The 72,089-nt window shown below is 39.2% G+C and overlaps 1 pseudogene; it reads left to right on the top strand.

Annotated features, from left to right (window-relative positions):
• Window positions 1–23,953: 23,953 nt before the first annotated feature.
• On the top strand, window positions 23,954–57,774 carry LOC113287610 (annotated as a pseudogene).
• Window positions 57,775–72,089: the final 14,315 nt, after the last annotated feature.

Genomic DNA, 72,089 nt, shown 5'->3' with positions numbered 1-72,089 from the left:
AAATATAAGCTCAGATTCCATCAAATGTGACATGTGCAAAACAGTTTAAGCTCACAGCAAAATGGAGATGTCAATCTAGCTATCGAAGGCACAATCCTAGCACTGATAACAAAAAAAGACATGTGATAAGAGTGTAAAGTGTATCTACACATGTGTAAAGAAAGATCTGAAGTTATGACTACTAATCACCAAGAGATAGTTTCTCAGGCTAAGAACTGAGGTCGAAATCTAGCTAGCTGTCCGGACTTTACGAGAATTGTGAATGAGTTGGAGGTATTTCACAATTACTCGCGTTGTACATCAATGGCATACACCCTCCTTGCTTATTACAATGAAACAACAAAATGACTATTTACATGACTCTTATTTACATTGACTATTCTCTTTTATTTTTGGAACAAGAGATGATGGAATTGATAAATACTTGATTTTTTTGTATTTTTCTGATATTTTTTTTTTTTCTGAATATATACATCGTTTTTTTTTTTTTTTTTTTTAGAACAAGGAAACACTTTTGATACAAATACAAAAGGAAACAAAATTACATGACACTTTGCAAGAGGTAGCCCTTTTTGATGCACCCAGTTAAATTCGATGGTTGTCTTTCTTAATGTAACCTCCACCTTCTATCCCAACCAACCAAAGAACAAGCTAGTCAAGTTTCGTTCAGTATTCTAAAGTGATTGGCAATCGTAACTTCCTATCAAACACCTTGAAGATCGAGGCCATACATGTATTGGTAGATCGTGCGCGTGCAAATTTCTTATCACTATGTGAATTGTGCTAGAATCAGGGTGCCTAAATATCTAGACTAAGACTCCTAATAAAAATACATATTTGCACAAGAGTCAACATTTCAAGGTAAATGAGCTCCATTTTTATGATTTTTCATTTTTTAATTTTTTTGAATTTTTCAATTTTTTTCAAAAAGAAGGAGTTCGTTTTCAATTATGGCAAATTATCATGGTATCTACTCTATACCCCCAAACCTAAACTAAACATTGTCCTCAATGTTTCAAAATATGGAAAGAATTAAAATGCAACATATGGAAAGGGACATGCTGAGTAGAGTAAAAGGAGAGAGAATACCCGATTTCGGCGAAAGCAGAATTAAAACTCCGTTATTCAAGGCAAAAATCCAACATATTTCAGCCGAGATCATATTGGATTAGCAAATATATACAAAAGGAACAAAAGGGTTTTTAAGAAATTTTATCTACTGGATTATATACAAAAATTCACCATACACCAAAAGTCTAAAGAGTTGAGGATCAACCCAAAAGAAAAAGTGTAGAGACATAGAAAGTTTCAAAACACTAAAATTGGACTTAAATGGGAGTGAGAGTGAAAAACCGAATGAATCACCCCTAAACCAAAATTTTTCAACAGGTTCACTTTTAAGCACAAAATCTAACAATTTTAGGGGTCAGGATTCAAAGGTCTAACTGAAAATGGACTTTGTTCGGGATGGGCAAAGAAATGCATTCCAATTGTGGCTCTTTAAAAGTGTTATATTTTGAACAAAATAGTCCAAAGGACTTGGGAGGCACACAGTTCCAAACCTAGATTGGGCATTTCAGAAAAATTGGTTTACAATATGGGTACAAACCAAATCTAGGTTGGGTGGAAGGCCATCAGATTGTGACTTGTAGAAGAATAGGCACATCATTATCAATCAAATCAAAATCTCCTAATCATCTACACATGTCACATCATGCTACAATCATCAATCAATTGGCAAGATCACAATCAGAGTCATCAACATCATAACAGATTTATCTCGTGTATCGGCACATCAGGGGAAACATCACATGGAATACTAGAAGAATATCATGCATTAAGGTCGGGGCAGAGAAGCCTAATGTATTTGAACCCAAAGGTTCCATAACATTTTCAGTATAGACATGTTCTTCTAACATAACATCATAATCATCATCATCATCATGATAGGGATTTTGCAATCTAGGATAATTTTCAATCCTAAGGTCGGAGCTATTACAAGAATAAAACTCTAATTCATGGGGGTGACTCATATCATGTGTTCCTGTTTCCCTAACGGATTCCCATTGATGGGTTTTCTCTGCAATCTCGGCTAAAAAATTCCATGCATCATCCACAGATTTATCAATACTCACCATTACACATAGACTCAACCATGGTTCGAGATTTAAAGTCTAGTCCCTCATAGAGGATGACGACAAGTCTCCACTTCTCAAATCCATGGTGCGGACATTCGCTCAACAAATCATTAAAACGTTCAAAATAGTGAAAAACAGTTTCCTCATCCAATTGGACAAAACAATTGATACTTTGACGAATAGCGATGGTCCTATGATGTGGAAAGAATTTTTTGAAAAATAGATCTGTGAGTTGGTCCCAAGTGTTGATTGATTGTGGTCTCAAACCGTAAAACCATGTTTTGGCCCTTTCCTTTAAAGAAAATGTAAACAAACGCAATTTCAGAGAGTCTTCGGACATATGATCAGGTTGCATAGTCCGACAAATTTGTTCAAACTCTCTTACATGAGTATAGGGGTTCTCAGAATCGAACCCTCGAAATATAGGAAGTATTTGTATCATGCTTGCATTTATTTTAAAAGGGTTATTGGTTTGAGGTAATACAATACATGATAATGGAATTTTTATTGACGGATACATGTATTCATGGAGAGCACGAGGTTGGCCCATTTTGAAAAGACACAAAGCCCACTATTTGGTTTTAATGGGTTTGGATTTTTGGGAAACTTTTGGTTTTTGATGGGATATATTTGAAAAAGAAAATTTGGTTTAAAAATGGGAGCAAAGTAGAAATTTGGTTTTAAAATTGGGAGCAAAAGAAAATTTTTTTTTTTTTTTTTTTTTTAACAGAAAATAAAATTTGTTTTTTGAAATGGGAGCACGCCCACTGTTTGTTTTGTGTCTGCTTTGGCTCCGCTTGGTTGAAAACTTTTGGTGGAACTGAGTCCAAAATCTCGGCCTAGAATTTGGGTACTCGGCCCACTAACGAGTTCAACTAGCGTGATCGGTTACAAGCTCAGCTGGGTTTAAAAACCCAGAGTCCAAAATACAAGTCCAATGAAAGAATTTAGACAAGCCCACAATTAAAAAAAAACAAGCCCACAAATAAATTATTACAAACCCAACAGAAAATAAGAGAAGCCCAAAAATTGGCTTTAATATTACAAGCCCACAATTAAAAAAAATTGGAAGCCCACAATTCGGGTTCTCTTAAATGGGTTACCTTTTAAGCACAGCCCAGCTGCTCTGATATTGTTGCAAAAACCCAGTTGGGTTTTGGTTCTTTTCCTTGGTGGCGTCCCAGCAGAGGAAAAACAGGTTTAGAACAGCAGGTCCAACAGCAAATGAAGTGAAGCAGATGCAGATGCAAATGCTATGCAGTGAAATGCAAAAATAGCTAATAAAACAACAAGAAAAACACAGCACCAATCCCCGGCAACGGCGCCAAAAACTTGGTAGGCCTCAAAGATATTATATTTAAATGCAAAATGATCCCCGGCAACGGCGCCAAAAACTTGGCAGGCCCGGGAACGTGTATAAAAATTAAGCGCAATGAAACGCGGGCCTACAGTAATACCGCAAGTGCACGGTCGTCGGTTGTAGCTCGTGCAAGTACGGGTCGATCCACAGAGATTGGGAGTGTTTTGTTGTGTTTAGCTATTTGGGCTCTAAATTGCTAATGGGCTCTAAATTGCTAATGGGCTTAGAGTACTAATGGGTTTGATAACAATAAAATGAACTGAGCTTGGGCTCAGTTGGTCTTTGAAGTGTAAATGGGCTTTGGGCCTTTGAATGATGAACTGAGCCTTGGACTCAGTTGGTTTGGTCTTGGGCTTTTGAGTTTAGGCTTATGGATTAAGCCCACAGTTGACTGAATTGGGCTTCAACTTTAGGTTCAAACCTGGGCTTGGTAACTGTGAACTGGGACTTTGCTTGGAAAGTGAACTATTACAGTGGGCTTTAGTAATGACTCTTAGCTGAGCCAAGCTCAGTTGCAGCAGCAGCAGCAGGGGAAGGGGAGCAGCAGCAGCAACAGGGTTGCAGCAGCAGCAGCACAAGGCAAAGAAGAAGGAAAGCAGCAGTACTGCAGCAGCAAAGCTGGAGAAAACAGCAGCAACAGCAGCAGCAGTGCAAAGAAAGCAGCTGCACAAGCACTGAGTAGCAGGGGAAAGAAAAGGCAGCTGCAGCAACAGCAATGGAAGCAACAGCAGCAGTAGCACAAGCAAGGAAGAAAACAGTGGGAAAACAAGACAATAAAGCAAAGGCAATGCAGTAAACAACAACAATGGAAATACTAGACAGCAAAGAAAGATGACAATGAAGAAAACAGTGTGAACAAGATAAATGAACCAAGGCCTAAGGCCAAGGGCAGGGATGTGGAGAAGAAGTAACAAAGCAAAGCTAAGGCATTCATAAAGAATGGGAAGAGAATTAGCTTGCTATGAGCACTAATTTCTCCCATTGCTCAATCAAAACAATGCATCCTAAGCATACAAAAAAAGAATGGCAAGATAATCAGCTTGCTATGAGCACTGATTTCTTCCATTACTCAATCAATTCAGTGCTTCAAAGGTTTCTAGCCTAGCATTCTATCACTTCACATGTATCACAAAACAAGTATATTAACATTACATGGAACTAAACATGCATTAACATTAAACAGGACACATGTAAACAACATCTAACAGTAACAACACACATTAACAGAACACATGATTAAACAGGAGCAACAATTTTAACAGGAGCACATTTAACAGGAGACAAACAGGATATGAAAACAGGAAATTAAAACATGAATTAAAACAAGCACATTAACAGGAACTTAAAATTAAAACACAAATTGCAATAAAAGTGACAGAATTTAACAAACTTGAAATTAAAATTGAAACCCAAATTGAAATCTAATTGAAATTTAAGAACTGAAATTAAACCTAAACTAACCCAAATTGGGTGGTTACTTGGCTAGTCCAAGAACACCTTCTACACCATACCCATCTCTTCTATTTATACAAAAAAAATGTAAGCAGAACCCTAATTTTGAAAACCCTAATTTTTCTAGGGTTTGAAACTTCACCTAATTGACGTGACAAAACAGCTTCAAAATGTCGACCCATGCTTCTTCTCTGCTCCTACTCCATTCCCATGCTCTATTTTGTTCTCTAGACTCATCTGTTTTAATGATTTATCACCTAGGGTTATGGTGTGAAATCATTAAAATAGAGGGCTAGAGAGAGTGAAAGGAAAGGGTATGTGAAGGTAGGTTTAGGGGAGAAATGGTGTGGTGTACGGTGGCGGACATGGTGTTCGGTGGAGAAGGTGGTACGGGCAGAGAGGAAGAAAGAGAAGGAGAAGTGAAAATATTAGGGTTTCTTCATTTTTTTGGGTTATATATCCTAGGGTTGTTTTGGTGTGAGGCGAGTTCATCGATTTTTGATGTTCAGCGAGACTAAGCCGAGAGATGTGGAGCTGGTAGGTAGATCGGACGGTGATGCGGAGGCGAGCGAGGATCGACCGTCGGATGAAGGGATACAACGAAACGAACGGTGCTAGATTAGGTTAGGTGCTGTAGTGTAAGGCGGAGATATCAAACTTCGATGCACAGCAAGGGAGCAACCGTTGGATTCAAATACCATCTAATCTGAAGGCTTGGAATTTCAGCGCTGTGGTGCTTGGCAGAGACTTCAGATTTTGATGCTCTATGAAGGAGCGACCGTCAGATGCTTCTGAGAACTGATCTGATGGCTGAGAACGGAGGCGTTTTTGTGTGTAGAAAATGAGGTTGTGCGCACCATTCTTCGCGGCTTCCTTGCGTGATTTCTCCCGGCTTTTCACTACTTTTCTGCTCTTTTCGCTCCGCAAGTCATCCAGACTTTATTTATTACCTAAAAATGCAAAATTAAGTAAGAAAAATATTTATTCTTGAAAACAATGAAAATACAGAATATGGGATAAAATGTAGAATTAATGCACAAAAGATGAGTTAAATGCCAACAAAAAGGGATAAATATATACAATATTAGGCACTCATCACTTAGACATCTTCCGGAGAAGGTAGTCAAGTTGATATCCGTTTTCTGGTATTATCAGAAGAAATCTGACAGATTAATGAACGTGACTATTCATAACGAGGCCCAGCTTTCTCTAGAATCTGCTCATAACGCGGATTTTGTGAAGCAGGTGGCTTTGCTTCGTAAATAATATTATGAAGCCTTTAAGTGGAAAGAGGGTCTCATTTTAAAGCAGAAGGAGGACATTGCTTTAGTAGAGAGACGCCTGTCAGCCCAAGAAATCATCCGCAAGAAGTATCATGCAGATTTCGAAGACGCTTATGCTTCATTGGCTAAGGTTACTGCAGAGCGTAATTTTTTGTCTTCTGAGGTCTGCTCTCTTAAGAGTAGACTTGTTGAGGCTGGCTCCGCATCGTTTTCCATGTCCCATGCATCCTTGGTTAAGAGATTGGAAGAATTAGAGAATATTTACCAAGCTTTATCCTCTGAGAATGCTTTGCTCCGGATTGATGTTGATGATCTTCGGACTGAACGAGATACCCTTGTAGAAGATCTCGAAGCCGCTGAGGTGGACCTTGCTGAGGCCCAACATAGTTTAGAAGAATCCCTTAGCCATGCAGGAGGTAGCTCAGGGTCCTTTATATTTTGGCAGCATTCTTTGTTTCCTTTGTTTCCGTTGCTCATTACTTAATTTTTTGTATCCGCAGGTCTCCAAGAGCAGCTGGTGGGTGTAAACGCCAAAATTAGCCATATTGAAGGCAAAATATCCTCACTGGAAATATCTCGTCAGTTTGATGCTGCTGCTAAGTTCCAGGCCGAGGCTCTCCAGCAAGCTAACGATCAGCTTAGCGCTCAGGTGATGGAACTTCGTCAAAAATTGGCTTCGGATCTGGAGGCTCAGTCTTCTCACATGAAGCTGCAATTTGAGCATTCAGCCATTGATTATATCAATGCTTACTTTGCAGAAGTCGAGCTCCAAGCTGAAGGAGTTGTCTTTCCTCGTCTTCCTTACCCTTGATCCAGTCGTATTCAACTTATCTTAACTGAACTCTTTGTTGTATTATGCCCTCGTCTGAGGTGCCCTTGTGTTGTCTCCTTTTAGTGACACGTTGCTTCGTGATGGTTTGAACCTTCTTTATCTGTAACTTTTTAAGACATGTCAGTCGTATTTTGGTAACATTATTACTTTACCTACATTATTGCATAAATATCTTGTTTGTAGACGTATTGTGTCTAGTTTATCGCACATTCAAGTCGTCACAAGGTGCTAAGGTATGATTAACCTTGGGTGGAACATTCATCGTCCTACCTAAGTATCCTTTGGCCAGAAGGTACCGCCATGGGGAAGGCTCCTACGTGGGAAATAATATTCCTGTAACCCTACGCGTCCAACGCGAAGACTGCTTTACTTCGACAAGGTATCTCTATAGAGGATATCTTACTTTTTATTACTGCCTCATGAAGGAAACTATCGTCCCGAGGATACGAGTATTGACATATGCGCAGTTATGTCTTGCCTTGTCTAATCGTCAATTCTGACGGAGGGTGTCTATTCTAACTCAGTTGTATTAACCGAAACTAATTATTTAGCAAAAAGTTTCTTTCATTGATTAATAAGGTTTATAATACCTTTGATCAGGGATAGAACATGGTGGGTTAAGGCCCGTTCCTTTCTTATCCTGAGTAATCACCATTCTCTTACGGGTAGTACTTTTTTAGGTACATTGCATTCCAAGGGTGTTGCAATACTTCACATTTGAGGGTCCTTAAGTAATAAAAACCTTTTCCGGCGATGTCTTGTATGATGTAGGGCTCGTCCCATGTCGGAGATAGCTTTCCCCACTCATTCTTTCTTTGATATGGTGGTATATGACGTAGCACGTATTCTTCGACTACAAAGTTTCTAGGAATAACTCGTTTGTTGTATTCGCGGGCTAGCCTTCGTTGGTACTTCACCATCTTTTGTAAAGCTGCTTCTCGTCTTTCTTCGAGATCATCCAGCTTTTCTAACATTAGGTATGTTGTTAGACTCTTCTCATATGCCTCTGTTTTCGTTGTTGGAAGTATTATCTCTGTTGGGATGACCGCTTCAGCTCCGTAGGTCAGCAAGAATGGAGTTTCTCCCATAGACACCCTTCTTAGAGTTCGGTAGGCCCATAGGACATTGTGCAGTTCTTCACACCATCTTTTCTTGTATGCTCCTAGCTTTTCTTCAAGTTCATCGCTATTGTTTTGTTGGTTGCCTCTGCTTTTCCATTGCTCTTGGGGTATATAGGAGTGAACTTGTTTTTCTGGATGTTGAAAGCATTGAACAACATGTCGATGTTCTTTGCTTGCAGCTGCTTGCCATTGTCAGAGACTATGGCGGATGGTATTCCGAACCTGCATATAATTTGCTCAAATAAGAACTTAAAGACATATGTGTCCCTAATTCTTTCCAAAGCCTTCGCTTCTACCCATTTGGTGAAATAATCCGTAGCCACAATAAGATATTTTCTCTTCGAGTTTCCCTCTATCAAGGGTCCGACAATATCCACCTCCCATTTGACAACGGCCAAGGGCTGATGACCGAGTTTAGCTCCGTTGCTGGTGCTTTGATCTTCCTGGAAAAGCATTGGCATATTTCACACTTCTTAGCCACGTTCTTTGAGTCTTCATCCATTCTTAGCCAGTAGTATCCTTGAATTTTGGCTTTGACCGCAAAGGACCTTCTTCCGCTATGGTTGCCGGTATCTCCGATGTGTATGTCGTGGAGTATTTTCCTTCATTCGGTTCGTGAGAGGCACCGCATCGGAGGTCCAAGAAATGACCTCCTATACAGTATCCCATCATGCAGGTTGTACATTGCTTCTTTTGATTCTCGTTTTCGAGCCTCTTTGACATCTGCTGGTAAGGTACCTTTGTCGAGGTATTGTTGAATTGGAATCCTCCAATCATCCTCCGCTTCATATTCGTTGTCCTCGTCTGACATGGATTGGTCTTTGTCAGACTCTTTGGCTTCGTTATCTGGTTCTCTTACTTCCTCGTCTTCTTTTTATTTCTCAGCTTCTCTCATTGCTCGAGTTTGAATGGCCAAAGCCTCCTCAGTGCCTGAGATGGGTCCTTCTATTGAAGGTTCATATATTCTTCCAATTTGTACGACGGTGGTGCTTCTGTCCCTTAGCATTGATGATATGAATTCTAAGGCATCTGCGTGTCTGTTATCCTTTTGACAGACGTGCCTGAATGTTACGTTGCTGATCTTTGACGCATGCTCCTGAGCTAGCTTTAGATACGAAGATAACACCGGATCCAAAGTTTGGTATTTGAGCTCGATTTTTCTAATGACTAACTGTGAGTCACTAGTCAAACGAACATCTGACAGGTCTAGCTCTCGTGCCAAGCGTAGACCATGTATGACCGCCTCGTATTTTGTAGTGTTATTGGTGTATTGTTCGAATTCTAAGATGAATGCGTAGATCAGTCGGTCTCCGGTAGGAGTTGTTATCACAATCCCAATGCCTGTGCCTTCTCAATTGTAGGAGTCATCTATGAATATTTCCCACCTTCGCGAGTTATGAGGTTCTAACAAGTCCTTTGTATCTTGCTTGTCTTCCTCCATTCCTTGGATATCGTATATCTCTGCTTCGTCGCTGAGAGGTAGGTCCGCCAGAAAGTCTGCTAAGATTTGTGATTTTTCAGCCTTCCTGGTTTCAAAGATGATGTGAAACTGCTTGATCATGGAATTCCATTTTGTCACTCTTCCAATTTTCTCCGTGCTGTCGAGGATTTGACCTATCTGAGCCTTCGTGAAGACTCAGATGGTATGCGCGTCAAAATATATCCTTAGTTTTTATGTTGCCACTACTAAGGCATATATAAGCTGCTCCACCTTGGTGTAGTTACGCTCCGCTGAACTGAGTGTCTTGTTGATGTAGTATATGGGCTTTTCTCTTTGTCCTTGGTCTCGTACCAGTACTGCGCTCACACAGTAGCTTGTTGCTGCTAAGTACAAGGTGAGAATTTCACCTGACTCCGGCTTCTGTAGGATGGGTACTGAAGCCAAGTATTCCTTGATCTTCTGGAAAGCTTGCTCGCACTCCGTGGTCCACATGAACCTGCTTCCTTTCCTTAGTGTATCAAAAAATGTTTTGCATTTATCCGACGATCTTGATAAGAACCTTCCCATGGAGGCTAAGATTATGTTTAGCTTTTGTACTCCTTTTAGTATTTGTGGAGATGGCATTTCCATTATTGCTCTGACCCTTTCGGGTTCCACTTATATTCCTCGCTTAGTTACCAAGTATCCTAGGAATTTTCCTGAGGTTACTCCGAACGTGCATTTCTCCGGGTTTACCTTCATGTGGAAGATTCTCATGGCTTCAAATATTTACCTTAGGTCTGACAGGTGATTTTTCGCCTCTTTGTTTTTGACAAGCATATCGTCCACGTAGACCTCCAGTATCTTTCCTATCCATGGCTTGAAGATATTGTCTACCAATCACTGGTATGTTTCCCCCACGTTCTTTAGTCCAAAAGGCATCCTTGTATAGCAATACAAGCCTCGTGGGGTAAAGAACGCAGTATTCTCCTGGTCTTCTTCTGCAAGGGCGATTTGGTTGTAACCGGTGTATCCATCCATGAAGGATAATATTTGGTGGCCTTCGGTTGCATTGAACAGTTGTTCAATGTTTGGCAGTGGGTAGCTGTCCTTGCGGCAGGCTTTGTTGAAATTGCTAAAATAGATACAGATTCGTACGCCTCTGTTCTTCTTAGGTACGATTACCATATTGGATATCCACGTGGGATAATTGACTTCTCGTATGAATCCTGCTTCTAGTAGCTTTTGCAACTCCTTTTCTACCGCTTCTTAGTAGATATCTGCCACCTTGCGGATACGTTGCTTGAATGGTGGCATTTCTGGTTTGAGCCGAAGATGGTGGGAGACCAAATTTGGATCAATTCCTGGCATGTCTTCAATCGACCATGCAAAGACATTTGGGTAGTCCCGTAGTAGCCTTTGTAGTTGCATCTCCTCATCTTCTTCTAGCAAAGTTCCGATGTTGATCATCTTTGCTTCATTCTCGGTGCCGATGTTGATTTTCTTTGTTGGTTCCACTGAGGAGAAGTTTTGCTTCTGAGGTTGTAGAGGAGTGCATTTATGTAATTATAATTTGGCGAAAACGTTCTCCCCCGGAGTGGTGGAGGTGCTTGCCTCCGGAACTGAGGTGGCTTCGGGTACTAATAAGGCTCCGTTCTTCACTTCCTTGGTGTTCGCCTTTCGTCTTTTCTTTCGTGTTGTTGGGAAGCGGCTATTTCTTCGTTGAGCCTGACCTCATCCAGATTTCATAACCTTGCATCTTGCTGGTCACCTTTGATATCCATTTCACCCATATGTGTAAGGAATCGAAGGTACTGGTGATATGTTGAAGTTGTTCTTCGTAGTCGAAGGACACATAGCCTGCCCATGATTACGTTGTATGGCGAAGGTGCTTCCACAACGCAGAACCTTGTATTGGTTAGTAAAGGTCCGGCGCGCACCTGTAAGACAATTTCTCCTTTTGGTCTAGAGACTGCTCCGTTGAAACCGTATAATGTGCAAGTGTATGAACCCATTTACTCAGTTGTCAAACCCATACGTAGGTAAGGTTCATAGAATAATACATTCAATGAGCTGCCCCCATCAATGAGGACCTTCGTGATGTTCCATCCGTGTATAGGAAGAGTGATCACAAGTGGATCGTTGTGCATCTCAACTTCTTGGTTGACATCTCTTATTGAGAATGTTAATGGTGTAGCCATCCATTCTTCCCAAGTGCTAGTAGGTGGTCCGCTTAGCTTGAATACCTCGTGGACTTCTAGCTTTCTTCTGTTTCGAGCTAAATCGAAGATGTTTTTGATAGACGCATTTATGTGTCTATTTTGATCCCAATTTTATATATTGTTAGTGCTCGATTTTGTGCTTATTTGGTTATTTTATGTCTTTGTAGGTGTTTTTGGAGAAATAAGCTTTTGCGGCGAAATTGGCTCGAAAAGTTGCTCGAGGCACCCCTAAGGACAGTTGCCAAACAGACCCCAGAATTGGCTAAGGAGCACCCAAGGTTATGTGTAACCCAAATTTGTCCACAACACCCATTTCTAATAAAAATATCTCTGGAAGTTTTGGCAATCGTGATTTGGAGGAGTTTGGGTCGATTAAACCTCTGATTTTCATAGGATAGACTCCTTATGGGTCTAATAATCTGATATGGGTATTGAAATCGATTAGACTGGGCTCAATCGACGAATTTTTATCATAACAGAAATATATGGAAAGTCACGTGTGTGACCTGTTTTAGGGAATTTTAGAGAGATTAAAGTGCTATGGACCTTCCCAAAGATTTTTATCTATCTAAGGAAGAATTTAGAATGAAAAGGAAAGCTCAGAAACACGTAGAAATTCTAAAACAAGAAATTGCCGCAACTTTTCCGTGAAGAGAGGGGAAGAGATTTTGGAAGATTTGGTAGAGACTTAATCGGTATTTTTGATATAAATAGATTGTTTGGGTCATATAGAAGGGGTGTATAGAGTTTGGGGACCTGAGGAGGGCCAGAGAAGAAAAAATCAGAGTTTTATCAAACTCTGTTTCTGCTGCTGCACAGCTCAAGAAAACGAAGAACATACAACGCACGAAAATCAGTCGTAGAATAGTATCGTTGTTCAACAACAGAAGAGCAGTAACGTTTATATACAACAGTTAATCATTGTTCCTCTTTGTACCAGAGATCTGTAACACTTTTACGCTGTTGCAAATCAGCTGCTTTACACCTTTCACTCTTTTAATCAATTTTTGAGCAACAAACATGTATTTTGAGCAAGTGATTAATATGAGGAGCTAAACCCCAACACTGGGATGACGGAGAAAGCCATATTTCATGCGTGTGGTAATTATATTTAATTCTTTTTATGACTTTTTGCGTTAATTTAATCGTTTTATGATTTTTCTTAATTAGTTGTGAAGTCGTATGATGATGTATGCTTGGTCTAAGTGCTTTTGATGCATCATGCTAGTGATTTACAGTTAATCTTTTTAAAATCTACCCTGACAAATAATTAGAGTCAATAAACTAGAGCTATAATTGTCTAAGAATTGATTGTTGAACCACATGATATGAGGTTTGGTGGAATCCTGAGTCTCAGTAATCTCTCGACATTGTGACAAACCTTGTGTATATATTTTCTTTATTTTTATTGTTTTCTATTTTTAAATTTGAAATCAGTCTCAACAAGTCCGAGAATCGAATCACTTTTTATCACTATCTACAAATCACATCAATTTTTAGCGCCGCCGACGCGGATTTGTATTAGGTATTAGGTTTTAGATTTTTTTTATTATTTAGATTTTTTTTTTGTTCTCTTTTACGCCTTTGGTATTTTTCTATTCTTTTTCAGATTTGGAGCAATGCTACAAGGAAAGAAAAAGCGCTATAAAAGGAAAGCATCGCCAAAGAAGGAAAGAAAAGAGGAGTCTGAAAAGAGTGAAGAAGATTTTATATATATTTAGATTTTATTTCTTTTATTTTTGGAAATTTGTATTAGGGTTTGTTGTATTTTTGTAATTTTTTTTTTAATTTTTTTTTGGACACTTTTTGGACTTGGACACTATTTTTAAAACCCTAAGGAAGGGTTTAAAATTAAATAAAAATTGTTTGCAGGGAAGGACGACAGTTACGCTCCTGTCTCGGCCCCTCGGGTTCGTACACTGACATCGGAGTGGTGGCCTGAGTCGACTTCAACGGTTCATCGCCCGTCTGGTACGGGAGGTAAGACTCTATCCACCCACGAATCCCCTGTCAGTGGGTTTTATTTTGTGTGACAACTCACACCCCTGCAGTAGAATGTCGAACTGGTATTACAATAGCCAACACAATGAATATCCGGCTGAGTTTCAAAATGGACGTTACTACTTTGACCATAGTGTGAATAGTGGTTGGGAACATCAAACTTTTGAAGGTTCTGATCCATATCATGGTGAGCCCGATTACCATCCACATGCCAACCGGTTGTACGAGCAAAATTCCTCTCTACTAGAGTCGACAGGTAAGTTAGCAGAAATGAATAACTTAGTTATGGACAAAAGCAATGCAACGAGTGAAATTTCTTTCCTAGATTCAATCAGGAAGTCATGTGAGTCGACACAAAATCTTTTTTTAGAGGCCTAGAACAGAACTGCTCGAAATAATCTTAATTTTCAATACAGTGTTTCTAATAATACCCTTGAAAATGAGGATAGTTATTTGCATAATCAGATGCCGAGGTTATAACTGGTAACACTACTTGTTTAGATTATGATGAGAATAGTGTTGATGAAGAATCAGATACATATAGGCATAGTGATCATGAATTTATTACTCCAACTGAGCTTTACAATGATAATATTATTTCTAGTTCGAATCCAAATAATTATTTACCTATTCAAAAGGACGAGGATTTGACTAGAGATACTACCGTTTTAGACGATGTAGTATTTCCTTATGATTAAAAACCGATGATGGTTTAGAGGAGCGGGTTTATCCTGAAAATATTGTTTCCGTGTCTAGCGATTTAGAAACATTAGTCTTAGAAAAATAATATAAACTCGTCGAGATGAGTGAGGATGTACCAGACTTAGAAGAATCAATTGACCATTTTCAGGAATCTGATGACCTAGAAATTAGGGAAGTTGTGACTAGTCTTTTTAGAGATACTAAAAACTCTAAGTTAGGGGGTGATTATCATTCTCCATGTGGTTTAGCTCTTACAAATGTCCCTCACTTGGGACTTGACATTTGTACCTCAACCATTTTACAAGATTATCTTCATACACGTTTTCCTGAACCTAGTGATGTCCATAAGGAAGTTCAGTTATTAGAAATCCATCCTCTGGTTGATGTGGTTTATCCAGGCTATGATACCCAGATTGACTTTGTTTTCCCACCAAATATTTTTCTCCCAATTGTGGGAACTTATGAGTTTCAAATGTGTCGGCTACTAAATTTTAAGACTGAGCCTAAGTACTTTAGGAAATTAGTATCGACACATTTGCTAAAGATTGACCGCCAGTTTCATCATGGTCGATTGTGTGAGTCAAAACTAATTGTCTTTAAGGATCCGCAACTATTCAGGTTATTATTATGTGCTTTTAAGTTTTTAGTTGAGTTTTTCCAGACTCTAATACCTGAACTTGATCTTATCTTTGAGGAATCCTAGCACATGAAAATATTTTATCTCGACCCAATTATAGAACCTGGACCTGAACCACAGCTAGATGTAGTTGTCTTAAACAGGAAACTAGACAAGGGTATGATTTATTTGTTAACTTTCTTGGCATGTTGCAGGTTCCTTTTATTTGTGATAGCTTTATTTGGTTTTGCTGACCCACAAATATTTCGGCTATTATTTTATGATTTTATGAGGTGACTAATCCTTTCTTAGTCTGGCTGAAGACTTTAAACTTAGCACTTCTTGGGAGGTAACCCAATACTCATGCAACACGGTAATATCTTTCCTTAACTCTTTTGCTTCAAATGGTAACAATTTCTCCTTGTTCATGCTTTTAATTTTATCTTTAGAACATTGAGGACAATGTTAGATTTAAGTTTGGGGGTATGGGAGAAACTTTTTAGTTGCATAATTAAACTCCAGAGCCTAGAAATTTATGCTTATTAAGGATGGCACTAACCAGTCTAAGTGGATGGAAGCATTTTGGTTATAGGAGTTGAGGGACCAATCTGATTAGATGGAAACATCTAAAGAGTCTATTCATAAAAGAACAGAGCTCAGGTGTTAGAAATAACATGGTAGTTTCGCCATATCTCATTGATTCCTTTTCACTTCTATTTTTATTTTTTTATTTTTAAAATATGTTTCTCTAAGTGATTAGGTGGGGATCACGGTTCAAGTTGTTACCATTGCTAGGGTGAAATAGAGTGATTGAGATAGCCAATAATAAATAAATATATAAATAAAAGTTGGAAAAAAAAATTGTATCAGACCATCAGACCAACCGGAATAAATTCTATAAAGTCGACCACTGGAACCCTTGTATATGCCAGTTGTGTTGATCTAGAGTTAGGATTATCGGCCACTGGTACCCTTGTATATGCTAGTGTGTTGATATTAGTCAGACCGGTATCTCAATCCATTAGGATAGGTTCATTATGGCAGTGGCCTTCAGACAAATATGAGAAACACCGTTCACCTTTGTCAACATCAAAACCATCTATGTTTTTCTATATCCATCTTCTTAATCTATCCATGTGATTTGTTTGATTTTGAGTTTGGATGCGACTATCTGAGTAGAGCTCTGTCACTTTATATGAATTTTAGTATGCTTGAGTGCGAACTCGTGTACAACAATTGGAATTTCGCATCAGGGTACTTCCTCCTGTAGTCAATAAGTATGCCAACCAAGGAGATTCTTTAGTTCCTTCCAAGGTTCTGTGTAGATAGCTAGGGTCTGGAGTATAAAGGTTTTGTGGGTATACCTCTGGTAAGCCCTCCGGAGACAACACTCTGCCACTAGAGACACCTAGGGGTTTAAAGGCTTATTGCATACGCTAAATGCAATCGACGATGCCTGCGACAATGAGTTAGGATTTTATTTCATTTGATTTGCTCGAGGACTAGCAAATAATAAGTTTGGGGGTATTTGATAGATGCATTTATATGTATATTTTGATCCCAATTGTATATGTTGTTAGTGCTCGATTTTGTGCTTATTTAGTTATTTTATGTCTTTGTAGGTGTTTTTGGAGAAATAAGCTTTTGCGGCGAAATTGGCTCGAGGCACCCCGGAGGACAGTTGCTAAACGGACCCCAGAATTGGCTAAGGAGCACCCAAGGTTATGTGTAACCCAAATTTGTCCACTGCACCCAGATTTTTCCTCAGCACCCATTTCCAATAAAAATATCTCTGGCAGTTTTGGCAATCACGATTTGGAGGAGTTTGAGGTCGATTAAACCTCTGATTTTCATAGGATAGACTCCTTATGGGTCTAAGAATCTGATATGGGTGTTGAAATCGATTAGACTGGGCTCAATCGACGAATTTTATCACAACAGAAATATATGGAAAGTCACGTGTTTGACCTGTTTTAAAGAATTTTAGAGAGATTAAAGTGCTATGAACCTTCCCAAAGATTTGTATCTATCTAAGGAAGAGTTTAGAATAAAAAGGAAAGCTCAGAAACGCGTAGAAATTCTAAAACAAGAAATTTCCGCAACTTTGAAGTGAAGAGAGGGGAAGAGATTTTGGAAGATTTGGGAGAGACTTAATCGGTATTTTTGATATAAATAGATTGTTTGGGTCATATAGAAGGGGTGTCTAGAGTTTGGGGACCTGAGGAGGGCTAGAGAAGAAGAAATCAGAGTTTTATCAAACTCTGTTTCTGCTGCTGCACAGCTCAAGAACACGAAGAACATACAACGCACGAAAAACAGTCGCAGAACAGTATCGTTGTTCAACAGCAGAAGAGCAGTAACGTCTATATATATCAGTTAATCATTGTTCCTCTTTGTACCAGAGATCTGTAACACTTTTACGCTATTGCAAATCAGCTGCTTTACACCTTTCACTCTTTTAATCAACTTTTGAGCAACAAACATGTATTTTGAGCAAGTGATTAATATGAGGAGCTAAACCCCAACACTGGGATGACGGAGAAAGCCATACTTCATGCGTGTGGTAATTATATTTAATTATTTTTATGACTTTTTGCATTAATCTAATCGTTTTATGATTTTTCTTAATTAGTTGTGAAGTCGTATGATGATGTATGCTTGGTCTAAGTGCTTTTCATGCATCATGCTAGTGATTTACAATTAATCTTTTTAAAAAATCTACCCTGACAAATAATTAGAGTCAATAAACTAGAGCTATAATTGTCTAAGAATTGATTGTTGAACCACATGATATGAGGTTTGGTGGAATCCTGAGTCTCAGTAATCTCTCGATATTGTGACAAACCTTGTGTATATATTTTCTTTATTTTATTGTTTTCTATTTTTAAATCTGAAATCAGTCTCAACAAGTCCGAGAATCGAATCATTTTTTACTACTATCTACAAATCACATCAGTTTTCGAGTAGCTCCTCCTGACCTCCACTGGAGAAGGTAATCATGTTGATGTATTTGCCGTCCTGTGGTAGTTCCACCCTTTTCTTGGGGGCTACCTCAGTATCAGCTGGTTGTATCTCCACGTATTCCATGAACTTGCCTTCGTCTATGAATCTTTGGATCATGTTCCTTAGGTGATAGCATGTATTAGTTGTATGCCCGTAGTACTGGTGGTACTCACAGTATTCCTTAGACTCCTTTGTTTTATCTGTTTGCTTTCCCCTAGTGTTAGGGTACGGAAAACCCGGCTTCACTCCTTCCTTGCTTAGAATGTGGGAGAATGTGGTTTTTAGCTTTGTGTAGAATTTATCTATAAATTCTTTTCTTCCCCTTCCTCTGCCTTTTCCATCTCCGTATTTGGATCTTTTGTCTCGAGAGATGGTTCTGCCCCCGTCTTCATTTTGCCTCTTAGGTATCTTCAGAATTGGTTCCAGAGAGTTGGTTCATTGCGGAGTTGTCGTCTTTGCTTGTTCCCTGGGGTTGTCCTTCTGGATTTCTTCAAGTCTGATGTAGCGATCTTGGACAACCCTAAGATCTCCTTCGGAATCGAGGGCTCAGTTGTGAAGCTCCACGAAGATGGCCGAGGTTCTGTCAAGTCCATACTTATAGCAATTAATGTTAATATCTGGATTGACTTTCCCGATTTCTTGGCATGTCTTTTGCCACCTGTTTGTGTATCACATTAATGTCTCCCGAGGTCCGGTAGCTAAAGAAAATAGCTTATCTAACCCTGCTTTTGTTGACTTGTTGTACATGCATGTCTCCAAGAACACCGTAGACAATTTCTCGAAAGATTCAATTCAGTTTGCTGGTAAGTTGTCTTACCAAGCCAATGCTGATCCTATTAAGCTTGCAGGAAAGTACCTATAAAGTACTACCTCATCTCTTTCCCAATGGGCAAGGACACGAGTGTAATACCGTAGGTGTTTTGCCGGATCATAGGTACCATTGTATGCTTGAAACGTAGGTACTGGACATTTCGCAGAGATAGGCTCCCTCAAAATGCGAAAGGACAACAAAGATGTTGTTGCTTCCTAGAGAACCTCTTATATCCTTGCTCATGCGTGATCGATTTTCAATCCTAGTATCTCCTTTCGCATTTTCTCCATTTGCTTCATGACCATGTTCACATTGTGAGCATCTCTTGAGAATGTACCATCATAGTAAGACTGAGAGGGCTTGTAAGTTGGATCCATTTTGTTTGTATCATGTTGCGTTCTCCTGGCTCCCCCTGGTGGGTTAGCCTTTGGTGGGTTAAGATCCACCTTTCGTCTTCCTGAGACAGCTCCGTTCTCACGCCTCTTTAACGGAGGGTGAGTTTGGGAACCCTCGATCTGTACATCCAACACATCTTTTAGTTTCTGTTTCTCTTGTCCCATAACGTGCATTGCATCCTCATGCTCCTTTTTACGGAGCATCAAAGCTGCTACTTGCGCTTCTATTTGATCTTCGTTGTGGATTCCCCCACCCTGGGGAGTGCTGTCGGCCTGATCCTTAGAGTTATTCACTCCTTCTTCTATGATTGGAGTGTATGGATCTAGATGGATTAGAGTTAGGTTTCCCAATTCCCGTCCCATAGGAGCTAAGGTTCTGGGTAACCTTACGACGGCTGCAGGTGGCTTTGTTACATTAAGATGCTCCGGCAACTGCATACCGTAAAGTAAATGTGCTCCTGATGTTTGACCCATACCTTCAGCAGGAATAGGTGGCTTGTTAGCGACTATTCTTATTGCTATTTCACTTTGCTCGTCCTCTGCTTCTGTTTCTTTGGTTCGCTTGAGATGGCTTTTGAGATCTTCCTATCGTGGCTGCTGGTCGTGAGCTTGTTGGTACATCATTTGGTTTCTTCATGCCTTCGGCTTTTGTTATCCTGCGGTTACAGAGAAAATGACAAAATTTGCTACTTGGGGTGCCTTCGTCAAAAGTAGAACTTAATGCTCTGACACAGAAGACGGCTGAGCAGCTTTTTCAGAAAAAGTACTGAAATGACGTCTGAAAAGACAGGTATTAAATTTATTATGACACCCTTGGAAAAAAAAACCTTAAATATAGAAAACAATTGAATAAGGTGCCAGATCTTTTTGAAAGATGTTGTATTAAATGCTTGAAAAGATTTTTGCTTCCTTAAGTCCTTGCTGAGATTTATCAGTGCTCAGAGGTACTCAGATCTGAAGGATACTTTGTCGGAAAAGGTTTTTTTAGTACAAAACAAAAGTTTTAATGTTTTGCGAGTACGTTTTGGAGAATTTTTTTTGGATCTGTAAGATTGCGAGTCTTTAGAGGCTATGAACTCCAAGAACTTACAAAAACAATGGATGAACAAATCACTAGAGAGTGAGATTCATCGTTGTTGAACTCAGATCTCTTCGTTAAAGAAGATTCTTAAGTTGAAATAAATGACGGAATATAAAAACTCAAGCTGGTGAGCAAAACCTTCTAGCGCCAAACTGTGATTACTAATTTTCCCATAATCTACGTGATGTAAACAGCTCAGAGGATCGGATATTATGTATTAATAATACCTCTGTTGAACTGATGATACTAAGTAATAAATGATATTTAAGATCACGATAATAACAAAGAATAATAATGTAGCGTAAATACTTCTAAGTTATCATGAGACATAAGATATAACGTGGTTCGACTTTTGTCTATGCCCACGGGGTAATGAGTGATTTGTTTGTATTAAGTTGTGGTGGTTACAAAGATCTTAAATTCTTCCCAAAGTAATAGAGAGAACTCAAGTTGAAGTAAATACTTAAGTTTTAAACATTACAGAGGTATAAACTTAAGACTAGATCTTCTTCTCCTAGATATTGAATGCCCTTAGTTTGTTGGTGAGGCTTGGTATTTATATCCCCCTCTGCAGGTATATTTTTGCTGTCTTTGGATCCATCGTTTCCTGATATACCTTCCGTACAAATGGTACCTTCGTTCGCCGCGTGCTTTCTCCAGTCGAATTCTTCCACCTCAGTTGACCCACGTTCTTTCGGGAACTTCCCAGCCTCAGTACAGATTGTACCTTCGTTCACCGCTAACCTTTTGCCAGTCAGATTCCGCCACGTCACTTATCTCCACGCGCTTTGGTTATGCGTGTAAATAAGAGATTTGTGCATTTAATGCTGATTGTAGATGATAAAAATAGTTAGGATAGTAGTTCCACCATCAAAGCTAATAAAAATATTAGAATAATAATTGTATATGATAATTGTGGTAATAACAATTTTAATTATAATAAAGTAATGTTAGCATTTATCCATTAGTATTAACGAAAATTTCGATAAGGATATAGAATGATAAAAATAATAATTATGATTAAATAGTTATGGAAAAAGATTAATAACGTTCATCTACGGTTAAATTTTGTAAGTTAAACTAATGAAAAATTATAAATATATGTTTTGTGTTTAAACTAGATAGTTAATATAATACTTATTAGGCATTAGACGTAGAAGGTGATGATATAATACATAAAATAAAAAGACTCAACTTGTTAGTAATATTATACACGAATTATCTTTAGTCTAGCAAATGATCCAGTAATTCTTTAAAATGAAATAAATATACATGAAATAGTAATAATACTATTCAGATACTTAGTGTAATATTATAATTAAAAGAAAATAAATTCGTATATTAATAGGATACTTTACATTAATATCAAAATCTAAAGACTATTAAGATATAGTATAATTTTATGCAGACTCGAATTTAGATCATATAAAGTTACCAACGCCAAAATTTAACAAGATATAGTACATGAATAAAATCTGTTATATCAATCTTTACGTAAGAGTAGAACTATATTTAAAAAGATTGGGGATGAGAGTACCAACTGGACTAGCAACTTAAGAATAATGAGCATAATAATACAGTTGATAATAGTATTCGAATAATTATGCTAATAGGAAATCTATAGTAGATTATAATTGGAAAATTTATATATGGTATTACAACAAAGTTAAAATTATCAAATATTATAAATTGGCGTAAAATCTAATTGAAATTACTTATATAAGAAAATAAATAAATTCAGATGACTAAATTGTTTAAAATGATGTAAATTATTTATATATTTTACGAAGTAAATTTACCAGACATACACCAGTTATGAAAATAAATTAATATTTAGTTAATCCAGCACTGGGGAATAGTGAAGGTTATGTTTTCTCTGTTCGTAGGAAGGCATTGTTGGGATTGGAAAACTTTGACAGGGCAACTGCATTCAGAGATGACTGATCATAGAAGTATGTTATAACTATTTTAGAAACCGAAATTTCAATTTCACTTGGAATGACTTGTAGGAATCTTCCTTGAAGTTAATATCTTATAAAATAGAAATTAGTTTAAGAAACTTAGACTTCCCTATTTGATAGAATCTAAATCAAGTGTAGTTGAACCTAGAGCTACAAATTTTAGATTTTAGTTGTAGAAAAGCCATATAGGTTTGTGGTTTGTTTTATGTTGTTTGCGCTTAGACAAGAGATGGGATTAATTTATAAGCTGGGGAATTTTTGAAGACCAGAATGATGATTTGATTTTCTAGGACGAAAATGAATAAGGTGGGGAGAATGTAAGGACCCTCAAGCTCGTCAACGCTATTAGACTAGTCAAGAGACGTCTTAACCGCTAATTACTCGATTAATGTAACTCGAACGTTAATTATTATAAATTAATCCAACAACTACTTAGTTACAAAACTAGTATCATTGGATAGATCTAGAAAAGTTACGCGGAATGGACTACTCGAACGTGTCATTCGGATACCGGACGAAGAAGATGTCATCGGATGAGTATGAAGGGAAAAATAGCCCTTTTGTTTTGGACCGACCTTTGCTGCCCTTATCGAAGCGTGTGGGTGTATTAGTATTTCTCGATGGTCTTATCCTTACCGGATGAAGAAGATGTCCTCGGATGAGTATGAAGGGAAAAATAGTCCTTTTGTTTTGGACCGACCTTGGATGCCCTTATCGAAGCGTGTGGGTGTATTAGTATTTCCCGATGGTCTTATCCTTACCGGTCGAGAAGATAAGTCTTCTTTATCTTACATTCTTTTTCTTATTTCTTATTTCTTCTTTCTTCCATTTCTTTTCTTCTTCTCTGTTTTCCTCTTCTTTTCTCTGTCAAATTCGATTCATAGGATTTGAGCTTAATTTCGTGTAAATGATCTTTAGAGTGAGTGGTATCTGGTGGTAGTGAAGGAGAATATGTTACTACTGAGGTTGATTGAGCACGGGATGAAGATGATAAAATTGTTGTTGTAAATCGAAGTCAGGATTTCTGGAGTTAGGGTTTGTGTTGATTTGAGAGGTGAATTGAGTTGCTGTTAGATGAAAAACAGAAGGGTTGTAGTTGAATTGGAGTTTGAAGTTGATTCAGTGGCGAATCATTGAAGAGAATTGGATTAGGGTTTCAGGAAAATTACAGAAGAGGATGGAAAGATGAAATTGATGCTCAAGAGGATTGGTTGAAGATGGGTTTTGTGTATTGAGAGCAAAGAAGAAGATATGGTATTCAACTTTAGATTCAGAGTGAAGGATCGAAGCAGTTAGGGTTTCCTAAGAAGAATCCAAAGCAGAATTGATGAACCGGAGCTTGATTTTGTTAATAAGAAGATGATGGAAATGTTATTAGGGTTGAGATGGTTGTAGAGTGGACATGGAAAGTTAAGTCTATGTTGTTCAAGGAATCTGATTTAAGGTAATTCTTATTTAGATGGTTATAATCATTTTAATTTTGATGTTGTTTGGATTATCTGTAAGACTTAGATGTTGTTGGGATATAGTTTGAGTTGTAATAGAGTTACATGATATGGGTTTATATATTGAGATGATACAGGAATGGAGTTGTATTGAGCAATTAGAATTAGGTAAAGATGTTGGTGCTCTTGTTGTATGTGTGAATGATATAGAGATGGTGATGAAACTGAAATTGAATCAGCTCAGGTTATGTGAGGTATATAGTTGAGATTTATTCAACTGGCATTAGTGATGTTAAGGAAAAAAATCAAGGGCGTGCGCTGGTCTATGTGTTTGGTGTTCATAGAATGGTGGTGGTATTAATCTGGTAGAGAAGTTTATGCTGTTACTATGGGCCTGGTGGTGTTTCAGTTGAGCTTATAAGAGTGGTCACTTGATCTAAGCTGAGGATGTTGATTGTTGCAGTGGGGATGGCAGTTGAAGTTTAAATGAATGAATGAACTGCAGATGTTGAAGTTTAGATTAATGGATAAGGGACTGTTATACAACTAGTGGTGTAGGCAGTGTATACAGGAATGGGATTGCAGATGGCTGGGTTGTGTTGGTTGAGTAGACTGTATTGCAGTTACTTATGGAACTGAAGTTGCAGTCAAGTGAAGGGAGCTGAAATGAATATGCAGTATTGCTGGTGTTGTTGAGTTGAGTTGAGTTCAGCCGTGCTGATGTTGTAATATGCAGGAAAGGCGTAACTGAGATGGTAGTTGTAGAATTTAGTTAGGTATTGCTGTGAAAAGCTTAAAGCTTCAATTGCAGGTAAACTTATTTTGTAATTGTATTTGAGTTATAAATTTTTCTTTAAATGAGTGTGTTTAGAATTGAAGTGTTAATGAAGTAGAGTTAGAAATGTTGCTCAGTTTGAGCTTAGTTTTAGTATGTTAAGCCTGGTGATGCATTTTTATGGTGCAGTTCAGCTTTTGGCCTTTGCAAAGGCTTTGTCCTAGAGTTAGTTTAGCTGACTCGGTTTCTGACTGAGTTGAATCAGTTTAACTCAGTTGACCTGACTTGACTCGATGAATTTTGACTCGTATTTTTTGAAATCACCGAAAATTTTGATGCATTTGTTCTCTCAGGGGTATTTTCGTAGATTTAAAATTAAGGAAAATTTTATGCGCCTATTCTGGCAGGGGTATTTTCGTATTTTTTGAAATCACCGAAAATTTTAATGCACTTGTTCCCTCAGGGGTATTTTCGTAAATTTAAAATCAAGGAAAATATGCGCTTGTTTCGCCAGGGGTATTTTCGTATTTTTTGAAATCACCTAAAATTTGGATGCACCTGTTCCCTCAGGGGTATTTTCGTAAATTTAAAATCAAGGAAAATTTTATGCGCCTTTTCTGCCAGGGGTATTTTCATATTTTTTGAAATCACCAAAAATTTTGATGCACCTGTTCCCTCAGAGGCATTTTCGTAAATATGTTGAAGTTTCATCCAATCTGATAATATGTCACATCTCAAATCTCACCTGGACGAGAACATCGGGGTCTGTATATGGTAATCTTGCAACCTGGGTTCAGGAATAGGTTGCAGTTTCATCCAATATGAAACATTTCACACCTCAAATCCCACCTGGACGAGAACATCGGGTTTGTATGTGGTAATCTTGTAACCCGAGTTCAGTAATAGGTTGCAGTTTCATCCAATCTGATACATTCCACACCTCAAATCCCACCTGGACGAGAACATCGGGTCTGTATATGGTAATTTTGCAACCCGAGTTCAGTTATAGGTTGTAGTTTCATCCAATCTGATACATTTCACACCTCAAATCCCACCTAGACGAGAACCTCGGGTCTGTACATGATAATCTTGCAACCCGAGTTCAACAATAGGTTGCAATTTCATCCAATCTGATACATATCACACCTCAAATCCCACCTGTACGAGAACATCGGGTCTGTATATGGTAATCTTGCAACCCGAGTTCAGTAATAGGTTGCAGTTTCATCCAATCTGATACATTTCACACCTCAAATCCTACCTGGACGAGAACCTCGGGTCTGTACATGATAATCTTGCAACCCGAGTTCAACAATAGGTTGCAGTTTCATCCAATCTGATACATATCACACCTCAAATCCCACCTGGACGAGAACATCGGGTTTGTATGTGGTAATCTTGTAACCCGAGTTCAGTAATAGGTTGCAGTTTCATCCAATCTGATACATTTCACACCTCAAATCCCACCTGGACGAGAACATCGGGTCTGTATATGGTAATTTTGCAACCTGAGTTCAGTTATAGGTTGTAGTTTCATCCAATCTGATACATTCCACACCTCAAATCCCACCTAGACGAGAACCTCGGGTCTGTACATGATAATCTTGCAACCCGAGTTCAACAATAGGTTGCAGTTTCATCCAATCTGATACATATCACACCTCAAATCCCACCTGTACGAGAACATCGGGTCTGTATATGGTAATCTCGCAACCCGAGTTGAGTAATAGGTTGCAGTTTCATCCAATCTGATACATTTCACACCTCAAATCCCACATGGACGAGAACATCGGGTCTGTATAGGGTAACCTTGGAACCCGAGTTCAGTAATAGGTTGCAGTGTCATCCAATCTGAAACATTTCACACCTCAAATACCACCTGGACGAGAACATCGGGTCTGTATATGGTAATCTTGCAACCCGAGTTCCATAATAGGTTGCAGTTTCATCCAATCTGATACATTTCACACCTCAAATCCACCTGGACGAGAAGATCGGGTCTGTATATGGTATCTTGCAACCCGAGTTCCATAATAGGTTGCAGTTTCATCCAATCTGATACATTTCACACCTCAAATCCTACCTGGAAGAGAACATCGGGTCTGTATATAGTAATATTGCAACCTGAATTCAGTAATAGGTTGCAGTTTCGTCCATTCTGATACATTTCACACCTCAAATCCTACCTGGACGAGAACATCAGGTCTGTATATGGTAATCTTGAAACCCGAGTTCAGTAATAGGTTGCAGTTTCATGCAATCTAATACATTTCACACCTCAAATCCCACGTGCACGAGAACATCGGGTAGGTATAACTAACGGTAATCTTGCCAACCCAGTTCACAAATAGGTTCAGTTTAATCCAATCTGATACATTTCACACCTCAAATCCCACCTGGACGAGAACGTCGGGTATGTATATGGTAATCTTGAAACCCGAGTTCAGTAATAGTTGCACTTCATCTTATCTGATACTGTCACACCTCAAATCCCAGTTGGTCGAGAACATCAGGTTTGTTTATGGTAGATCTGCAACCCGAGTTCAGTAATAGGTTGCAGTTTTTCCATCTGATACATTTTCACACCTGAAATTCCACCTGGACGAGAACATCTATCTGTATAATGGTAATCTTGCAACCCGAGTTCAGTAATATGTTGCTGTTTTATCCAATATGATACATTTCACACCTCAAATCCCACCTGGACGAGAACATCGGGTCTGCATATGGAAATCTTGCAACCTGAGTTCAGTAATAAGTTGCAGTGTCATCCAATCTGATACATTTCACAACTCAAATCACATCTGGACGAGAACATCGGGTCTGTATATGGAACATCGGGTCTAATATGGTAATTTTGCAACCTGAGTTCAGTAATAGTTGCAGTTTCAATCCAATCTGATACATTTCACACCTCAAATCCCACCTGGACGAGAACATCGGGTCTGTATATGGTAATCTTGCACCCGAGTTCAGTAAGGTTGCAGTCTCATCCAATCTGATACATTTCACACACTCAAATCCCACATGGACGAGAACATCGGGTCTGTATGGTAATCTTGCAGCCCGAGGTTCAGTAATAGTTACAGTTTCATCCAATCTGATACATTTCACATTCACCCCTCATCCCACCTGGAACGAGAACATCGGGTCTGTATATGGTAATCTTGCAACCTGAGTTCAGTAATAGGTTGCATTTCCATCCAAGCTGACACATCTCACACCTCAAATCCCACATGGAACGAGAACATCAGGTCTGGATATGTAATCTTCCAACCCGAGTTCATTAATAGGTTGCAGTTCATCCAATCTGATACATTTCACCCTCAAATCCAACTGGACGAGAACATCGGGTCTTTATATGGTAATATTGCAACCCGACTTCAGTAATAGGTTGCAGTTCATCCAATCTGATACATTTCACACATCAAATCCCACCTGGATAAGAACATCGAGTATGTATATGGTAATCTTGCAACCCCGAGTTCAGTAATATGTTGCAGTTTTATCCAATCTGATACATTTCACACCTCAAATCCCACCTGGACGAGAACCTCGGGTCTGTATATGGTAATCTTGCAAACCGAGTTCAATAATAGGTTGCAGTTTCATCCAATCTGATACATATCACAACTCAAATCCCACCTGGACGGAACATCGAATCTGTATATTGGAACATCGGGTCTTTATATGGTAATCTTGCAACTCGAGTTCAGTAATAGGTTCAGTTTCATCCTATATGATACATTTCAATCCTCAAATCCCACCTGGACGAACATCGGGTCTGTATATGGTAATTTTGCAACCTGAGTTTAGTAACAGGTTGCAGTTTTATCCAATCTGATACATTTCACACCTCAAATCCCACCTGAAGGAGAACATCGGGTCTGTATATGGTAATCTTGCAACCCGACTTCAGTAATAGGTTGCAGTTTCATCCTATATGATACGTTTCACACCTCAAATACCACCTGGACGAGAACATCGGGTTTGTATATGGTAATTTTGCAACCTGAGTTCAGTAATAGGTTGCAGTTTCATCCAATCTGATACATGTCACACCTCAAATCCCACTAGGACGAGAACATCGGGTATATATATGGTAATCTTGCAACCCGAGTTCAGTAATAGGTTGCAGTTTCATCCAATCTGATACATTTCACACCTCTAATCCCACCTGGACGAGAACATCAAGTCTGTATATGGTAATCTTGCAACCCGAGTTCAGTAATAGGTTGCAGTCTCATCCAATATGATACATTTCACACCTCAAATCCCATATGGACGAGAACATCAGCTCTGTATATGGTAATCTTGCAACCCGAGTTCAGTAATAGGTTGCAGTTTCATCCAATCTGATAAATGTCACACCTCAAATCCAACATGGACGAGAACATCAGGTCTGTATATGGTAATCTTGCAACCGGAGTTCAGTAATAGGTTGCAGTTTCATCCATTTTGATACATTTCACACCTCAAATATCACCTCGACGAGATTATCTGGTCTGTTTATGGTAATCTTGCATCCCGATTTCAGTTATAGGTTGCAGTTTCATCCTATATTATACATTTCACTCCTCAAATCCCACCTGGACGAGAACATCGGGTCTGTATATGGTAATTTTGCAAGCTGAGTTCAATAACAGGTTGCAGTTTTATCCAATCTGATGCATTTCACACCTCAAATCCCACCTGAACGAGAACATCGGGTCTGTATGTGGTAATCTTGCAACCTGACTTCAGTAATAGGTTGTAGTTTCATCCTATATGATACATTTCACACCTCAAATACCACATGGACGAGAACATCGGGTCTGTATATGGTATCTTGCAACCTGAGTTCAGTGATAGGTTGCAGTTTCATCCAATCTGATATATTTCACACCTCAAATCCTACCTGGACGAGAACTTCGGGTCTGTATATGGTAATCTTGCAACCCGAGTTCAGTAATAGGATGCAGTTTCATCCAATCTGATAAATGTCACACCTCAAATCCAACATTGACGAGAACATCAGGTCTGTATATGGTAATCTTGAAACCCGAGTTCAGTAATAGCTTGCAGTTTCATCCAATCTAATACATTTAACACCTCAAATCCCACCTGGACGAGAACATCGGGTATGTATACGGTAATCTTGCAACCCGAGTTCACTAATAGGTTGCAGTTTAATCCAATCTGATACATTTCACACCTCAAATCCCACCTGGACGAGAACATCGGGTCTGTATATGGTAATCTTGACACCCGATTTCAGTAATAGGTTGCAGCTTCATCCTATCTGATACATGTCACACCTCAAATCCCACTTGGACGAGAACATCAGGTCTGTATATGGTAATCTTGCAACCCGAGTTCAGTAATAGGTTGCAGTTTCATCCAATCTGATACATTTCACACCTCAAATCCCACCTGGACGAGAACATCTGGTCGGTATATGGTAATCTTGCAACGCGAGTTCAGTAATATGTTGCAGTTTTATCCAATCTGATACATTTCACACCTCAAATCCCACCTGGACGAGAACATCTGATCGGTATATGGTAATCTTGCAACCCGAGTTCAGTAATATGTTGCAGTTTTATCCAATCTGATACATTTCACACCTCAAATCCCACCTGGACGAGAACATCTGGTCGGTATATGGCAATCTTGCAACCCGAGTTCAGTAATATGTTGCAGTTTTATCCAATCTGATACATTTCACACCTCAAATCCAACCTGGACGAGAACATCGGGTCTGCATATTGAAATCTTGCAACCCGAGTTCAGTAATAAGTTGCAGTTTCATCCAATCTGATATATTTCACAACTCAAATCACACTTGGACGAGAACATCGGGTCTGTATATGGAACATCGGGTCTGTATTTGGTAATCTTGCAACCTGAGTTCAGTAATAGGTTGCAGTTTCATCCAATCTGATACATTTCACACCTCAAATCCCACCTGGACGAGAACATCGGGTCTGTATAGGGTAACCTTGGAACCCGAGTTCAGTAATAGGTTGCAGTGTCATCCAATCTGAAACATTTCACACCTCAAATACCACCTGGACGAGAACATCGGGTCTGTATATGGTAATCTTGCAACCCGAGTTCCATAATAGGTTGCAGTTTCATCCAATCTGATACATTTCACACCTCAAATCCACCTGGACGAGAAGATCGGGTCTGTATATGGTATCTTGCAACCCGAGTTCCATAATAGGTTGCAGTTTCATCCAATCTGATACATTTCACACCTCAAATCCTACCTGGAAGAGAACATCGGGTCTGTATATAGTAATATTGCAACCTGAGTTCAGTAATAGGTTGCAGTTTCGTCCATTCTGATACATTTCACACCTCAAATCCTACCTGGACGAGAACATCAGGTCTGTATATGGTAATCTTGAAACCCGAGTTCAGTAATAGGTTGCAGTTTCATGCAATCTAATACATTTCACACCTCAAATCCCACGTGCACGAGAACATCGGGTAGGTATACGGTAATCTTGCAACCCGAGTTCACAAATAGGTTGCAGTTTAATCCAATCTGATACATTTCACACCTCAAATCCCACCTGGACGAGAACGTCGGGTATGTATATGGTAATCTTGAAACCCGAGTTCAGTAATAGGTTGCAGCTTCATCTTATCTGATACATGTCACACCTCAAATCCCAGTTGGTCGAGAACATCAGGTTTGTTTATGGTAATCTTGCAACCCGAGTTCAGTAATAGGTTGCAGTTTTATCCAATCTGATACATTTCACACCTGAAATTCCACCTGGACGAGAACATCTAGTCTGTATATGGTAATCTTGCAACCCGAGTTCAGTAATATGTTGCTGTTTTATCCAATATGATACATTTCACACCTCAAATCCCACCTGGACGAGAACATCGGGTCTGCATATGGAAATCTTGCAACCTGAGTTCAGTAATAAGTTGCAGTTTCATCCAATCTGATACATTTCACAACTCAAATCACATCTGGACGAGAACATCGGGTCTGTATATGGAACATCGGGTCTGTATATGGTAATTTTGCAACCTGAGTTCAGTAATAGGTTGCAGTTTCATCCAATCTGATACATTTCACACCTCAAATCCCACCTGGACGAGAACATCGGGTCTGTATATGGTAATCTTGCAACCCGAGTTCAGTAATAGGTTGCAGTCTCATCCAATCTGATACATTTCACACCTCAAATCCCACATGGACGAGAACATCGGGTCTGTATATGGTAATCTTGCAGCCCGAGTTCAGTAATAGGTTACAGTTTCATCCAATCTGATACATTTCACACCTCAATCCCACCTGGACGAGAACATCGGGTCTGTATATGGTAATCTTGCAACCTGAGTTCAGTAATAGGTTGCAGTTCCATCCAAGCTGACACATCTCACACCTCAAATCCCACATGGACGAGAACATCAGGTCTGGATATGGTAATCTTCCAACCCGAGTTCATTAATAGGTTGCAGTTTCATCCAATCTGATACATTTCACACCTCAAATCCAACCTGGACGAGAACATCGGGTCTTTATATGGTAATATTGCAACCCGACTTCAGTAATAGGTTGCAGTTTCATCCAATCTGATACATTTCACACCTCAAATCCCACCTGGATAAGAACATCGAGTATGTATATGGTAATCTTGCAACCCGAGTTCAGTAACAGGTTGCAGTTTTATCCAATCTGATGCATTTCACACCTCAAATCCCACCTGAACGAGAACATCGGGTCTGTATGTGGTAATCTTGCAACCTGACTTCAGTAATAGGTTGTAGTTTCATCCTATATGATACATTTCACACCTCAAATACCACATGGACGAGAACATCGGGTCTGTATATGGTATCTTGCAACCTGAGTTCAGTGATAGGTTACAGTTTCATCCAATCTGATATATTTCACACCTCAAATCCTACCTGGACGAGAACTTCGGGTCTGTATATGGTAATCTTGCAACCCGAGTTCAGTAATAGGATGCAGTTTCATCCAATCTGATAAATGTCACACCTCAAATCCAACATTGACGAGAACATCAGGTCTGTATATGGTAATCTTGAAACCCGAGTTCAGTAATAGCTTGCAGTTTCATCCAATCTAATACATTTAACACCTCAAATCCCACCTGGACGAGAACATCGGGTATGTATACGGTAATCTTGCAACCCGAGTTCACTAATAGGTTGCAGTTTAATCCAATCTGATACATTTCACACCTCAAATCCCACCTGGACGAGAACATCGGGTCTGTATATGGTAATCTTGACACCCGATTTCAGTAATAGGTTGCAGCTTCATCCTATCTGATACATGTCACACCTCAAATCCCACTTGGACGAGAACATCAGGTCTGTATATGGTAATCTTGCAACCCGAGTTCAGTAATAGGTTGCAGTTTCATCCAATCTGATACATTTCACACCTCAAATCCCACCTGGACGAGAACATCTGGTCGGTATATGGTAATCTTGCAACGCGAGTTCAGTAATATGTTGCAGTTTTATCCAATCTGATACATTTCACACCTCAAATCCCACCTGGACGAGAACATCTGATCGGTATATGGTAATCTTGCAACCCGAGTTCAGTAATATGTTGCAGTTTTATCCAATCTGATACATTTCACACCTCAAATCCCACCTGGACGAGAACATCTGGTCGGTATATGGCAATCTTGCAACCCGAGTTCAGTAATATGTTGCAGTTTTATCCAATCTGATACATTTCACACCTCAAATCCAACCTGGACGAGAACATCGGGTCTGCATATTGAAATCTTGCAACCCGAGTTCAGTAATAAGTTGCAGTTTCATCCAATCTGATATATTTCACAACTCAAATCACACTTGGACGAGAACATCGGGTCTGTATATGGAACATCGGGTCTGTATTTGGTAATCTTGCAACCTGAGTTCAGTAATAGGTTGCAGTTTCATCCAATCTGATACATTTCACACCTCAAATCCCACCTGGACGAGAACATCGGGTCTGTATATGGTAATCTTGCAACCCGAGTTCAGTAATAGGTTGCAGTCTCATCCAATCTGATACATTTCACACCTCAAATCCCACATGGACGAGAACATCGGGTCTGTATATGGTAATCGTGCAGCCCGAGTTCAGTAATAGGTTACAGTTTCATCCAATCTAATACATTTCACACCTCAAATCCCACCTGGACGAGAACATCGAGTCTGTGTATGGTAATCTTGCAACCTGAGTTCAGTAATAGGTTGCAGTTCCATCTAAGCTGACACATTTCACACCTCAAATCCCAAATGGACGAGAACATCAGGTCTGTATATGGTAATCTTGCAACCCGAGTTCAGTAATAGGTTGCAGTTTCATCTAATCTGATACATTTCACACCTCAAATCCCACCTGGACGAGAACATCGGGTCTTTATATGGTAATCTTGGAACCCGAGTTCAGTAATAGGTTGCAGTTTCATCCAATATGATACATTTCACACCTCAAATTCAACCTGGACGAGAACATCAGGTCTGTATATGGTAATCTTGCAACCCGAGTTCAGTAATAGGTTTCACTTTCATCCTATATGATACATTTCACACCTCAAATACCACCTGAACGAGATAATCTGGTTTGTATATGGTAATCTTGCAACCCAAGTTCAGTAATAGGTTGCAGTTTCATCCTATATGATACATTTCACACCTTAAATCCCACCAGGACGAGAACATCAGGTCTGTATATGGTAATTTTGCAACCTGAATTCAGTAACAGGTTGCAGTTTTATCCAATCTGATACATTTCACACCTCAAATCCCACCTGAACGAGAACATCGGGTCTGTATATGGTAATCTTGCAACCCGACTTCAGTAATAGGTTGCAGTTTCATCCTATATGATACATTTCACACCTCAAATACCACCTGGACGAAAACATCGGGTCTGTATATGGTAACTTTGCAACTTGAGTTCAGTAATAGGTTGAAGTTTCATCCAATCTGATGAATTTCACACCTCAAATCCCACCTGGAAAAAAAAATCGGGTTTGTATATGGTAATCTTGCAACCCGAGTTCAGTAATAGGTTGCAGTTTCATCCAATCTAATACATGTCACACCTCAAATCCCATCTGGACAAGAACATCGGTCTGTATATGGTAATCTTGCAACCCGAGTTCAGTAATAGGTTGTAGTTTCATCCAATATGATACATTTCACACCTCAAATCCCACCTGGATAAGAACATCGAGTCTATATATGGTAATCTTGCAACCCGAGTTCAGTAATATGTTGAAGTTTTATCCAATCTGATACAATTCACACCTCAAATCCCACCTGGACGAAAATATCGGGTCTGTATATGGAACATCGGGTCTGTATATGGTAATCTTGCAACCCGAGTTCAGTAATAGGTTGCAGTTTCATCCTATATGATACATTTCACTCCTCAAATCCCACCTGGACGAGAACATCGTGTCTGTATATGGTAATTTTGCAACCTGAGTTTAGTAATAGGTTGTAGTTTTATCCAATCTGATACATTTCACACCTCAAATCCCACCTGAACGAGAACATCGGGTCTGTATATGGTAATCTTGCAACCCGACTTCAGTAATAGGTTACAGTTTCATCCTATATGATACATTTCACACCTCAAATACCACCTGGACGAGAACATCGGGTCTGTATATGGTAATTTTGCAACCTGAGTTCAGTAATAGGTTGCAGTTTCATCCAATCTGATACATGTCACACCTCAAATTCCACCAGGACGAGAACATCGGGTATATATATGGTAATCTTGCAACCCGAGTTCAGTAGTAGGTTGAAGTCTCATCCAATCTGATACATTTCACACCTCTAATCCCACCTGGACAAGAACATCAAGTATGTATATGGTAATCTTGCAACCCGAGTTCAGTAATAGGTTGCAGTCTCCTCCAATATGATACATTTCACACCTCAAATCCCATATGGACGAGAACATCAACTCTGTATATGCTAATCTTGCAACCCGAGTTCAGTAATAGGTTGCAGTTTCATTCAATCTGATAAATATCACACCTCAAATCCAATATGGACGAGAACATCAGGTCTGTATATGGTAATCTTGCAACCCGAGTTCAGTAATAGGTTGCAGTTTCATCCAATTTGATACATTTCACACCTCAAATATCACCTCGACGAGATCATCTGGTCTGTATATGGTAATCTTGCATACCGATTTCAGTTATAGGTTGCAGTTTCATCCAATCTGATACATTTCACACCTCAAATCCCACCTGGACGAGAACATCGGGTCTGTATATGGTAAATTTGCAACCTGAGTTCAATAACAGGTTGTAGTTTTATCAAATCTGATACATTTCACACCTCAAATCCCACCTGAACGAGAACATCGGGTCTGTATGTGGTAATATTGCAACCCGACTTCAGTAATAGGTTGCAGTTTCATCCGATATGATACATTTCACACCTCAAATACCACCTGGACGAGAACATCGGGTCTGTATATGGTAATTTTGCAACCCGAGTTCAGTAATAAATTGCAGTTTCATCAAATCTGATACATGTCACACCTCGAATCCCACCAGGACGAGAAAATCGGGTATATATATGGTAATCTTGCAACCCGAAGGTTGCAGTTTCATCCAATCTGATACATTTCACACCTCTAATCCCACCTGGACGAGAACATCAAGTCTGTATATGGAAATCTTGCAACCCGAGTTCAGTATTAGGTTGCAGTCTCATCCAATCTAATACATTTCATACCTCAAACCCCAGATGGACGAGAACATCAGCTCTGTATATGTTAATCTTGCAACCCGAGTTCAGTAATAGGTTGCAGTTTCATCCAATCTGATACAATTCACACCTCAAATCCCACCTGGACAAGAACATCGGGTCTTTATATGGTAATCTTGCAACCCGAGTTTAGTAATAGGTTGCAGTTTCATCCAATCTGATACATTTCACACCTCAAATCCCACCTGAACGAGAATATCGGGTCTGTATATGGTAGTCTTGCAACCCGAGTTCAGTAATAGGTTGCAGTTTCATCCTATATGATACATTTCACACCTCAAATCCCACCTGAACGAGAACATCGTGTCTGTATATGGTAATCTTGCAACCCGAGTTCAGTAATAGGTTGCAGTTTCATCCTATATGATACATTTCACACCTCAAATCCCACCTGAACGAGAACATCGGGTCTGTATATGGTAATTTTGCAACCTAAGTTCAGTAACAGGTTGCAGTTTTATCCAATCTGATACATTTCACACCTCAAATCCCACCTGAACGAGAATATCGGGTCTGTATATGGTAATCTTGCAACCCGACTTCAGTAATAGGTTGCAGTTTCATCATATATGATACATTTCACACCTCAAATACCACCTGGACGAGAACATCGGGTCTGTATATGGTAATCTTGCAACCCGTCTTCAGTAATAGGTTGCAGTTTCATCCTATATGATACATTTCACACCTCAAATACCACTTGGACGAAAACATCGGGTCTGTATATGGTAACTTTGCAACTTGAGTTCAGTAATAGGTTGAAGTTTCATCCAATCTGATGCATTTCACACCTCAAATCCCACCTGGACAAAAAAATCGGGTTTGTATATGGTAATCTTGCAACCCGAGTTCAATAATAGGTTGCAGTTTCATCCAATCTATACATGTCACACCTCAAATCCCATCTGGACAAGAACATCGGTCTGTATATGGTAATCTTGCAACCCGAGTTCAGTAATAGGTTGTAGTTTCATCCAGTATGATACATTTCACACCTCAAATCCCACCTGGATAAGAACATCGAGTCTATATATGGTAATCTTGCAACCCGAGTTCAGTAATATGTTGAAGTTTTATCCAATCTGATACATTTCACACCTCAAATCCCACCTGAATGAGAATATCGGGTCTGTATATGGAACATCGGGTCTGTATATGGTAATCTTGCAACCCGAGTTCAGTAATAGGTTGCAGTTTCATCCTATATGATACATTTCACTCCTCAAATCCCACCTGGACGAGAACATCGGGTCTGTATATGGTAAATTTGCAACCCGAGTTCAATAACAGGTTGCAATTTTATCAAATCTGATACATTTCACACCTCAAATCCCACCTGAACGAGAACATCGGGTGTGTATGTGGTAATATTGCAACCCGACTTCAGTAATAGGTTGCAGTTTCATCCTATATGATACATTTCACACCTCAAATACCACCTGGACGAGAACATCGGGTCTGTATATGGTAATTTTGCAACCCGAGTTCAGTAATAAATTGCAGTTTCATCCAATCTGATACATGTCACACCTCAAATCCCACCAGGACGAGAACATCGGGTATATATATGGTAATCTTGCAACCCGAAATAAGTAATAGGTTGCAGTTTCATCCAATCTGATACATTTCACACCTCTAATCCCACCTCGACGAGAACATCAAGTCTGTATATGGCAATCTTGCAACCCGAGTTCAGTATTAGGTTGCAGTCTCATCCAATCTGATACATTTCACACCTCAAATCCCAGATGGACGAGAACATCAGCTCTGTATATGTTAATCTTGCAACCCGAGTTCAGTAATAGGTTGCAGTTTCATCCAATCTGATACATTTCACACCTCAAATCCCACCTGGACAAGAACATCGGGTCTTTATATGGTAATCTTGCAACCCGAGTTTAGTAATAGGTTGCAGTTTCATCCAATCTGAAAAATTTCACACCTCAAATCCCACCTGAACGAGAATATCGGGTCTGTATATGGTAATCTTGCAACCCGAGTTCAGTAATAGGTTGCAGTTTCATCCTATATGATACATTTCACACCTCAAATCCCACCTGAACGAGAACATCGGGTCTGTATATGGTAATCTTGCAACCCGAGTTCAGTAATAGGTTGCAGTTTCATCCTATATGATACATTTCACACCTCAAATCCCACCTGAACGAGAACATCGGGTCTGTATATGGTAATTTTGCAACCTAAGTTCAGTAACAGGTTGCAGTTTTATCCAATCTGATACATTTCACACCTCAAATCCCACCTGAACGAGAATATCGGGTCTGTATATGGTAATCTTGCAACCCGACTTTAATAATAGGTTGCAGTTTCATCATATATGATACATTCCAAACCTCAAATACCACCTGGACGAGAACATCGGGTCTGTATATGGTAATTTTGCAACCTGAGTTCAGTAATAGGTTGCAGTTTCATCCAATCTGATGCATTTCACACCTCAAATCCCACCTGGACAAGAAAATCGGGTTTGTATATGGTAATATTGCAACCCGAGTTCAGTAATAGGTTGCAGTTTCATCCAATCTGATACATGTCACACCTCAAATCCCATCTGGACAAGAACATCGGTCTGTATATGGTAATCTTGCAACCCGAGTTCAGTAATAGGTTGCAGTTTCATCCAATCTGATTCATTTCACACCTCAAATCCCACCTGGACGAGAACATCGGGTCTGTATATAGAAATCTTGCAACCTGAGTTCAGTAATAAGTTGCAGTTTCATCCAATCTGATACATTTCACAACTCAAATCCCACCTGGACGAGAACATCGGGTCTGTATATGGAACATCGGGTCTGTATACGGTAATCTTGCAACCCGAGTTCAGTAATAGGTTGCAGTTTCATCCAATATGATACATTTCACACCTCAAATCCTACCTGGACGAGAACATCGGGTCTGTATATGGTAATTTTGCAACCTGAGTTCAGTAACAGGTTGCAGTTTTATCTAATCTGATACATTTCACACCTAAAAATCCCACCTGAACGAGAACATCGGGTCTGTATATGGTAATCTTGCAACCTGAGTTCAGTAATAGGTTGCAGTTTCATCCTATATGATACATTTCACACCTCAAATACCACCTGGACGAGAACATCGGGTCTGTATATGGTAATTTTGCAACCTGAGTTCATTAATAGGTTGCAGTTTCATCCAATCTGATACATAAAACACCTAAAATCCCACCCGGACGAGAACATCGGGTATATATATAGTAATCTTGCAACCCGAGTTCAGTAATAGGTTGTAGTTTCATCCAATCTGATACATTTCACACCTCTAATCCCACCTGGACGAGAACATCAAGTCTGTATATGGTAATCTTGCAACCCGAGTTCAGTAATAGGTTGCAGTCTCATCCAATCTGATACATTTCACACCTCAAATCCCACATGGACGAGAACATCAGCTCTGTATATGGTAATCTTGCAACCCGAGTTCAGTAATAGGTTGCAGTTTCATCCAATCTGGTACATGTCACACCTCAAATCCCACATAGACGAGAACATCAGGTCTGTATATGGTAATCTTGCAACCCGAGTTCAGTAATAGGTTGCAGTTTCATCCAATTTGATACATTTCACACCTCAAATATCACCTCGACGAGATCATCTGGTCTGTATATGATAATCTTGCATCCCGATTTCAGTTATAGGTTTCAGTTTCATCCAATCTGATACATTTCACACCTCAAATCCCACCTGAACGAGAACATCGGGTCTGTATATGGTAATTTTGCAACCTGAGTTCAGTAACAGGTTGCAGTTTCATCCAATCTGATATATTTCACACCTCATATCCCACCTGAATAAGAACATCGGGTCTGTAAATGGTAATCTTGCAACCCGAGTTCAGTAATAGGTTACAGATTCATCGAATCTGAAACATTTCACACCTCAAATCCCACCTAGACGAGAACATCGGGTCTGTATATGGTAATCTTGCAGCCCGAGTTCAGTAATAGGTTGCGGTTTCATCCAATCTGATACATTTCAGACCTCAAATCCCACCTGGACGAGAATATCGGGTCTGTATATGGTAATCTTGCAACCCGAGCTCAGTAATAGGTTGCAGTTTCATCCAATATGATACATTTCACACCTCAAATCCCACCTGGACGAGAACATCGGGTCTGTATATGGTAATCTTGCAACCCGAGTTCAGTAATAGGTTGCAGTTTCATCCAATCTGATACATTTCACACCTCAAATCCCACCTAGACGAGAACCTCGGATCTGTATATGGTAATCTTTCAACCCGAGTTCAATAATAGGTTGTAGTTTCATACAATCTGATACATTTCACGCCTCAAATACCACCTGAACGAGAACATCGGGTCTGTATATGGTAATCTTGCAACCCGAGTTCAGTAATAGGTTGCAGTTTCATCCTATATGATACATTTCACACCTCAAATCCCACCTGGACGAGAAATCGGGTCTATATATGGTAATTTTACAACCTGAGTTCAGTAACAGGTTGCAGTTTTATCCAATCTGATACATTTCACACCTCAAATCCCACCTGAATGAGAACATCGGGTCTGTATATGGTAATCTTGCAACCCGATTTAAGTAATAGGTTGCAGTTTCATCCTATATGATACATTTCACACCTCAAATACCACCTGGACGAGAACATCGGGTCTATATATGGTAATTTTGCAACCTGAGTTCAATAATAGGTTGCAGTTTCATCCAATCTGATGCATTTCACACCTCAAATCCAACCTGGACAAGAAAATCGGGTTTGTATATGGTAATCTTGCAACCCGAGTTCAGTAATAGGTTGCAGGTTCATCCAATCTGATACATTTCACACCTCAAAACCCACCTAGACAAGAACATCGGTCTGTATATGGTAATCTTGCAACCCGAATTCAGTAATAGGTTGCAGTTTCATCCAATCTGATACATTTCACACCTCAAATCCCACCTGGATAAGAACATCGGGTCTGTATACGGTAATCTTGCAACCCGAGTTCAATAATATGTTGCAGTTTTATCCAATCTGATACATTTCACACCTCAAATCCCACCTGGACGAGAACATCGGGTCTGTATATCGAAATCTTGCAACCTGAGTTCAGTAATAAGTTGTAGTTTCATCCAATCTGATACATTTCACAACTCAAATCCCACCTGAACGAGAACATCGAGTCTGTATATGGAACATCGGGTCTGTATATGGTAATCTTGCAACCTGAGTTCAGTAATAGGTTGCAGTTTCATCCAATATGATACATTTCACACCTCAAATCCCACCTGGACGAGAAAATTGGGTCTGTATATGGTAATCTTGCAACCCGAGTTCAGTAATAGGTTGTAGTCTCATCCAATCTGATATATTTCACACCTCAAATCCCACCAGGACGAGAACATGGGGTATATATATGGTAATCTTGCAACCCGAGTTCAGTAATAGGTTGCAGTTTCATCCAATCTGATACATTTCACACCTCTAATCCCACCTGGACGAGAACATAAGGTCTGTATATGGTAATGTTGCAACCCGAGTTCAGTAATAGGTTGCAGTTTCATCCAATCTGATACATTTCACACCTCAAATCTCACATGGACGAGAACATAAGGTCTGTATATGGTAATGTTGTAACCCGAGTTCAGTAATAGGTTGCAGTTTCATCCAATTTGATACATTTCACGCCTCAAATCCCACCTGGACGAGAACATCGGGTTTGTATATGGTAATTTTGCAACCTGAATTCAGTAACAGGTTGCATTTCATCCAATCTGATATATTTCACACCTCAAATCCCACCTGAATGAGAACATCGGGTCTGTATATGGTAATATTGCAATCCGACTTCAGTAATAGGTTGCACTTTCATCCTATATGATACATTTCACACCTCAAATACCACATGGACGAGAACATCGGGTCTGTATATGGTAATTTTGCAACTTGAGTTCAGTAATAGGTTGAAGTTTCATCCAATATGATGAATTTCACACCTCAAATATCACCTCGACGAGATCATCTGGTCTGTATATGATAATCTTGCATCCCGATTTCAGTTATTGGTTTCAGTTTCATCCAATCTGATACATTTCACACCTCAAATCCCACCTGAACGAGAACATCGGGTCTGTATATGGTAATTTTGCAACCTGAGTTCAGTAACAGGTTGCAGTTTCATCCAATCTGATATATTTCACACCTCATATCCCACCTGAATGAGAACATCGGGTCTGTAAATGGTAATCTTGCAACCCGAGTTCAATAATAGGTTACAGATTCATCGAATCTGAAACATTTCACACCTCAAATCCCACCTAGACGAGAACATCGGGTCTGTATATGGTAATCTTGCAGCCCGAGTTCAGTAATAGGTTGCAGTTTCATCCAATCTGATACATTTCAGACCTCAAATCCCACCTGGACGAGAATATCGGGTCTGTATATGGTAATCTTGCAACCCGAGCTCAGTAATAGGTTGCAGTTTCATCCAATATGATACATTTCACACCTCAAATCCCACCTGGACGAGAACATCGGGTCTGTATATGGTAATCTTGCAACCCGAGTACAGTAATAGGTTGCAGTTTCATCCAATCTGATACATTTCAGACCTCAAATCCCACCTAGACGAGAACCTCGGATCTGTATATGGTAATCTTGCAACCCGAGTTCAATAATAGGTTGTAGTTTCATACAATCTGATACATTTCACGCCTCAAATACCACCTGAACGAGAACATCGGGTCTGTATATGGTAATCTTGCAACCCGAGTTCAGTAATAGGTTGCAGTTTCATCCTATATGATACATTTCACACCTCAAATCCCACCTGGACGAGAAATCGGGTCTATATATGGTAATTTTACAACCTGAGTTCAGTAACAGGTTGCAGTTTTATCCAATCTGATACATTTCACACCTCAAATCCCACCTGAATGAGAACATCGGGTCTGTATATGGTAATCTTGCAACCCGATTTAAGTAATAGGTTGCAGTTTCATCCTATATGATACATTTCACACCTCAAATACCATCTGGACGAGAACATCGGGTCTATATATGGTAATTTTGCAACCTGAGTTCAATAATAGGTTGCAGTTTCATCCAATCTGATGCATTTCACACCTCAAATCCAACCTGGACAAGAAAATCGGGTTTGTATATGGTAATCTTGCAACCCGAGTTCAGTAATAGGTTGCAGGTTCATCCAATCTGATACATTTCACACCTCAAAACCCACCTAGACAAGAACATCGGTCTGTATATGGTAATCTTGCAACCCGAATTCAGTAATAGGTTGCAGTTTCATCCAATCTGATACATTTCACACCTCAAATCCCACCTGGATAAGAACATCGGGTCTGTATACGGTAATCTTGCAACCCGAGTTCAATAATATGTTGCAGTTTTATCCAATCTGATACATTTCACACCTCAAATCCCACCTGGACGAGAACATCGGGTCTGTATATCGAAAACTTGCAACCTGAGTTCAGTAATAAGTTGTAGTTTCATCCAATCTGATACATTTCACAACTCAAATCCCACCTGAACGAGAACATCGATTCTGTATATGGAACATCGGGTCTGTATATGGTAATCTTGCAACCTGAGTTCAGTAATAGGTTGCAGTTTCATCCAATATGATACATTTCACACCTCAAATCCCACCTGGACGAGAAAATTGGGTATGTATATGGTAATCTTGCAACCCGAGTTCAGTAATAGGTTGTAGTCTCATCCAATTTGATATATTTCACACCTCAAATCCCACCAGGACGAGAACATCGGGTATATATATGGTAATCTTGCAACCCGAGTTCAGTAATAGGTTGCAGTTTCATCCAATCTGATACATTTCACACCTCTAATCCCACCTGGACGAGAACATAAGGTCTGTATATGGTAATGTTGCAACCCGAGTTCAGTAATAGGTTGCAGTTTCATCCAATCTGATACATTTCACACCTCAAATCCCACCTGGACGAGAACATCGGGTTTGTATATGGTAATTTTGCAACCTGAATTCAGTAACAGGTTGCATTTCATCCAATCTGATATATTTCACACCTCAAATCCCACCTGAATGAGAACATCGGGTCTGTATATGGTAATCTTGCAATCCGACTTCAGTAATAGGTTGCACTTTCATCCTATATGATACATTTCACACCTCAAATACCACATGGACGAGAACATCGGGTCTGTATATGGTAATTTTGCAACCTGAGTTCAGTAATAGGTTGCAGTTTCATCCAATCTGATGCATTTCACACCTCAAATCCCACCTGGACGAGAACATCGGGTCTGTATATGGTAATCTTGCAACCCGAGTTCAGTAATAGGTTGCAGGTTCATCCAATCTGATACATTTCACACCTCAAAACCCACCTAGACAAGAACATCGGGTCTGTATATGGTAATCTTGCAACCCGACTTCAGTAATAGGTTGTACTTTCATCCTATATGATACATTTCACACCTCAAATACCACATGGACGAGAACATCGGGTTTGTATATGGTAATTTTGCAACCTGAATTCAGTAACAGGTTGCAGTTTCATCCAATATGATATATTTCACACCTCAAATCCCACCTGAACGAGAACATCGGGTCTTTATATGGTAATCTTGCAAACCGACTTCAGTAATAGGTTGCAGTTTCAACCTATATGATACATTTCACACCTCAAATACCACCTGGACGAGAACATCGGGTCTGTATATGGTGATTTTTCAACCTGAGTTCAGTAATAGGTTGCAGTCTCATCCAATCTGATATATTTCACACCTCAAATCCCACCAGGACTAGAACATCGGGTATATATATGGTAATCTTGCAACCCGAGTTCAGTAATAGGTTGCAGTTTCATCCAATCTGATACATTTCACACCTCTAATCCCACCTGGACGAGAAAATCAAGTCTGTATATGGTAATCTTGCAACCCGAGTTCAGTAATAAGTTGCAGTCTCATCCAATCTGATACATTTCACACCTCAAATCCCACATGGACGAGAACATCAGCTCTGTATATGGTAATCTTGCAACCGGAGTTCAGTAATAGGTTGCAGTTTCATCCAATCTGATACATGTCACACCTCAAATCTCACATGGAAGAGAACATAAGGTCTGTATATGGTAATGTTGCAACCCGAGTTCAGTAATAGGTTGCAGTTTCATCCAATTTGATACATTTCACACCTCAAATATCACCTCGACGAGATCATCTGGTCTGTATATGGTAATCTTGCATCCCGATTTCAGTTATAGGTTGCAGTTTCATCCAATCTGATACATTTCACACCTCAAATACCACATGGACGAGAACATCGGGTTTGTATATGGTAATTTTGCAACCTGAATTCAGTAATAGGTTGCAGTTTCATCCAATCTGATATATTTCACACCTCAAATCCCACCTGAATGAGAACATCGGGTCTGTATATGGTAATTTTGCAACCTGAGTTCAGTAATAGGTTGCAGTTTCATCCAATCTGATGCATTTCACACCTCAAATCGAACCTGGACGAGAACATCGGGTCTGTATATTGTAATCTTGCAACCCGACTTCAGTAATAGGTTGCAGTTTCATCATATATGATACATTTCACACCTCAAATCCCACCTGAACGAGAACATCGGGTCTGTATATAGTAATTTTTCAACCCGAGTTCAGTAATAAGTTGCAGTCTCATCCAATCTGATGCATTTCACACCTCAAATCCCACATGGACGAGAACATCGGGTTTGTATATGGTAATCTTGCAACCGGAGTTCAGTAATAGGTTGCAGTTTCATCCAATTTGATGCATGTCACACCTCAAATCCCACCTGGACGAGAACATCGGTCTGTATATGGTAATCTTGTAACCCGAGTTCAGTAATAGGTTGCAGTTTCATCCAATCTGATACATTTCACACCTCAAATCCCACCTGAACGAGACCATCGGGTCTGTATATGGTAATCTTGCAACCCGACTTCAGTAATAGGTTGCAGTTTCATCCAATCTGATACATTTCACACTTCTAATCCCACCTGGACGAGAACATCAAGTTTGTATATGGTAATCTTGCAAACCGAGTTCAGTAATAAGTTGCAGTCTCATCCAATCTGATAGATTTCACGCCTCAAATCCCACATGGACGAGAACATCAGCTCTGTATATGGTAATTTTGCAACCGGAGTTCAGTAATAGGTTGCAGTTTCATCCAATCTGATACATGTCACACCTCAAATCTCACATGGACGAGAAGATAAGGTCTGTATATGGTAATGTTGCAACCCGAGTTCAGTAACAGGTTGTAGTTTCATCCAATTTGATACATTTCACACCTCAAATATCACCTCGACGAGAACATCGGGTCTATATATGGTAATCTTGCATGCCGATTTCAGTTATAGGTTGCAGTTTCATCCAATCTGATACATTTCACACCTCAAATCCCACCTGGACGAGAACATCGGGTTTGTATATGGTAATTTTGCAACCTGAATTCAGTAACAGGTTGCAGTTTCATCCAATCTGATATATTTCATACCTCAAATCCCACCTGAATGAGAACATCGGGTCTGTCTATGGTAATCTTGCAACCCGACTTCAGTAATAGGTTGTACTTTCATCCTATATGATACATTTCACACCTCAAATACCACATGGACGAGAACGTCGGTCTGTATATGGTAATTTTGCAACCTGAGTTCAGTAATAGGTTGCAGTTTCATCCAATCTGATGCATTTCACACCTAAAATCCCACCTGGACGAGAACATCGGGTCTGTATATGATAATTTTGCAACCTGAGTTCAGTAATAGGTTGCAGTTTTATCCAATCTGATACATTTCACACCTCAAATCCCACCTGAACGAGAACATCGGTTCTGTATATGGTAATCTTGCAACCCGACTTCAGTAATAGGTTGCAGTTTCATCCTATATGATACATTTCACACCTCAAATACCACCTGGACGAGAACATCGGGTCTGTATATGGTGATTTTTCAACCTGAGTTCAGTAACAGGTTACAGTTTTATCCAATTTGATACATTTCACACCTCAAATCCCACCTGAATGAGAACATCGGGTCTGTATATGGTAACCTTGCAACCCGAGTTCAGTAATAGGTTGCAGTTTTATCCAATCTGATACATGTCACACCTCAAATCCCACCCGGAAGAGAACATCGGGACTGTATATGGTAATCTTGCAACCCGAGTTCAGTAATAGGTTGCAGTTTCATCCAATCTGATACATTTCACACCTCAAATCCCACCTGGACGGGAACATCGGGTCTGTATATGGTAATCTTGCAACCCGAGTTCATTTATAGGTTGCAGTTTCATCCTATATGATGCATTTCACACCTCAAATCCCACCTGGACGAGAACATCAGGTCTGTATATGGTAATTCTGCAACCTGAGTTCCATAATAGGTTTCAGTTTCATCCAATCTGATGCATTTCACACCTCAAATACCACCTGGACGAGAACATCGGGTCTGTATATGGTAATTTTGCAACCTGAGTTCAGTAATAGGTTGCAGTTTCATCCAATCTGATGCATTTCAAACCTCAAATCCCACCTGGACGAGAACATCGGGTCTGTATATGGAACATCGGGTCTGTATATGGTAATCTTGCAACCTGAGTTCAGTAATAGGTTGCAGTTTCATCCAATCTGATACATTTCACACCTCAAATCCCACATAGAAGAGAACATCGGGTCTGTATATGGTAATCTTGCAACCCGAGTTCAGTAATAGGTTGCAGTCTTATCCAATATGATATATTTCACACCTCAAATCCCACCAGGACGAGAACATCGGGTCTGTATATGGTAATCTTGCAATCTGAGTTCAGTAATAGGTTGCAGTCTCATCCAATCTGATACATTTCACACCTCAAATCCCACATGGACGAGAACATCGGGTCTGTATATGCAACATCGGGTCTGTATATGGTAATCTTGCAACCTGAGTTCAGTAATAGGTTGCAATTTCATCCAATCTGATACATTTCACACCTTAAATCCTACCTGGACGAGAGCATCGGGTCTGTATATGGTAATATTGCAACCTAAGTTCAATAATAGGTTGCAGTTTCATCCAATTTGATAAATTTCACACCTCAAATCCCACCGGGACGAGAACATCGGGTCTGTATATGGTAATCTTGCAACCTGAGTTCAGTAATAGGTTGCAGTTTCATCCAATCTGATACATTTCACACCTTAAATCCTACCTGGACGTGAACATCGGGTCTGTATATGGTAATCTTGCAATCCGAGTTCAGTAATAGGTTGCAGATTCATCGAATCTGAAATATTTCACACCTCAAATCCCACCTAGACGAGAACATCGGGTCTGTATATTGTAATCTTGCAGCCCTAGTTCAGTAATAGGTTGCAGTTTCATTCAATCTGATACATTTCAGACCTCAAATCCCACCTGGACGAGAACATCGGGTTTGTATATGGTAATCTTGCAACCCGAGTTCAGTAATAGGTTGCAGTTTCATCCAATATGATACATTTCACACCTCAAATCCCACCTGGACGAGAACATCGGGTTTGTATATGGTAATCTTGCAACCGAGTTCAGTAATAGGTTGCAGTTTCATCCAATCTAATACATTTCACACCTCAAATACCACCTGGACGAGAACCTCGGGTCTGTATATGGTAATCTTGCAACCCGAGTTCAATAATAGGTTGTAGTTTCATACAATCTGATACATATCACACCTCAAATCCCACCTGTACGAGAACATCGGGTTTGTATATGGTAATCTTGCAACCCGAGTTCAGTAATAGGTTGTTGTTTCATCCAATCTGATACATTTCACACCTCCAATCCACCTGGACGAGAACATCAGGTTTGTATATGGTAATCTTGAAACCCGAGTTCAGTAATAGGTTGCAGTTTCATCCAATCTAAAATATTTCACACCTCAAATCTCACCTGGACGAGAACATCGGGTCTGTATATGGTAATCTTGCAACCCGAGTTCAGTAATAGGTTGCAATTTCATCCAATCTGATACATTTCACACCTCAAATCCCACCTGTATGGGAACATCGGGTCTATGTATGGTGATCTTGCAACCCGAGTTCAGTTATAGGTTGCAGTTTCATCCAATCTGATACATTTCACACCTCAATTCCCACCTGAACGAGAACCTCGGGTATGTATATGGTAATCTTGAAACCCGAGTTCAATAATAGGTTGCAGTTTCATCCAATCTGATACATATCATACCTCAAATCCCACCTGTACGAGAACATCGGGTCTGTATATGGTAATCTTGCAACCCGAGTTCAGTAATAGGTTGCAGTCTCATCCAATCTGATATATTTCACACCTCAACTCCCACCAGGACGAGAACATCGGGTATATATATGGTAATCTTGCAACCCGAGTTCTGTAATAGGTTGCAGTTTCATCCAATCTGATACATTTCACACCTCTAATCCCACCTGGACGAGAAAATCAAGTCTGTATATGGTAATCTTGCAACCCGAGTTCAGTAATAAGTTGCAGTCTCATCCAATATGATACATTTCACACCTCAAATCCCACATGGACGAGAACATCATCTCTGTATATGCTAATCTTGCAACCGAAGTTCAGTAATAGGTTGCAGTTTCATCCAATCTGATACATGTCACACCTCAAATCTCACATGGACGAGAACATAAGGTCTGTATATGGTAATCTTGCATCTCGATTTCATTAATAGGTTGCAGTTTCATCCAATTTGATACATTTCACACCTCAAATATCACCTCGACGATATCATCTGGTCTGTATATGGTAATCTTGCATCCCGATTTCAGTTATAGGTTGCAGTTTCATCCAATCTGATACATGTCACACCTCAAATCCCAACCGGACGAGAACATCGGGACTGTATATGGAAATCTTGCAACCCGAGTTCAGTAATAGGTTGCAGTTTCATCAAATCTGATACATTTCACACCTCAAATCCCACCTGGACGGGAACATCGGGTTTGTATATGGTAATCTTGCAACCCGAGTTCAGTTATAGGTTGTAGTTTCATCCTATATGATGCATTTCACACCTCAAATCCCACCTGGACGAGAACATCAGGTCTGTATATGGTAATTCTGCAACCTGAGTTCAATAATAGGTTGCAGTTTCATCCAATCTGATGCATTTCACACCTCAAATACCACCTGGACGAGAACATCGAGTCTGTATATGGTAATTTTGCAACCTGAGTTCAGTAATAGGTTGCAGTTTCATCCAATCTGATGCATTTCACACCTCAAATCCCACCTGGACGAGAACATCGGGTCTGTATATGGTAATCTTGCAACCTGAGTTCAGTAATAGGTTGCAGTTTCATCCAATCTGATACATTTCACACCTCAAATCCCACATAGAAGAGAACATCGGGTCTGTATATGGTAATCTTGCAACCCGAGTTCAGTAATAGGTTGCAGTCTTATCTAATCTGATATATTTCACACCTCAAATCCCACCAGGACGAGAACATCGGGTCTGTATATGGTAATCTTGCAATCTGAGTTCAGTAATAGGTTGCAGTCACATCCAATCTGATACATTTCACACCTCAAATCCCACATGGACGATAACATCGGGTCTGTATATGCAACATCGGGTCTGTATATGGTAATCTTGCAACCTGAGTTCAGTAATAGGTTGCAGTTTCATCCAATCTGATACGTTTCACACCTGAAATCCTACCTGGACGAGAGCATCGGGTCTGTATATGGTAATATTGAAACCTGAGTTCAATAATAGGTTGCAGTTTCATCCAATTAGATAAATTTCACATCTCAAATCCCACCGGGACGAGAACATCGGGTCTGTATATGTTAATCTTGCAACCGAGTTCAGTAATAGGTTCCACTTCATCTAATATGATACATTTCACACCTCAAATCCCTCCTGGACGAGAACATCGGGTCTGTATATGGTAATCTTGCAACCCGAGTTCAGTAATAGGTTGCAGATTCATCGAATCTGAAATATTTCACACCTCAAATCCCACCTAGCCGAGAACATCGGGTCTGTATATGGTAATCTTGCAGCCCGAGTTCAGTAATAGGTTGCAGTTTCATCCAATCTGATACATTTCAGACCTCAAATCCCACCTGGACGAGAACATCGGGTCTGTATATAGTAATCTTGCAACCCGAGTTCAGTAATAGGTTGCAGTTTCATCCAATATGATACATTTCACACCTCAAATCCCACCTGGACGAGAACATCGGGTCTGTATATGGTAATCTTGCAACCCGAGTTCAGTAATAGGATGCAGTTTCATCCAATCTGATACATTTCACACCTCAAATCCCACCTGGACGAGAACTTCGGGTATGTATATTGTAATCTTGAAACCCGAGTTCAATAATAGGTTGTAGTTTCATACAATCAGATACATATCACACCTCAAATCCCACCTGTACGAGAACATCGGGTATGTATATGGTAATCTTGCAACCCGAGTTCAGTAATAGGTTGTTGTTTCATCCAATCTGATACATTTCACACCTCCAATTCCACCTGGACGAGAACATCAGGTCTGTATATGGTAATCTTGAAACCCGAGTTCAGTAATAGGTTGCAGTTTCATCCAATCTAAAACATTTCACACCTCAAATCCCACCTGGACGAGAACATCGGGTCTGTATATGGTAATCTTGCAACCCGAGTTCAGTAATAGGTTGCAATTTCATCCAATCTGATACATTTCACACCTCAAATCCCACCTGTATGGGAACATCGGGTCTGTATATGGTGATCTTGCAACCCGAGTTCAGTGATAGGTTGCAGTTTCATCCAATCTGATACATTTCACACCTCAATTCCCACCTGAACGAGAACCTCGGGTCTGTATATGGTAATCTTGCAACCCGAGTTCAATAATAGGTTGCAGTTTCATCCAATCTGATACATATCATACCTCAAATCCCACCTGTACGAGAATATCGGGTCTGTATATGGTAATCTTGCAAACCGAGTTCAGTAATAGGTTACAGTTTCATCAAATCTGATATATTTCACACCTCAAATCCCACCTGGTCGAGAACATCGGGTCTTTATATGGTAATCTTGCAACCCGAGTTCAGTAATAGGTTGCAGTTTCATCCAATCTGAAACATTTCACACCTCAAATCCCACCTGGACGAGAAAATCAAGTTTGTATATGGTAATCTTGCAACCCGAGTTCAATAATAGGTTGCAGTTTCATCCAATCTGATACATTTCACACCTCAAATCCCACCTGGACGAGAACATCAGCTCTGTATATGGTAATCTTGCAACCGGAGTTCAGTTATAGGTTGCAGTTTCATCTAATCTGATACATTTCACACCTCAAATCCCACCTACACGAGAACCTTGGGTCTGTATATGGTAATCTTGCAACTCAAGTTCAATAATAGGTTGCAGTTTCATCAAATATGATACATATCACACCTCAAATCCCACCTGTACAAGAACATCGGGTCTGTATATATGGTAATCTTACAACCCGAGTTCAGTAATAGGTTGCAGTTTCATCCAATCTGATATATTTCACACCTCAAATCCCACCTGGACGAGAACATCGGGTCTGTATATGGTAATCTTGCAACCCGAATTCAGTAATAGATTGCAGTTTCATCCAATCTGATTCATTTCACACCTCAAATCCCACCTGGAGGAGAACATTGGGTCCGTATATTGTAATCTTGCAACCCGAGTTCAGTAATAGGTTCCGTTTTCATCCAATCTGATGCATTTCACACCTCAAATCCCACCTGGACGAAAACATCAGGTCTTTTTATGGTAATCTTGCAACCCGAGTTCAGTAATAGGTTGCAGTTTCATCAAATATGACACATTTCACACCTCAAATCCCACCTGGACGAGAACCTCGGGTCTGTGTATGGTAATCTTGCAACCCGAGTTCCGTAATAGGTTGCATTTTCATTCAATCTTATACATTTTACACCTCAAATCCCACCTGGACGAGAACATCGGGTTTGTATATGGTAATCTTGCAACTCGAGTTCAGTAATAGGTAGTCGTTTCATCCAATCTGAAACATATCACACTCAAATCCCAGCTGGACGAGAACATCGGGTCTGTATATGGTAATCTTGCAACCCGAGTTCAGTAATAGGTTGCAGTTTCATCCAATCTGATACATTTCACACCTCAAATCCCACCTGGAAGAGAACATCGGGTCTGTATATGGTAATCTTGCAACCTGAGTTTAGTAATAGGTTGCAGTTTCATCCAATCTGATACATTTCACACCTCAAATCTGATAGACATATTTTTGTGTCTGAATTGTCCTCAGTGTCTCTATTGCTAGTGCTTGAATTTGTACTTATTTTGGTGTTTTTATGTTTGTGTAGGTGTTTTTGGAGAAATACACTTGTGTGGAAAAAGTTGCTGAAAAAGTGCTATTTGGACCCCTGGAGGACAATTGCTATACGGACCCCCATTTTTGCTAAGTGTCACCCACGGCTATATTTAGCCCATTTTTGTCCAGAATACCCATTTTTGTCCACATCACCCATCTTTCTCAAATTCAAATTTTCAAAATTGGCGGGAAAATAATGTTTATCACTGTCAAATTTCAATCAAGAATTTGGAGGTGTTATAGGGAGACTAAATGGCTGAAAATTTATGGAATTGTTCCTGGGACATATACAAAGCTATTACAAGTGTTTTGGTCGATCAAATTTGGCTGAAAAATCCGTGAGAAGAAAACAGGGCAGTACGTGCATGAGAGGAACAGTTCACGGGATTGCATGAGTTTTGGAGAATTTAAACGTGTTACGCTCATGTTTGATGACTCGAGCAACACTTTGGACCTTGACAAAGATAAATAAGGAGATTTTGCAGATGTAGAAACGCGTGAGAAGATAAATCAGGGAAGAAAATATTCCCAGAATATTTTCTTTACTGCCCGAGTTCAATGAAGAATATCAAGAATTATGGCGTGATTAAATGAGGCTGGGGAGTATAAATAGATTGCCAGGACGGAGAGTTGAGGGGTCGAGAAGAGAGGAGAGCTCAGGAGGCGTGAATCAAGAGTTTTCAGAACTATGTTTCTGCTGTTGCACCAAGAACACGAAGAATAAAAGACCACCAGAGGCAGTCATTTATCAACAGTGACAACGACAGCCACACGAGGGTCGCAGAGATACAACAACGACAGTTCTTTTTTTATCGTTTTTTGTAACAGTGTTTTGCAACAATTATAAACGTCGCAAACACCCGATTTTCATCATTTGTACACCTACTTTGAGCAATGAAATCAACTTTTGTATGCCCGAAGTTTTTAAACGGGTTTGGAAAAGAAACACTCTAGGTCGTTTGATTAGTGAAAAACCTAGTAGTTCTTCTTGTGAAGGCGGGGAGCTTGAAGACTCTTCTTTTGAGAGCCCCGTTTTTGGAAACTTCAGTTTTGAGAATATGTCTCTTCGTGAGGAAAGTACCCCTAGTACTCCTAGTCCTTTGGTAGTGCCAAAAATGGCAACTTTGAAAGCTTTGCTAAACCCAACTAGGACCTCTTGTTCGTCTTGTATCAAGTTAGCTGAAACCGAGGCAAATTATGAACTGAAACCTGGGATTTTACAGATGCTCCCAATGTTTTTAGGGAAGGAAAATGAGAACCCCTATTTTCATGTTAGGAAATTTGAGGAAGTTTGTAGTACTCTGAAAATTAAAAACCTAAGTGACGATGCGTTGAAACTTAGGTTATTCCCCTTTTCCTTAAAAGATAAAGCCAAATCTTGGCTGTATAGTTTGGACTTTGAGTCAATTGAAACCTATGACCAACTTACTTATGCCTTTATACATAAGTTTTTCCCAAGGCATAAAACATCGTCTATTAGGACACAAATATGTACTTTTGCCCAACAAGAGGGAGAATCTTTATATAGGTACTTAGAACGGTTCAATGACTTGATATCTCAATGTCCTCATCTTGGTTTGGAGAAGGTTAGGTTAGTTCAGATCATCTACGAGGGCTTAGATTATTCAACAACGACCATGGTTGAGTCCTTATGCACAAGTGGGTTTGAGAATAAAACTGTTGATGAAGCGATGACATTTTTGAATGAAATCGCCGATAAGACTCAACAATGGGAAAATAGTAGGGAACCCCAGAAAACAATTCTTCTAAGTAGAGGAAATGTTAATAGGGTAGAAGGATCTCATGAGTCAGATGCCAAAATAGCAGCTATAGCCAAAAGGTCAGAAGCCTGAATTAGGTCACACTAGTGGTAGTAGTGGAAGAAATGAGCCTTTTTGGGAAGGCCATGTTGTTGAAGAGCAAGCCAATGCTCTTTATAACAACACTAGGTTTGATAACCGACAGAATTTGACCCATATTCAGAAACCTATAACCCTGGCAGGAGAAACCATCCAAACCTTTCTTGGTCCAAGGGCCAGAATCAAGGTCAGTCTAGTAATGCTCAGGTTCCCCCAGGTTTTGGCTATACTAAGAATCCTTCAGCTCCGGCACAGTTTCAGAACCCTTCGGATAAGAAGATTATGAGTTTTGAAGAGTCTCTTTCTTTGTTAACTCGTAACACTGTGCAGTTTCAACAATCTGTTTCTCAAGGTTTAGAAGAAAATAAGAGAATAGGTCAGACTAACTCTCAGGCTATTTCCGAGTTGAAAACCCAGGTTAGTCAGATAAATGAGTCTTTAAAAGAAAGATGTAAGTTTCCTAGTCAGACTCAACCAAACCCTAGAGGAATTAATGAAATAGGTGAAAGACCATCTGATCATGTGAATGCTATTAAAACCCTTAGGAGTGGTAGAGTGATAAACAACAAGGTTTCCATGCCTGATAGTGAACATGTTGTAGTTCACCCTTCTGAACCAGAAAATTGAGGAGACTGATAGAGTCTCTAAAGAGACCAATGAGGGTCATATTGAGCCCGGCTTTGTCCCTAGATCCCCATTCCCACAGCTGCTAGTTCGAACTAAGAAGGAGTCCAATTTTAATGATATATTGGAGGTTTTTAAGCAGGTAACCATCAACCTTCCACTACTAGATGCAATTAAGAAGATTCCCTCTTATGCCAAGTTTCTCAAGGATATGTATACGCGAAAGCGAAAGCTTAATGTCCAGAAGAAAACCTTTCTAGCTAGTCAGGTGAGTTCTATTATTCAGAATACCACTACTCCTATGTATAAAGACCCAGGGTCCCCTACCATTTCTTGCACAATAGGTAAATACCGTGTTGAGAAAGCGTTGCTTGACTTAGGAGCTAGTGTGAACTTACTACCATATCATATGTACCTTAAGCTAGGACTTGGTGAGATGAAACCTACCCAGATGACATTTCAGTTAGCTGATAGGTACGTTAAAATTCCTCGTGGTGTGATCGAGAATGTTCTCTGAGACAGAGAAGAGAAGGATCCTTTTGCTGCTAGCGATGTGATTGGTAAACCTGAGGAACTGGTGGGTGGTTTTGTGAAAAGTAAGGAGGCGTCTTCGGCTTCTGATTTAAGTACACTGACGGGGCTGGATTTAACCACTCTTCCACCGGCTGAAGCTACACAATCGACACATATTGCTGTCGAAGGGTTTGAAGGGAATTATGGTGGTGTTGAATACAGTAATCAAGAGGAGACTGTTTCAGAAGCTTTTGAAGGGTTTCATGGAAGTTCTTTTGATGGTGGAATGGACGCATCAGAGTTTGTTGACCAGAAGAAAATTTCTGAGAGCAAGAATTTGGGGGGTTTGGAACTCCTAAATTCAGTTGGGGATGTTGTGGCAACTCCTGTACCGAGTGGAACTGGTGAAACTCTTGAAAACCTCCCGGTGAAGAAGACTGAAATGAAAGGGCCTGAGATGTATATTTCTGAAGAAATTAGTGTAGAATTTAGGTCGTCTATTCTTGCTAGGGTGAGTTTGTTAGGTATCGTCTTCTTGAAAACTTTACCTCCGAAAACCACGGGTGATAAAGAATGTGAATTCTCCTTCAGGGGTCAAAAGATTTGTTATGCAAAATTCTCTTGTCAGTAGTCTGGGGAATGGGTTGTTCCATTTGAGGGCAAAATCGTCTGAGGATCCTCTTCCAGTTCTGAAATATAGTCTTCTACCTCGTTTGATGCCATTGCCGTTGAGGGTGCGTATGGTTACCCGGCACAGTGGAACTCTACTATCTGTGATGATTCAGTATGTTTTAAACCCGGATTTGCCAGCACCTTTGAACGATGTTACATTTGTTTTAAAACTACCAGTTGACCCAACATTGTTGATGGTATCTCCGAAAGCTGCTTTGAACAGATCCGGTAAACTTTTTCATTTCCACTTACCAGGTACCAATAGGCTCTACGTAATCAACTAGAGAGTGTGCTTGACTTTTCCTTCCGCATGTAGTAACATGTTAAGCAGGCACCCTTCATGAGCAAGTCCTAAATGTGTGTTGGACTAGCCAAGGTGGCAGAACATATGGACTGTAGCTTCTCACACTAGTGATACTTAAGATGAAAGTTTAATTTAGTTGTAATGATACATAGGATGAAAATTGTGTTGTCTCTGCTCTTTCTGCGCATTCCAGCCACATGTGAAATAGAACCCATGTCATTATTTGTGCTTTTGGTGGGATTTTTTGTTGCCCGTTGCTCTTCTGGTGCATCTGAGGTATGACTGATGAAGAAGTCAGACGTGTATTTTTTCGGAAAGTTGTTTAACTTCAAGCTGAATTAGACTATTTTGGAGTGCTTGTATGTTTTCTTGTGGTAACTGCTAGGATTCTTTGCTTCCCGTAGGGCATAGTGATGAAGTCGACATTTTTGTTCGTAATCATCTTGGACTGTTGCGTTAAGCTGCTAGATGTCAACTAGAGTGTGCTTGACTGTTCCTTCCACGTGTAGTAATGTGTTAAGCAAGCACCCTCCATGAGCAAGTCCTAAAATGTGTCTTGGACTAGCCAAGGTGGCAGAACATATGGACTGTAGCTTCTCACACTAATGAGTCCCACTTCTGAATGTATTGCAGTATCCCTCTCCATAAGAAAATTGAGATTAAAAAGCAAAATTTGTGAACCCTGGATTATTTTTTTTTGCATACATATAGAAGGGAAGGCAAAATGCATTATGTTACTACTTCATCTTTACGCCTTAAGATTTCAGGTGACTGTTCTGGATCTACTAAAATTTAAGACATCATGGGCACGATATCAGTTTGCAGTGACAATATTGAAAACAGAGTCGTGGTCGTTCTCTTTCGAGGTGTTGATGATATCTTATCGGAAGGATATCAGAGAGAAAACGACCATGATGACGACGATGATGACGGAGCAGATGTAGCACCTGCTGCATAACAATACATACTACAGGCTACAACTATATTGTCTTAGTTTATTGCTTAATATTTAGTCCCCCGTCAATATTCTAGCAGAGAAATGGATCAATTCCTTGAGCTCAAAATACTCGTACTCTCATAGACGTAGAACCCAGCAGTGACTTTGCTTTCATATGTGCATGGTACTGTTTTTATTCGGTTATTTTGTGATTTCAGATTCATTAGCATTCAGATTGTGGAAGATGGATAAAAGGAATCCAACTTTTCTAGCTTTCAGGCATCCACCTAAAATCCTGGATATTAATGGTGGGTCATTTTTTGTTCCTTCGAACGAAAAACCCTCTCTCCTAAAATGTATTCCCCGCTCCAAACGTATTTTTTTCTTCTGTGTCTCCATGAATTTGGAATTCTATTCAAATTATCACAGTGAAATAATGAATCGAGATGATACACTAATTTTACTTCATTCACCATGGAAAGTTGGGTATCAAATCTGGTGTATTATTCGAAATCTGAATAAGTTGATATTAAGAGTTGTGAGGATGAGCACCGTGTTGCTTCATTAATACCACCGTTCAGAAAAGAATTATTTTCCAAATGTATTCGAAAATCATTTCGTAATAGAGAAGACGTTAATAGAGATTGAATCTTCAGTAGTACTAGGAACAATTGATAATATCATGATGACTAAGAAGTAAGATTGAAGAATGAAGATTACAGTTGAGATGATGATTGAATTGGTCTGGCACTATTGGATAGTATATAGGAAGAACTAAAGATCTGCTAAGAGTTATGGGTTCTAACTTGATTTTCAACCAAACCCATCTAATAACATTAGATCAGTATTGGTGATCTTGTCAAAAGGGTTCTCATCGTAAGCTTTCCCCCCGACCAATATTGTTTGGTAAAGGGTGTTTTCTGGGAACAAAAATACTAAAATACCTTTTACTTAAAATAAAAATCAAAAAACAAAATCATATCCCCATTTCCATCTTCACCTCTTATTAATTTTTTTTAGGGTCAAGGTTTCCAAACCTAAATATTCCCCACTCTCTTTCAAATTCAAAATTTTCCCCACTCATTTTTAAATTGTCTTCTCCTTCTCTGCCGGCTCCTCAGTTTGAAATCGATTTTTTTTTCACATTCAGAAATGATGAAGACCATGCCGGAAATGATGAAGACCATGCCGGAAGTGATGAAGACATGCCGGAAATGATGAAGACCATGCCGGAAGTGATGAAGACATGCCGGAAGTGATGAAGACCATGCCGGTAGTGATGAAGACTATGCCAGAAGTGATGAAGACCATGTCGGTAGTGATGAAGACCATGTCAAATTTTTTTTACATCGCCGGAATTGATGAAGACCATGCCGGAAAATGGTGCCGGCATGCTTGGTAACTAACATTCAATGCCGTAACTAAGTGCCAGCGTGCTCGATAGAAATCTATCCATGCCGGTACTCAAGTGAATTTTTTTTTCAAGTTTCTGGATACTTTACATCATGTGCCGGCAAAGAAATTCAAGTAACATACCATGCCGGTAGCAGTACCGACATGCTCGAGAATTAACTGACTGTGCCGGCACTGGATTGAAAACCAGATTTTTTTTTAAAACGAACTAAAATTCAATTATCTCGTAGACCCCCTCCCCCCGGATAGCGTACCGACATAGTTTTTTGGTTGAATACTATGCCGTCTTGAATTTCAAAATGGGGGATAAGCTCGGTGCCGGCATAGACGTGGTATGAATACAATGCCGGTATGGCTTCTTCCGGCATTGTATTCATACCACGTCCATGCCGGCACCGAAGTTTTTCAACTGCAAAAATGGTGGATTCAAAGAAAAAAAATCAAATTTTCAACCTCTTAACAACAATTCTCTCTTCACAATCATCCTCCATTTTAACAAAAAAAATTCCCTCTCAAATATTTTTTTCCCCTCCTTCTACTCTCACCTCACTCACCCAAACACAAATAAAAATACACACTAATCAATTCACAAATACTTAAGATTTTTACTAAATTAATTAAACACTAAACCTGATTAGTGATGGGTAGATTAGGAATTAAAAAAATAATTAGATAAGGGGAGACCCTGATTTGATATTTGGATCCAGTTTTTGTCCTTTTCCTGTATCCCCCAATTAGTTTTAGTATCCCCAATCGCGCGTTCCATAATAAACTATCTTCAATAGTATAGAGATCTGATTCTTGGAAGATCTTACGTGATGAAATCTTAACCGTTTTTAATTATATTTTAATTAATTATTAAAAATCAAAAAATATGACGGGAAGGTTATTCTGAAGGTCTAAATAAGACTTTCTTTAAAACCTTCAAAATTAATGTTTCATCCCTCCTATTTTATGGACCTGCCGTTGGAGATGAAATAAGCTAATATGAAGGTTTAAAATCGTACGTGGCATTAAAAAATAAATCTTTCATCCTGTATTGGAAATGCTCTAAGCATCTCTAATAGAGGGTGAAAATTTTGTTTTTTAATGACACGTAGGATTTAGACCCTCATTTATATTAAATTCATCTCCAACAGTGAGTCCTAATAAGTAGGAAGGGTGTCAAAATAAATATGAAGGCCTTGGAGAAATTGTTATATAGACCTTGGGAATGAACTTCATGTCATCTTTTTTAACTATATTGTAAATTTTTAATTTTAAATAAATTTTTCTGAACCAATAGAAAAAAGGGAAACAATTTTATCATTATCTAAGTAAATAAATCTTCAAAACAAGACCCCACACCATTGAAAATAGTCCATAAGCAAAACATTGCTATTTTTGCCACACACATATGACCCCATAAATAAGGATTAAAATAAATATTCCACGTTTGATTTTTAGCACCCACTGTCGAAGATGTTCTTAGATATTTGTGAAATAATATCTTCCCATTACGAAGGAATTTCATTTGATTCCTATAATCAATTACTCACTCCATCCCTATTATAAAGGCGGAGTTTAGAAATTTTATGGTCCATTAAATAGGCGAAGCTCCAGCTCCAAAGTTATTTTTCAACATTCATATTAATAATGCATGAGTATCATACAATTTAGTTTTCCATGTGAGATAGAGATACATAAAATATATTCCTATTAGAATAAGGTAAGGATATATAAGGAAAGTAGAAAGAAATTTATGAAAACTAATAATTTTCTTATTATAAAAGAATACTATTTCTCCGCAGACAGAGGGAATATATCGATAAAGGCGATTCATTCCGACATGATGAGATTTCGTGTTTCCATGAAGATTCATGGCAACTACACGTGATAGTAATATTGATGTTGTGCGTATCTTCCTCCTATTTGAGACAACTTTATTATATTGCAAAAGAAGACAAATTCTTCAAATTGAAGTGAAAAAATCTTAATTCAATTGTCATCCCCCATCCATGAATCTTCATGGACGGAGGGAGTATATCAACAAGGCGATTCATTCCGGCATGATGATATTTCGCGTTTCCACGAAGATTCATGGCAATTAGAGGTGATAGCAATATTGATGTTATGTGTATATTCCTCCTATTTGAGACAACTTTATGGTATTGGAAAAGGTAAAAAATTCTTCAAACTAAAATGGAAAAATCTTAATTTAGTTGTCATCCCTTTTTATATTCCTAACAAAATCTCAACTTGACTACTTCTTTTATGGGTTTGATAAAAAAGATATAAGATGTTATTTGTCTATGACTCCTTCTCTAGGGCTTAGTGATTTAACTTACTCCCATGAAGATGATATGATAATTTATCAGGATGATATGGATTATTGCTGTCTAGGATGGAAATTCAAGAATGGTTTTGTTCTTAAGGATATTTTTAGAGCTTACTAGGACCTTGCAGTTGGAAATTTTGATGCCTCTAGACAAATAAAACCCAATGATAAATAAACCATGGCCTATTTTACTATCAGTATAAAAACTAATGTTTATAAACAAGTGTTAGTCATAAAAACTAATGTTTCCCATGGTGTTTTCAACCTCAATGCTATTGTGGCCTATTTTATTATCAGCATGAGACAAATTTATCTGGATTTTTACCTCTTTGAGCTTGATGATAAGGTCTGGCAGTCTCACTTATCTATAACTGGTGACTTAGGGCTCAATTATTTAGCACAATTATCTGATGAGTCTGGTACGTTTATTGAGCAACATGATGAGGACTGTTGTGACTTAGGTAAGAATCAGAAAGATAGTCTTGTTCCTAATATCACTTGTCGAGACTTGTATAAGCTTGTAGCTATAAAATTTGAAGTTTCTAGACAGATAAAATTAGACCTTTGTCTGTTCTCTTGTGTTTGGAATGACTTAAGTTCTATGTATTCTATTCAGTATGATATAAGTTGGATGATTACTTTGGATGATGAGTTTGTTTGGTGCATTTATTGTCTCAGAGGCTTATTTAGTGTTTGTTTTAGTAAGGTTGGCAGTTATTTCTGGTTAGTCAGATACTTTCGGGTTGATGTGATTTCTTATCGGCATATCAAAGAAATTAGTTTGTTAAACTTGAAAGTATGTATCTCGATCCATTCGGGAGTTCCGTGGTTCATGATTTTTGTTAGAGCATTGCTCGGTCGAACTCGCAATCATTTCTATCTCAAGCTTGTTTGTCAAGTTTATTTTACAAAACTATAAGTCTTGATTTCTAGTTTACTTATAGTGATGTATCGAACTAGGATAGAAAGTGTAGTTGAACTTTAGACTCCACGGCATTCATCGACTGAAGACGAATAACTAATCAAGGGAACTTGTGGAACTTCATCAACCAAAAGGTATGTGGAGACTTGAACTCATATATCACTCAAAAGTATATCTATTCTATTTCCTATATTCAGACAAAAGTCGTATTACTATATAAACTTCAATTATACGCATTTGATATTTCGAGACGAGTTTATATCGCTTATCTATTTCTCGAAATATGTGTTGGTAAGCTTTCTCTTAACCAACTTCATTTTTTACTCTTGACGCAAGTCAAAAGATGATCATGTGAAAAATTGCCTGGTAACATCTTATGTGATTTGTGTGATACAATCATTTAATGTAAACCTGGAATGTTTCATATTGATTATTTCAATATTTAAAATTCGCTTTAATGCTAATAGTTTGTGGTAAACAACTATTGTCATCCTCTAAGAAAGTTTCAGTGATTGAAATGAGGAATTAAAACACATAACCGTGGTTGGATATAAACATAGTGTGTGTATTCACATTTGTGTAAAGTCTAAAATCCGTGAACCTAGGTATGTGTACCCGTACGCGTACTGGAAGGTTATGGAAGTCCGAAAACCTAGTATGCGTACCCGTATGCGTACTGGCGGAAGTTCATTTCCGTGAATTTCTGCCGGAGTTTGGAAGTGTACCAAGTATGCATCCCCGTTCGCGTACTAGTGAAACCCAAAGTCGGTCCGGCTACTTAAGTATGTGTACACGTTTGCATACTTGATTAGGTTATGTTCTAAAGTCGATTTGTTCATGAACAATACATTTAATAAATTAAAGAATGCAATCTTTGCAAACCGTGGCTATAATGTTCATGAAATGATTCAAGTGAATTAAAAAATCGATTTTTTTTCAATTGTGTCTTGTATACTTCTATGAGAATATAAACAATTGAACAACTCTATAACTAGTTTCATTTGAGTCATTTGAACTAGTTATGATAAAGATGAATCAGGTTGATATGAAAGCACTCATATGGCTAACCTCGGTTAACCAACATTGAACCAACCAAGTCTACACATTTGGGTACAGTTACCTTTACCTAAATGTTGGTGCATTTCATTTGTGTATAACAGGGTAAGTTCGATCTAACGGTTGAAAGATATTATCTTGAATCTTATCAAGTTTTCATCTAACAGTGAATATTGAATGCTTTGTTACTAAGCTAACATTGATTGCAAAAACCCTGATTTGAAATATATATAAAGGATAACTCTAGAACTTGGGAAACCCAATCCCCACACCTCTTGTGTGATACTAGTTGTGACTAGAGTCGATTCTCCTTTAACTTTAGGTTTTTCACGAAACCCTGTAGGTTAATGACTTAAAGACTTCATTGGGATTGTGAAGCCAAACCTTGTGTATTATGATCTTTCTGTTTTCTATTGTGATTGAGTACTATGTTCTTTAATATTTTCTCGAGATTTATCTCCGATAGGAAAGATTGAAAAGTAGTCACAAACATCTTCATCTCATAGTTTGTGATTCCACAATATCTTGTATCGTTAATCGATTAAGATTATTGTGAAGTGATTGATAATACTAGGCTATGACGAGGTGTCAACTCGCAAATAATATTTCCAGCTTCTTTTTACACTAGCAAGTAATATAATGAAAGCAGATTTGTCCCAAGGGAGGTGTATTAAGCAAAAGTTGTTATAGAATTACTCTTAGCAAAGATGATTATGTTTTAAAATTCTGAAAATCACAAAGTTGTATTCAAATATGATATGGAATTGATTAAGGATTCATTCTAGACCACGGAGTATAAACCAAATCGATATATAACTACGTTCTTCACATTATCTCGTTACTAACAACCCTAGGATAATTAGCACACTCAATTATCTCGTTATTATCTCCTAAGCTCACCGGATACGGAAGCACTCGACTACCGGATTCTACTTGCCAAGTTTCCTAGAAGTGCGCTCTATAGGCGTGACTTAAACAGATGCTCTAAGTTTTGTGAGATAAGGTTGCTCCTAGTGATGAACTCAAAAGCATGAATTACCTACTAGTGTCAATTTCTACATATGGGTACTTAACAAAGTCCCATCATCAATACTTACATATTGCTACTCGTGTTTAATTCTCTAAACAATTACAGGTCGAACAAAATCTAAACTAGCAATAAGATTGTGACATAAATATTTAATTTCGAACTTAAGCAATTAAGGAACGATCCATAAGCATTATTAACATGGTAGAAATCAAACAATAACTAAACTTGCGAGAAAACGAGTTATTGCATATCAATCATGATGAGTTCATATTTCGAGCTTTAAAATTACCCTTAATAAAAAATAATTTTAGTTACTCATAATAATGGAGTTCATCATCAATAAAAATTGAAATAAAGAAGATGAAAAATAAATATGAAAGCAAACCCTTGCGGCTATCTCCAAAAATTTACAAGTAGAATACGTGATAAAGTTGTAGAAAGACTTCTCTTTTGTAGCTCTTGTTATTTCCAAGGTCCAAGTCTTCAAAGCCCATCTCCAAGTCCACCAAGCCCATGTGTGCAAAATATCTCTTCTGGAAATTCTGGGTCCAAAATTGGTCGCCAGAATGCTGACGTCACCGGAACTCAGTCACCTTTGCCGGAATTTGATCACCAGAAAACTGACTCTGGCCAGATGATATATCAGAAACTGTTGCCAGGCAGTTGCATACTTCTAGTAGCTTTCTCTGCAGTTGAAACATTCACTAAATACCATCTAAACCAATTCCTTGCTTTTGCGGAAACTTACCCAAAAGCGTAACTCCAAACTCATATACCCGTCCGCCAAATCTTACATCCGACTCGTACCCCCTTCATGATTCAGTGAAACGTTATGATTCCCAGTTTCCGTTTCGAAATCCAGCAACCAGAACTAGTACCACTGTCTCGCCATTCTCGCTGCATTTTCGTACTGTTTTTGCTGTCTGTTTGGTTCCCTGCAAATTCTCCTAGCGTTCATCTATCAACCAACTCACTCGTTCAGATAAACTCAGGCCATCCTCCTTGTCTTCTTTGAATCAGTACAAAAATGTAAACATCACTCAATTTACTTCTCGCCGGTGTCACCTGCATCAATGGCACATCTCCATTTTCTTGTTTCACGTCGACAGTAACAAGACTTAACCTCCTGCACTTTCATACACCAGTAGCTGCAACTAAGTTATACTCAACTTATCACTAGAGACCCATTTCCTCCACCTGACCTTCTTGTGTTCTCAGTTCAATCCTCTACAGCAGCAGCAGCTTAGCTCAATGATCAACACCAATTGGATCTGCAATTGATTCAAGTCCAGCTGCACTTCACCAGAACAACAGGAAGGCCATTCCCTGCACACTGCCATTATTAGCACTGGCCATAACTCAGGACCACCACCATTTTGAACTGCAGCTACCACTTCCCTTGGCTCTGCCAATCCATTCAACAGCTGCACATGGTACCAGTTCATTCCTGCAAACTAACATACATCTAGATTCATTCTTGAGACAGCACACAACACCACCAGCTTCAGTTGCACCTCCATGAGTTCAATACCACCATTCTCAGCACATTCTGCAACATAACCACAGACCAATCCACCATCTGAACTCCACCATGCTCAACTGCATCAATTCCCAGATTCTGCAGCTTCAAATCCCTGTGAATCAAGAGCGAAACACAGATCAAATTCAACCAATAATTCCACCACAATCTTCTCAATTTCAGTTCATCACCATCCAGCTCCTGCAATTCAGCTCCTTCCTGTGATTGCTTACCCAGCTGCAACAGCTTCAGTTCCTTATCAAAATCTCCATCTGATCTGCAGCTGCAACTCACTCTTGAACAACAACCACCATTTCCTTCACTGATTTTCCCAGGCTAACAGAAACATCACAACAAAACCCTCATCTTCTTCAGATTCAAACCCATTCTCGATTTCTCCCATTTCATCCTTCCAAACCCTAACTTCAGAAAGTTCTTTCTTCATTTCTTTGACAAATTAAAACCCATTACCAACTCAAATAGCAACCTCACCTTCATCTTCACTTATCAGAAATCATCATCTTCATCAACCATCTGAACAGATCCCCTTTCTGAATCTCGACCTCCACAGCAACAAATCTTCTTTCACTGAGTTGGATCATGCAAATTCTTCAAACCCTGGTAATCAAATCGATCTCAAGCATCAGCAGAAACAATTAATGGTTCCTACTCGAATTGATTCAAACTCTCACTTCTTTTCTTCCCGTCTCTTTGCGCAACCATTTTTACTTCTCTCAATTTCAGGTAGAGTCCAATGATGATAAGAAGAGAAAAGACATATCTCATGAATTTACGGCTAGGTAATGAGTGAATTTGCTATAGGCGCCCAACAAATGATACATCCCACCAACAGTGATATTTGGCTTGTCAGTTTCAGCAAACTGACAAGCCAAATATCACTGTTGGTGGGATGTATCATTTTGTCAGTTTCAGCAAACTGACTGCCTATTTTGCCTCTTTGCTCAACTGTCAGTTGTGAGGATCTGGCAACTCATTCTTCGCCTGTGACTTGATCTTTTTGCTCCTTTTTTGCTCCAAATGAACGCCTCCTTCTTCGAATTCTTCCACCAACAGCAGCTCGTCTCTTACTTCTCAGACCCACTTCTTCTCTTCAATTTCTCTTCATCACTAAAGCTGTTGTACTTTTCAGATAGAAAATTTGCATCACTAAAGCCGACATGCTTTTCAGACAGATATAAAGAAATAAAAGCAAATATTGAGAAATAATTCGCCTCCAACAGCAGTTGCACTTGAAATGACACTTTTGCCATGTTTCTTCTCCTTTTATTCCAAATGAATCCAAAGTACCTAAAAACTAAAAAACAAACATAAGAGACATAATTTACAAGAAAACTTAACAAAGAAAGCATAAACAGTAGATAAATATAAAGGTGTTTTAGACACCTATCAAATTCCCCCACACTTAGACTTTGCTAGTCCTCGAGCAAATCAAACAAAATAATTTTAAAACATACATAAAACTCCGTGTCGTCGAGTCTACGGTCACACTTAGCACGTATAACAAGCCTTTGAACCCATATATGTCCCTAGTGGACGAGTTTTAGTCTCGCAAAGGTTCACAAGAGGTGTGCCTACAAAACCTTTTACTCCAAATTCCAGCTACCTATGAAGAGTCTATGAACGAATCCAAAATGACTTCAATAGGAGGTACCTTGATGCAATCCAATTCATATATATGTAAACAAAGCTCTACTCAGAAAGTTGAACAAACCACAATACTCGGAATCTAACTAACCACAATCACACATGAATAGATTAAGAAGATGGATATATATGTAGATGTTTGCGAATGTTAACTAAAGGGAACGGTGATTCCCACATCTGTCTGAAGGTCACTGCCAAGATGAACCTAAAAATCCTATTGGATTGAGATACTGGTCTGAATTCTAATATCAACTCAGCTGGCATATACAAGGGAACCAGTGGTCGATAATCCTAATTCTAGATCAACTCGACTGGCAAATACAAGGGAATCAACAGTCGATTTATTAATTGAACAATGATAATAAGTATTTTTTTTCACTTTTTTTTAACGAATTGATAACATGATTAGATCTTTTGGATCCAAGCGCATGCTTCTTGTCAGCAGATTACATGGTAATTCCCGTGGATCCTGCGTTCCACGCTTGCTTAGGCGACGAAGACAGGGAGAACACACACATATTGTTATCCAACTGTCATTTTTTTTATATACGCTGGTTGGTATAATTGGTCTGGTCTTGTTTTTAGTAACTCAATCACTCTATTTCATCCTAGAAGTAATAACAATTCGATGTTAGTGACCCGCCAAATCACTTAAAGAAACAAAAAGATTATAAAAATAAAAACAGAAGGTGATATGGTGACATTCCGAGATATGGTAACAACTATCATATTATTTCTAACACCTGAGCTATGTTCTTCCTTTTAGTTAATGGGTTCCTCAACTCCTGTAACCAAGATGGTTCCATCCACTTATATTGGTAGTGTCATCCTAAAGGCACAAGTTTATAAATTTCGGAGTTTATAAAGCAAGTTTTTTTCTTCTATTTTTTTTCTTTTTTATTTCTAATTAAAGGCATCAAACTCTAAAAACATATAAATGCTCCCGCACACTTAAACTTTACATTATCCTCAATGTAAAATTTACCCATCCAAAGTAAATTTCAAGGTGGGAAATTCCGCAAATGATACGCAAAACAAGAAAATAAAGATAAAATGCTTAAAAATAAAAAGATAAGGATACAAAACCGATGGGTTGCCTCCCACTTAGCGCTTGGTTTAAAGTCGTCAGCCTGACTTTCAGCTCTAATTACTCCTCCAGAGGGAGTGGATCACTCAATGTGAGCATATCCTGATTCTCCGTCACAAATTTCTCATAGTATGGTTTCAAACGATGGTCATTGACCTTGGAAACCAGCCCTGTTTTGGGACTAATGATTTCAACTGCACCATGCGCAAACACATTAGTAACAACAAATGGTCCAATCCATCTGGACCTAAGTTTACCCGGAATAATTTAAGACGAGAATGGAATAAAAGAACTTTCTGCCCTACTTCAAAACTCTTTCGGGAAATCATGTTATCATGGAAAGCTTTGGTGTTTTCATTGTAAATGCGTGAAATTTCATATCCATCATTACGTATCTCTTCTAACTCATTTAGTTGAAGTTTCCTATGTTCACCAGCTGCATCTAATTCCATATTACATACCTTGATAGCCCAATAAGCTTTGTTTTCAAGTTCTACCGGAATATGGAAAGATTTACCATAGACAATCCTAAAATGAGACATGTCGATAGGTGTCTTGTAAATTATCGAGTACGCACATGCGGATCATTTGATCGGAGCAATGCTTCCACAAATAAGGTTCATCCCATATATATTGCTTAGAAATCTTCTTGAGCTTGTGTTTCTGAAACGTAGACATGGAACTAAGTACTTGTCCCGTCACCAAGAAGTTAACAATATCAGCATACCATGGAGTTGTGCCAATAACCGCAAAGAGTTGCTCATCCGGGAAACTATCATGCAAAGGAATCGCTTCTTAGGGCACAACCAATCTTCTTAGATGATCCTCTATGGTATTCTCACTGCCCTTCTTGTCCTTGATTTGCAAGTTTAACTCTTGAAGAAGAAGAATCCATCTTATGAGCCTTGGCTTAACATCCTTATTTATGAGCAAGTATCGAAGTGCATCATGGTCGGAGAAAACCACCGCCTTTGTACCCACCAAGTAAGATCCAAACTTATCTAGTGCAAATACTATGGCCAAGATCTCCTTTTCAGTAGTGGAGTAGTTGATTTGTACTCCGTTGAGAGTTCTAGAAGCATAATAAATGGCATATGGAACTTTACCATCTCGCTGTCCCAACACGGCTCCAATGGCATAATCACTTGCATCGCACATCAACTCAAATGGATTTTTCCAGTCCGGTGGTTTGATAATTGGTGCGGTAGTCAACAACTCTTTTAAGGTGTCAAAAGTTTCCTTGCATTCTTTGTCACAATCAAAGGCCACATTTTTCTACAAAAGTCTACACAGGGGCATTGCAATCTTGGAGAAATCCTTGATAAATCTCCTATAAAAACCTGCATGACCAAGAAAAGAGCGAACTTCCCTCACAGTTGTGGGGTATTGTAAGTTCCGAATCAAATTTATCTTAGCCTTGTCCACTTCTAACCTCCTAGAGGATATAACATGGCCTAGTACAATCCCATGATTCACCATAAAGTGCCACTTTTCCCAATTAAGCACAAGACTAGTTTCTATGCATCGTTTAAGAATAAGTGTAAGGTTATCTAAGCACTTGTCAAAAGAATCACCATACACGCTAAAATCATCCATAAACACTTCTATGATGCTTTCCACATAATCTGAGAATATACTTACCATACAACGTTGAAAAGTGGATGGAGCATTGAACAAGCCAAATGGCATACGTCTATACGCAAAAGTGCCAAAGGAAGAAGTAAACGTCGTCTTTTCTTGATCTTCTGGAGCTATTACAATCTGGTTATAACCTGAAAAACCGTCAAGAAAGTAATAGTGAGAGTGTCCAGCCAACCTTTCAAGCATTTGATCAATGAATGGTAAGGGAAAATGGTCCTTTCGGGTGGTAGAGTTGAGCTTTCGGTAGTCAATGCAAACTCTCCAACCGGTGGATTCTAGTTGGAACCAAGTCATTATCTTCGTTTTTTACCACGATGATACCGGACTTGTTTGGAATGACTTGAACCGGGCTCACCCATTTGCTATCGGATATGGGATTGATAACCCAACATTCAACAACTTCAGGATTTCTTTCTTGACTACTTCCATCATCGGAGGGTTCAAGCAATGTTGAGCTTCTCTTGTTGGTTTTTCCTCCTCCTCAAGAAGTATTCGGTGCATACATGTGGAAGGATTGATTCCTTTGATATCGGCAATGGTCCACCCAATGGCAGACTTGTACTCTCTTAGCACTCAAACAAGTTTCTCCTCTTGCACCTTGGTAAGGTTTTTGGCAATGATCACCGGAAAATCTTCCTTATCACCCAAATATACGTATTTGAGATGATCCGGAAGAGGTTTCAACTCAAGAATAGGTGCCTGCACAATCGATGGTAAAAGTTTCTCA

Source organism: Papaver somniferum, chromosome 1 (assembly GCF_003573695.1).
Source record: "Papaver somniferum cultivar HN1 chromosome 1, ASM357369v1, whole genome shotgun sequence".
NCBI classification, from domain to species: domain Eukaryota; kingdom Viridiplantae; phylum Streptophyta; class Magnoliopsida; order Ranunculales; family Papaveraceae; genus Papaver; species Papaver somniferum.
Note: the sequence above shows the minus strand (reverse complement) of the source record. Positions and strands in the feature narration are given on the sequence as shown.